This window comes from Triticum aestivum, chromosome 2A, assembly GCF_018294505.1.
Source record: "Triticum aestivum cultivar Chinese Spring chromosome 2A, IWGSC CS RefSeq v2.1, whole genome shotgun sequence".
NCBI classification, from domain to species: domain Eukaryota; kingdom Viridiplantae; phylum Streptophyta; class Magnoliopsida; order Poales; family Poaceae; genus Triticum; species Triticum aestivum.
The window spans coordinates 763841017-763913105 of record NC_057797.1 but is presented as its reverse complement, the minus strand read 5'-3'; the positions used below and the strand labels follow the sequence as shown (position 1 = coordinate 763913105).

The following is a 72089-nucleotide window of genomic DNA, read 5'->3' as shown; positions in this document are numbered from 1 at the left end:
TAACATCAAACCATAAAACCTAGGCTCGGATGCCACTATTGGGTAACGTAGTAATTTCAAAATTTTCCTACGCACACGCAAGATCATGGTGATGCATAGCAATGAGGGGGAGAGTCTGATCTACGTACCCTTGTAGATCGCAACGGAAGCGTTGACACAACGTAGAGGAAGTAGTCGTACGTCTTCTTCCCGATCCAACCGATCCAAGCACCGTTACTCCGGCACCTCCGAGTTCTTAGCACACGTACAGCTCGATGACGATCCCCGGGCTCCGATCCAGCAAAGCTTCAGGGAGGAGTTCCGTCAGCACGCGGCGTGGTGACGATCTTGATGTACTACTGACGCAGGGCTTCGCCTAAGCACTGCAACAATATGATCGAGGTGGAATTTGGTGGCAGGGGGCACCGCACACGGCTAAGGAACGATCACCAAGGATCAACTTGTGTGTCATGGGGTGCCCCCCTGCCTCTGTATATAAAGGAGAAAGGGGGAGGGGCCGGCCGGCCTAGGAGGAGGCGCGCCAAGGGGAGTCCTACTCCCGGATACTCCCACCGGGAGTAGGACTCCTTCTTTCCTAGTCCAACTAGGAGAAGGGGGGAAAGGAGGGAAGTGGAGAAGGAAGGGAGAGGTGGGCCGCGCCCCAAATCCCTTGTCCAATTCGGACTGGACTTGGGAGGGGCGCGCGCCACCTCCTGGCTCCTTCCCACTAAAGCCCATTAAGGCCCAATACTCTTCCCCGTATTCCCGTAACTCCCCGGTACCTCCGAAAATACCCGAATCACTCGGAACCTTTCCGATGTCCGAATATAGTCGTCCAATATATCGATCTTTACGTCTCGACCATTTCGAGACTCCTCGTCATGTCCCCGATCTCATCCGGGACTCCGAACTCCTTCGGTACATCAAAACTCATAAACTCATAATATAACTGTCATCGAAACCTTAAGCGTGCGGACCCTACGGTTCGAGAACAATGCAGACATGACCGAGACACGTCTCCGGTCAATAACCAATAGCGGGACCTGGATGCCCATATTGGCTCCTACATATTCTAAGAAGATCTTTATCGGTCAGATCGCATAACAACATACGTTGTTCCCTTTGTCATCGGTATGTTACTTACCCGAGAGTCGATCGTCGGTATCCAATACCTAGTTCAATCTCGTTACCGGCAAGTCTCTTTACTCGTTCCGTAATACAACATCCCGCAACTAACTCATTAGTTGCAATGCTTGCAAGGCTTTAAGTGATGTGCATTACCGAGAGGGCCCAGAGATACCTCTCCGACAATCGGAGTGACAAATCCTAATCTCGAAATACGCCAACCCAACATCTACCTTTGGAGACACCTGTAGTACTCCTTTATAATCACCCAGTTACGTTGTGACGTTTGGTAGTACGCAAAGTGTTCCTCCGGTAAACGGGAGTTGCATAATCTCATAGTCATAGGAACATGTATAAGTCATGAAGAACGCAATAGCAACATACTAAACGATCGGGTGCTAAGCTAATGGAATGGGTCATGTCAATCAGATCATTCAACTAATGATGTGACCTCGTTAATCAAATAACAACTCTTTTGTCTATGGTTAGGAAACATAACCATCTTTGATTAACGAGCTAGTCAAGTAGAGGCATACTAGTGACACTCTGTTTGTCTATGTATTCACACATGTATTATGTTTCCGGTTAATACAATTCTAGCATGAATAATAAACATTTATCATGATATAAGGAAATAAATAATAACTTTATTATTGCCTCTAGGGCATATTTCCTTCACTCGGCCATACTCGTCGGCGGGGGGAGGGAAGGAGAGGAGAGGCGCGCTCGGTTGAGAGGGGCGTCGGTGGCGAGAGGGGGAGAGAGTTCCTGTGGCGATGGACTATGTGCTCACCGGCGAGGGGGCGACTTTTATAGCCGGGCTTGGGCGGTGGGAGGGCGGCCGCCGCGCGAACGCGTAGCGGGCTCGGGCGGGACGGCGTCACGCCCCTTCACTGCGCCGCCAGTGATGCATCAATGGAAGGCTAACCGGCGCGGCAGCCTTCGCATTGATTCCCCGCGGGAAACCGAGGCGATGAGGTCGACGATGCGCCGGGGTCGCTAACTCGGCGGCCCTACGGACCAAGCTATCGCGCCAAAAACGCTTTCCCCGGTGCCCCCAGCGCGCCGGGTTCGGTCTGCGTCTGCCAACGACAATTTCGGGCCGATCATCGGGCAAGTCAGTCAAAGTCCATACTTCGTTTTCATACATGGATCCTATCTCGGATTTCATGGCTTCCAGCCATTTGTCGGAATCTGGGCCCGCCATCGCTTCATCATAGTTCGAAGGTTCACCGTTGTCTAACAACATGATTTCCAGGACAGGATTGTCGTACCACTCTGGTGCGGAACGTGTCCTTGTGGACCTTCGAAGTTCAGTAGCAACTTGATCTGAAGTTTCATGATCATCATCATTAACTTCCTCTCTAGTCGATGCAGGCACCTCAAGAACATTTTCTTGAGCTGCACCACTCTCTGGTTCAAGAGGCAATACTTCATCTAGTTCTACTTTCCTCCCACTTACTTCTTTCGAGAGAAACTCTTTCTCTAGAAAGGATCCATTCTTGGCAACAAAGATCTTGCCTTCGGATCTGAGGTAGAAGGTATACCCAATAGTTTCTTTAGGGTATCCTATGAAGACGCATTTTTCCGATTTGGGTTCGAGCTTTTCAGGTTGAAGTTTCTTGACATAAGCATCGCATCCCCAAACTTTTAAAAACGACAGCTTAGGTTTCTTCCCAAACCATAATTCATACGGTGTCGTCTCAACGGATTTCGACGGAGCCCTATTTAAAGTGAATGCGGCAATCTCTAAAGCATAGCCCCAAAATGATAGCGGTAGATCGGTAAGAGACATCATAGATCGCACCATATCCAATAGAGTACGATTACGATGTTCGGACACACCATTACGCTGAGGTGTTCCAAGCGGCATGAGTAGTGAAACTATTCCACATTTCCTTAAGTGCGTGCCAAATTCGTGACTCAAGTATTCTCCCCCCACGATCTGATCGCAAGAACTTGATTTTTCTGTCACGTTGATTCTCAACCTCACTCTGAAATTCCTTGAACTTTTCAAAGGTCTCAGACTTGTGTTTCATGAAGTAGACATACCCATATCTACTCAAGTCATCAGTGAGGGTGAGAACATAACGATAGCCACCGCGAGCCTCAACGCTCATTGGACCGCACACATCAGTATGTATGATTTCCAATAAGTTGGTTGCTCGCTCCATTGTTCCTGAGAACGGAGTCTTGGTCATTTTACCCATGAGGCATGGTTCGCACGTGTCAAATGATTCATAATCAAGAGACTTCAAAAGTCCATCTGCATGGAGCTTCTTCATGCATTTGACACCTATGTGACCAAGGCGGCAGTGCCACAAGTATGTGGGACTATCATTATCAACCTTACATCTTTTGGTATTCACACTATGAATATGTGTAACATTACGCTCGAGATTCATTAAGAATAAACCATTCACCAGCGGAGCATGACCATAAAACATATCTCTCATATAAATAGAACAACCATTATTCTTGGATTTAAATGAGTAGCCATCTCGAATTAAACGAGATCCTGATACAATGTTCATGCTCAAAGCTGGCACTAAATAACAATTATTGGGGTTCAAAACTAATCCCGTAGGTAAATGTAGAGGCAGCGTGCCGATGGCGATGACATCGACCTTGGAACCATTCCCGACGCGCATCGTCACCTCGTCCTTCGCCGGTCTCCGCTTATTCCGCAGCTCCTGCTTTGAGTTACAAATGTGAGCAACCGCACCGGTATCAAATACCCAGGAGCTACTACGAGTACTGGTAAGGTACACATCAATTACATGTATATCACATATACCTTTAGTGTTGCCGTCCTTCTTGTCCGCTAAGTATTTGGGGCAGTTCCGCTTCCAGTGACCACTTCCCTTGCAATAAAAACACTCAGTCTCAGGCTTGGGTCCATTATTTGACTTCTTCCCGGCAGCTTGCTTACCGGGCGCGGCAACCCCCTTGCCGTCCTTAGTGAAGTTCTTATTACCCTTGCCTTTCTTAAACTTAATGGTTTTATTAACCATCAACACTTGATGTTCCTTTTTGATCTCCACCTCCGCTGATTTCAGCATTGAATATACCTCAGGAATGGTCTTTTCCATCCCCTGCATATTGAAGTTCATCACAAAGCTCTTGTAGCTCGGTGGAAGCGACTGAAGGATTCTGTCAATGACCACGTCATCCGGGAGATTAACTCCCAGCTGATTCAAGCGGTTATGCAACCCAGACATTTTGAGTATGTGCTCACTGGCAGAACTATTTTCCTCCATCTTACAACTGAAGAACTTGTCGGAGACTTCATATCTCTCGACCCGGGCATGAGCTTGGAAAACCATTTTCAGCTCTTCGAACATCTCATATGCTCCGTGTTGCTCAAAACATTTTTGGAGCCCCGGTTCTAAGCTGTAAAGCATGCCACATTGAACAAGGGAGTAATCATCAGCACGTGACTGCCAAGCGTTCATAACGTCTTGGTTCTCTGGGATGGGTGCGTCACCTAGCGGTGCTTCTAGGACATAATCTTTCTTGGCAGCTATGAGGATGATCCTCAGGTTCCGGACTCAGTCCGTATAGTTGCTGCCATCATCTTTCAGCTTGGTTTTCTTTAGGAACGCGTTGAAGTTGAGAGCAACATTAGCGTGGGCCATTTGATCTACAAGACATAATGTAAAGATTTTAGACTAAGTTCATGATAATTAAGTTCATCTAATCAAATTATTCAATGAACTCCCACTCAGATAGACATCCCTCTAGTCATTTAAGTGAAACATGATCCGAGTCAACTAGGCCGTGTCCAATCATCACGTGAGACGGACTAGTCAACATCGGTGAACATCTTCATGTTGATCGTATCTGAAGGAAATATGCCCTAGAGGCAATAATAAAGTTATTATTTATTTCCTTATATCATGATAAATGTTTATTATTCATGCTAGAATTGTATTAACCGGAAACATAATACATGTGTGAATACATAGACAAACAGAGTGTCACTAGTATGCCTCTACTTGACTAGCTCGTTAATCAAAGATGGTTATGTTTCCTGACCATGGACAAAGAGTTGTTATTTGATTAACGGGATCACATCATTAGTTGAATGATCTGATTGACATGACCCATTCCATTAGCTTAGCACCCGATCGTTTAGTATGTTGCTATTGCTTTCTTCATGACTTATACATGTTCCTATGACTATGAGATTATGCAACTCCCGTTTACCGGAGGAACACTTTGGGTACTACCAAACGTCACAACGTAACTGGGTGATTATAAAGGAGTACTACAGGTGTCTCCAAAGGTAGATGTTGGGTTGGCGTATTTCGAGATTAGGATTTGTCACTCCGATTGTCGGAGAGGTATCTCTGGGCCCTCTCGGTAATGCACATCACTTAAAGCCTTGCAAGCATTGCAACTAATGAGTTAGTTGCAGGATGTTGTATTATGGAACGAGTAAAGAGACTTGCCGGTAACGAGATTGAACTAGGTATTGGATACCGACGATCGAATCTCGAGCAAGTAACATACCGATGACAAAGGGAACAACGTATGTTGTTATGCGGTCTGACCGATAAAGATCTTCGTAGAATATGTAGGAGCCAATATGGGCATCCAGGCCCCGCTATTGGTTATTGACCGGAGACGTGTCTCGGTCATGTCTACATTGTTCTCGAACTGTAGGGTCCGCACGCTTAAGGTTTCGATGATAGTTATATTATGAGTTTATGAGTTTTGATGTACCGAAGGAGTTTGGAGTCCCGGATGAGATCGGGGACATGACGAGGAGTCTCGAAATGGTCGAGACGTAAAGATCGATATATTGGACGACTATATTCGGACATCGGAAAGGTTCCGAGTGATTCGAGTATTTTTCGGAGTACCGGGTAGTTACGGGAGAAGTAATGGGCCTTGATGGGCTTTAGTGGGAAGAGGAAAAGGCTGCTGCGCCCCCCCCCCCCCTCCCCTTTGGTCCGAATTGGACTAGGGAAAAGGGGGCCGGCCACCTCTCCTTCTCCTCCTATTCCTTCTCCCTTCCTCCCCTCTTGGTGGACTCCTACTAGGACTTGGAGTCCTAGTAGGACTCCCTATCCTGGCCGCACCTTTGCCTTGGTCGGCCTCCTCCTCCTCCATCCTTTATATACAAGGGCAGGGGGCACCCCATAGACACACAAGTTGATCCTTGAGATCGTTCCTTAGCCGTGTGCGGTGCCCCCTGCCACCAAATTCCACCTCGATCATACCGTTGTAGTGCTTAGGCGAAGCCCTGCGTCGGTAGTACATCAAGATCATCACCACGCCGTCGTGCTGACGGAACTCTTCCTCGATGCTTTGCTGGATCGGAGCCCGAGGATCGCCATCGAGCTGAACGTGTGGTAAGAACTCGGAGGTGCCGGAGTAACGGTGCTTGGATCGGTCGGATCGGGAAGACGTACGACTACTTCCTCTACGTTGTGTGATCGCTTCTGCAGTCAGTTTGCGTTGGTATGTAGACAACAATCTCCCCTCTCGTTGCTATGCATCACCATGATCTTGCGTGTGCGTAGGAAATTTTTTTGAAATTACTACGTTACCCAACAGTATCTTCTATACGACTCATGCTCGACCTTTCGGTCTTCCGTGTTCCGAGGCCATGTCTGTATATGCTAGGCTCGTCAAGTCAACCTAAGTGTATTACGTGTGTAAATCTGGCTTACACCCGTTGTATTCGAACGTTAGAATCTATCACACCCGATCATCACATGGTGCTTCGAAAGAACGAACCTTCACAACGGTGCACAGTTAGGGGGGGACACTTTCTTGAAATTATTACGTAGACAACACTCTCCCCTCTCGTTGCTATGCATCACCATGATCTTGCGTGTGCGTAGGAATTTTTTTGAAATTACTACGTTACCCAACAGTGGCATCCGACCCTAGGTTTTATGGTTTGATGTTATTTGCACGAGTAGAACACAAGTGAGTTGTGGGCGATACAAGTCATACTGCCTGCCAGCATGTCATACTTTGGTTCGGCGGTATTGTTGGACGAGACGACCCGGACCAACCTTACGCGTACGCTTACGCGAGACCGGTTCCCTCGACGTGCTTTGCACATAGATGGCTTGCGGGCGACTGTCTCTCCAACTTTAGTTGAACCGAGTGTGGCTACGCCCGGTCCTTGAGAAGGTTAAAACGGAGTCTATTTGACGAACTATCGTTGTGGTTTTGATGCGTAGGTGAGATGAGTTCTTACTTAAGCTCGTAGCAGCCACGTAAAACTTGCAACAACAAAGTAGAGGACGTCTAACTTGTTTTTGCAGGGCATGTTGTGATGTGATATGGTCAAGGCATGATGCTGATTTTATTGTATGAGATGATCATGTTTTGTAACCAAGTTATCGGCAACTGGCAGGAGCCATATGGTTGTCGCTTTATTGTATGCAATGCAATCGCGATGTAATGCTTTACTTTATTGCTAAGCGGTAGTGATAGTCGTGGAACCATAAGATTGGCAAGACGACAACGATGCTACGATGGAGATCAAGGTGTCGCGCCGGTGACGATGGTGATCATGACGGTGCTTCGGAGATGGAGATCACAAGCACAAGATGATGATGGCCATATCATATCACTTATATTGATTGTATGTGATGTTTATCTTTTATGCATCTTATCTTGCTTTGATTGACGGTAGCATTATAAGATGATCTCTCACTAAATTATCAAGAAGTGTTCTCCCTGAGTATGCACCGTTGCCAAAGTTCGTCGTGCCCAGACACCACGTGATGATCGGGTGTGATAAGCTCTACGTCCATCTACAACGGGTGCAAGCCAGTTTTGCACACGCAGAATACTCAGGTTAAACTTGACGAGCCTAGCATATGCAGATATGGCCTCGGAACACAGAGATCGAAAGGTCGAGCGTGAATCATATAGTAGATATGATCAACATGACGATGTTCACCATTGAAAACTACTCCATCTCACGTGATGATCGGTTATGGTTTAGTTGATTTGGATCACGTGATCACTTAGAGGATTAGAGGGATGTCTATCTAAGTGGGAGTTCTTAAGTAATATGATTAAATTGAACTTAAATTTATCATGAAATTAGTCCTGGTAGTATTTTGCAAATCATGTTGTAGATCAATAGCTCGCGTTGTTGCTTCCCTGTGTTTATTTTGATATGTTCCTAGAGAAAATTGTGTTGAAAGATGTTAGTAGCAATGATGCGGATTGGATCCGTGATCTGAGGTTTATCCTCATTGCTGCACAGAAGAATTATGTCCTTGATGCACCGCTAGGTGACAGACCTATTGCAGGAGCAGATGCAGACGTTATGAACGTTTGGCTAGCTCAATATGATGACTACTTGATAGTTTAGTGCACCATGCTTAATGGCTTAGAATCGGGACTTCAAAGACGTTTTGAACGTCATGGACCATATGAGATGTTCCAGGAGTTGAAGTTAATATTTCAAGCAAATACCCGAGTTGAGAGATATGAAGTCTCCAACAAGTTCTATAGCTAAAAGATGGAGGAGAATCGCTCAACTAGTGAGCATGTGCTCAGATTGTCTGGGTACTACAATCGCTTGAATCAAGTGGGAGTTAATCTTCCAGATAAGATAGTGATTGACAGAATTCTCTAGTCACCATCACCAAGTTAGTAGAACTTCGTGATGAGCTATAATATGCAAGGGATAACAGAAACAACACCCAAGCTCTTCGTGATGCTGAAATCAACGAAGGTAGAAATCAAGAAAAACATCAAGTGTTGATGGTTGACAAGACCACTAGTTTCAAGAAAAGGGCAAAGGGAAGAAGGGGAACTTCAAGAAGAACGGCAAGCAAGTTGCTGCTCAAGTGAAGAAGCCCAAGTCTGATCCTAAGCCTGAGACTAAGTGCTTCTACTGCAAAGGGACTAGTCACTGGAAGTGGAACTGCCCAGAGTATTTGGCGGATAAGAAGGATGGCAAAGTGAACAAAAGTATATTTGATATACATGTTATTGATGTGTGCTTTACTAGTGTTTATAGCAACCCTTCGGTATTTGATATTGGTTCAGTTGCTAAGAGTAGTAACTCGAAACTGGAGTTGCAGAATAAACAGAGACTAGTTAAGGGTGAAGTGACGATGGGTGTTGGAAGTAGTTCCAAGATTGATATGATCACAATCGCACACTCCCCTATACTTTCGGGATTAGTGCTGAACTTAAATAAGTGTTATTTGGTTTTTGCGTTGAGCATGAATATGATTTGATCATGTTTATTGCAATACGGTTATTCATTAAAGTCAGAGAATAATTGTTGTTCTGTTTACATGAATAAAACCTTCGATGGTCATACACCCAATGAAACAAGTTCGTTGGATCTCGATCGTAGTGATACACATATTCATAATATTGAAACCAAAAGATGCAAAGTTAATAATGATAGTGCAACTTATTTGTGGCACTGCCGTTTAGGTCATATTGGTATAAAGCGCATGAAGAAACTCCATGCTGATGGGCTTTTGGAATCACTTGATTATGAATCACTTGATGCTTGCGAACCATGCCTTATGGGCAAGATGACTAAAACGCCGTTCTCCAGAACAATGAAGCAAGCAACAGATTTGTTGGAAATCATACATACTTATGTATGTGGTCCGATGAATATTTAAGGCTTGCAACAGGTATCATTATTTTCTGACCTTCACAAGATGATTTGAGCAGATATGGGGATATCTAATTGATGAAACATAAGTCTGAAACATTTGAACAGTTCAAAGAATTTCAGAGTGAAGTGGAAAATCATTGTGACAAGAAAATAAAAGTTTCTACGATATGATCGCAGAGGTAAAATATTTGAGTTACGAGTTTGGACTTCAGTTAAAACAATGTGAAATAGTTTCACTACGCACGCCACCTGGAACACCACAGCATAATGGTGTATCCGAACGTCATAACCGTACTTTATTGGATATAGTACAATCTATGATGTATCTTATCGATCTACCACTATCGTTTTGGGGTTATGCATTAGAGACAGCTGCATTCACGTTAAATAGGGCACCATCTAAATCCGTTGAGACGACACCGTGTGAACTATGGTTTGGCAAGAAATCTAAGCTGTCGTTTCTTAAAGTTTGGAGTTGCGATGCTTATGTGAAAAAGTTTCATCTCGATAAGCTCAAACTCAAATCGAAGAAATATGTCTTCATAGGATACCCAAAGGAGACAGTTGGGTACACCTTCTATCACAGATCCGAAGGCAAGACTTTTGTTGCTAAATTCGGAGTTTTTCTAGAGAAGGAGTTTCTCTCGAAAGAAGTGAGTGGGAGGAAAGTAGAAAACTTGATAAGGTAATTGTACCTTCTCCCTTATTGGAAAGTAGTACATCACAGAAAACTGTTTCTGTGACACCTATACCAATTAGTGAGGAAGCTAATGATGATGATCATGTAACTTCAGATCAAGTTACTACCGAATCTCGTATGTAAACCAGAGTGAGATCCGCACCAGAGTGGTACGGTAATCCTGTTCTGGAAGTCATGTTACTAGACCATGATGAACTTGCGAACTATGAGGAAGCGATGATGAGCCCAGATTCCGCAAAATGGCTTGAGGCCATGAAATCTGAGATGGGATTCATGTATGAAAACAAAGTATGGACTTTGGTTGACTTGCCCGATGATCGGCAAGCCATAGAAAATAAATGGATCTTCAAGAGGAAGACGGACGTTAATAGTAGTGTTACTATCTACAAAGCTAGAATTTTCGCAAAAAGGTTTTCGACAAGTTCAAAGTGTTGACTACGATGAGAGTTTCTCACTCGTATCTATGCTTAAGTCTGTCCGAATCCTGTTAGCAATTGCCGCATTTTATGAAATCTGGCAAATGGATAAACAAAACTGCATTCCTTAATGGATTTATTAAAGAAGAGTTGTATGTGATGCAACAAGAAGGTTTTGTCAGTCCTAAAGGTGCTAACAAAATGTGCAAGCTCCAGCGATCCATCTGTGGACTGGTGCAAGCATCTCGGAGTTGGAATATACGCTTTGATGAGTTGATCAAAGCATATAGTTTTATACAGACTTGCGGTGAAGCCTGTATTTACAAGAAAGTGAGTGGGAGCACTACAACATTTCTGATAAGTATATGTGAATGACATATTGTTGATCGAAAATAATGTAGAATTATTCTGTAAAGCATAAAGGAGTGTTTGAAAGGAGTTTTTCAAAGAAAGACTTCGGTGAAGCTGCTTACATATTGAGCTCCAAGATCTATAGAGATAGACCAAGAAGCTTGATAAGATTTTTCAATGAGTACATACCTTGACAAGATTTTGAAGTAGTTCAAAATGGAACAGTCAAAGAAAGAGTTCTTGCCTGTGTTACAGGGTGTGAAATTGAGTAAGACTCAAAACCCGACCACGGCAGAAGATAGAAAGAGAATGAAAGTCATTCCCTGTGCCTTGGCCAAAGGTTCTATAAAGTATGCCATGCTGTGTACCAGATCTATTGTATACCCTACACTGATTTTGGCAAGGGAGTACAATAGTGATCTAGGAGTAGATCACTAGACAGCGGTCAGAATTATCCTTAGTGAAATAAGGATATGTTTCTCGATTATGGACGTGACAAAAGGTTCGTCGTAAAGGGTTACGCCGATGCAAGTTTTGACACTAATCTAGATGACTCTAAGTCTCGGTCTAGATATATATTGAAAGTGGGAGCAATTAGCTAGAGTAGCTCCATGCAGAGCATTGTTGACATAGAAATTTGCAAAATACATGTGGATCTGAATGTGGCAGACCCGTTGACTAAGATTCTCTCACAAGCAAAACATGATCACACCTTAGTACTCTTTGGGTGTAAATCACATAGCGATGTGAACTAGATTACTGAATCTAGTAAACCCTTTGGGTATTGGTCACATGATGATGTGAACTATCGATGTTAATCACATGGTGATGTGATCTAGATTATTGACTCTAGTGCAAGTGGGAGACTGAAGGAAATATGCCCTAGAGGCAATAATAAAGTTATTATTTATTTCCTTATATCATGATAAATGTTTATTATTCATGCTAGAATTGTATTAACCGGAAACATAATACATGTGTGAATACATAGACAAACAGAGTGTCACTAGTATGCCTCTACTTGACTAGCTCGTTAATCAAAGATGGTTATGTTTCCTGACCATGGACAAAGAGTTGTTATTTGATTAACGGGATCACATCATTAGTTGAATGATCTGATTGACATGACCCATTCCATTAGCTTAGCACCCGATCGTTTAGTATGTTGCTATTGCTTTCTTCATGACTTATACATGTTCCTATGACTATGAGATTATGCAACTCCCGTTTACCGGAGGAACACTTTGGGTACTACCAAACGTCACAACGTAACTGGGTGATTATAAAGGAGTACTACAGGTGTCTCCAAAGGTAGATGTTGGGTTGGCGTATTTCGAGATTAGGATTTGTCACTCCGATTGTCGGAGAGGTATCTCTGGGCCCTCTCGGTAATGCACATCACTTAAAGCCTTGCAAGCATTGCAACTAATGAGTTAGTTGCAGGATGTTGTATTACGGAACGAGTAAAGAGACTTGCCGGTAACGAGATTGAACTAGGTATTGGATACCGACGATCGAATCTCGGGCAAGTAACATACCGATGACAAAGGGAACAACGTATGTTGTTATGCGGTCTGACCGATAAAGATCTTCGTAGAATATGTAGGAGCCAATATGGGCATCCAGGTCCCGCTATTGGTTATTGACCGGAGACGTGTCTCGGTCATGTCTACATTGTTCTCGAACCGTAGGGTCCGCACGCTTAAGGTTTCGATGACAGTTATATTATGAGTTTATGAGTTTTGATGTACCGAAGGAGTTCGGAGTCCCAGATGAGATCGGGGACATGACGAGGAGTCTCGAAATGGTCGAGACGTAAAGATCGATATATTGGACGACTATATTCGGAAATCGGAAAGGTTCCGAGTGATTCGGGTATTTTTCGGAGTACCGGGTAGTTACGGGAGAAGTAATGGGCCTTGATGGGCTTTAGTGGGAAGAGGAAAAGGCTGCTGCGCCCCCCCTCCCCTTTGGTCCGAATTGGACTAGGGAAAAGGGGGCCGGCCACCTCTCCTTCTCCTCCTATTCCTTCTCCCTTCCTCCCCTCTTGGTGGACTCCTACTAGGACTTGGAGTCCTAGTAGGACTCCCTATCCTGGCCGCACCTTTGCCTTGGCCGGCCTCCTCCTCCTCCATCCTTTATATACAAGGGCAGGGGGCACCCCATAGACACACAAGTTGATCCTTGAGATCGTTCCTTAGTCGTGTGCGGTGCCCCCTGCCACCAAATTCCACCTCGATCATACCGTTGTAGTGCTTAGGCGAAGCCCTGCGTCGGTAGTACATCAAGATCATCACCACGCCGTCGTGCTGACGGAACTCTTCCTCGATGCTTTGCTGGATCGGAGCCCGAGGATCGCCATCGAGCTGAACGTGTGGTAAGAACTCGGAGGTGCCGGAGTAACGGTGCTTGGATCGGTCGGATCGGGAAGACGTATGACTACTTCCTCTACGTTGTGTGATCGCTTCCGCAGTCAGTTTGCGTTGGTATGTAGACAACAATCTCCCCTCTCGTTGCTATGCATCACCATGATCTTGCGTGTGCGTAGGAAATTTTTTTGAAATTACTACGTTACCCAACAGTATCTTCTATACGACTCATGCTCGACCTTTCGGTCTTCCGTGTTCCGAGGCCATGTCTGTATATGCTAGGCTCGTCAAGTCAACCTAAGTGTATTACGTGTGTAAATCTGGCTTACACCCGTTGTATTCGAACGTTAGAATCTATCACACCCGATCATCACATGGTGCTTCGAAAGAACGAACCTTCACAACGGTGCACAGTTAGGGGGGACACTTTCTTGAAATTATTACGAGGGATCATATTATTTAAGCTACCGTCGTTCTAAGCAAATAAGATGTAAAACATGATAAACATCACATGCAATCAAATAGTGACATGATATGGCCAATATCATTTGCTCCTTTTGATCTCCATCTTCGGGGCTCCATGATCATCGTTGTCACCGGCATGACACCATGATCTCCATCATCGTGTCTTCTTGAAGTTGTCTCGTCATCTATTACTTCTACTACTATGGCTAACGCTTTAGCAATAAAGTAAAGTAATTACATGACGTTTATGTTGACACGCAGGTCATAAATAAATTAAGACAACTCCTATGGCTCCTGCCGGTTGTCATACTCATCGACATGCAAGTCCTGATTCCTATTACAAGAACATGATCAATCTCATACATCACATATATCATTCATCACATCCTTTTGGCCATATCACATCACACGGCACATGCTGCAAAAACAAGTTAGACGTCCTCTAATTGATGTTGCAAGTTTTTTTACGTGGATGCTATAGGTTTCTAGCAAGAACGTTTCTTACCTACGCCAAAACCACAACGTGATATGCCAATTTCTATTTACCCTTCATAAGGACCCTTTTCATCGAATCCGATCTGACTAAAGTGGGAGAGACAGACACCCGCCAGCCACCTTATGCAACTAGTGCATGTCAATCGGTGGAACCAGTCTCACATAAGCGTACGTGTAAGGTCGGTCCGGGCCGCTTCATCCCACGATGCCGCCGAATCAAGATAAGACTAGTAACGGCAAGTAAATTGACAATATCGACGCCCACAACTGCTTTGTGTTCTACTCGTGCATAGAAACTATGCATAGACCTAGCTCATGATGCCACTGTTGGGGAACGTAGCAGAATTTTAAAATTTTCTACGCATCACCAAGATCAATCTATGGAGTCATCTAGCAACGAGGAAGAGGGGAGTGCATCTACATACCCTTGTAGATCACGAGCGGAAGCGTTCAAGAGAACGGGGTTGATGGAGTCGTACTCGTCGTGGTCCAAATCACCGATGACCTAGCGCCGAACGGACGGCACCCCCGCGTTCAACACACGTATGGTTGGGAAGACGTCTCCTCCAACTTGATCCAGCAAGGGGGAAGGAGAGGTTGATGGAGATCCAGCAGCACGACGGCGTGGTAGTGAAAGCAACAGTGATCTCGGCAGGGCTTCGCCAAGCTCAGGGAGAGGGAGAAGTGTCACAGGAGGGAGAGGGAGGCGCCAGGGGCTAGGGTACGGCTACCCTCCCCCCCCCCCCCCCACTATATATAGGACCCCTAGGGGGGGCGTCCCTAGGAGATGCAATCTCCAAGGGAGGCGGCGGCCAAGGGGGGTGGAGTGCCCCCCAAGCCAAGTGGGGCGCCCCCCACCCCTAGGGTTTCCAACCCTAGGCGCAGGGGGAGGCCCATGGGGGGCGCACCAGCCCACTAGGGGCTGGTTCCCCTCCCACTTCAGCACATGGGGCCCTCCGGGATAGGTGGCCCCATCTGGTGGACCCCCGGGACCCTTCCGGTGGTCCCGGTACAATACCGATTACCCCCAAAACTTTCCCGATGGCCGAAACTTGACTTCCTATATATAAATCTTCACCTCCAGACCATTCTGGAACTCCTCGTGACGTCCGGGATCTCATCCGGGACTCCAAACAACTTTCGGGTTACCATATACTAATATCTCAACAACCCTAGCGTCACCGAACCTTAAGTGTGTAGACCCTACGGGTTTGGGAGACACGCAGACATGACCGAGACGACTCTCCAGTCAATAACCAACAGCGGGATCTGGATACCCATGTCGAGGATTCAATCAATCCCGTATACAATTCCCTTTGTCAATCGGTACGTTACTTGCCCGAGACTCGATCGTCAGTATCCCAATACCTCATTCAATCTCGTTGCCGGCAAGTCACTTTACTCGTACCGTAATGCATGATCCCGTGATCAACCACTTGGTCACATTGAGCTCATTATGATGATGCATTACCGAGTGGGCCCAGAGATACCTCTCCGTCATACGGAGTGACAAATCCCAGTCTCGATCCGTGCCAACCCAACGGACACTTTCGGAGATACCCGTAGTGTACCTTTATAGTCACCCAGTTACGTTGTGACGTTTGGCACACCCAAAGCACTCCTACGGTATCCGGGAGTTGCACAATCTCATGGTCTTAGGAAATGATACTTGACATTTGGAAAAGCTATAGCAAACGAACTACACGATCTTTGAGCTATGCTTAGGATTGGGTCTTGTCCATCACATCATTCTCCTAATGATGTGATCCCATTATCAATGACATCCACTATCCATAGTCAGGAAACCATGACTATCTTTTGATTAACAAGCTAGTCAACTAGAGGCTCACTAGGGACGTGTTGTGGTCTATGTATTCACACATGTATTACAATTTCCGGATAACACAATTATAGCATGAACAATAGACAATTATCATGAACAAGGAAATATAATAATAACCATTTTATTATTGCCTCTAGAGCATATTTCCAACACTGCCGGCCTCGTTTATGACGAGGGCGCCACCGCGGGCGCGATGCCGGAGCGGCCTCTCCTGTGGTTCCGGCTTGACGGGGTGGAGGGCCGGTGATCCGGAGGACAAGGAGCCCGACGACGAGGAGGTCGTCGTCTCCATTCGCCGCGATGTCCACGAGCTGCCGCGACGGTGCGAGAAGGTGGGGTGCGCCGGGTACTCCAAGTGCGGCGTGTTGCCGGCCTCGATGTGCTCGAGGACAGCTTCCGGGGTGTGGCCGGGGACGCCCCACAATCGGCGCCGCCCCTCTGAGTTGTGGCGGCCGCGGGGCTCGGCGTCGTTCGAGGAGGCGAGCTGGTCGGCGTGGCGGCGTTTGAAGTACGCCGTCCACAACGCGTTGCTGTCAGGGGCATACCTTGGCTCGTTCCGCGACTGATTCGGCAGCGAGGACCAGATGCGTGCTATCTCGCCGCGCCGGGCAGCTTCGGTGGGCGGTGGTGGCACCGGGATTCCGCCGGCGCTCAACTTCCACGTGCCCCGCACACGCATGTCCGGCGGTACCGGGTAGTCAGTCTCGTAGAAGATGCGTGCCTCGTCCTCGTGCAGATTTTGGCGGCCGAGGCCATTGGCCACCGCACCGCCGCCTGGGTAGCGCTCGGCCATACTCGTCGGCGGGGGGGGGGGGGGGGGAGGAGAGGAGAGGCGCGCTCGGTTGAGAGGGGCGTCGGTGGCTAGAGGGGGAGAGAGTTCCTGTGGCAATGGACTATGTGCTCACCGGCGAGGGGGCGGCTTTTATAGCCGGGCTTGGGCGGTGGGAGGGCGGCCGCCGCACGAACGCGTGGCGGGCTCGGGCGGGACGGCGTCACGCCCCTTCACTGCGCCGCCAGTGATGCATCAATGGAAGGCTAACCGGCGTGGCAGCCTTTGCATTGATTCCTCGCGGGAAACCGAGGCGATGAGGTCGACGATGCGCCGGGGTCGCTAACTCGGCGGCCCTACGTACCAAGCTTTCGCGCCAAAAACGCTTTCCCCGGTGCCCCAGCGCGCCGGGTTCGACCTGCGTCCGCCAACGACAATTTCGGGCCAAACCGGCGAAAGTTGGTTTCTGGGGATGCGATTGGGCTATTTTTTAGCGCCAGCGTTAAAAGAGGGCCACCCGCCATGGGGGGCCTGTTATGGACGTAGCTGAAGATGCTTTAAGCTATTTAATGCACTTAGCACAGTGGAAGAAGCCTAATTGAGCTGCTCTTTTGTTTTGTTGTTACTTTTATTTGAGGCCTCTGAATTTGCGATCAACTGGAGTTTGGAAAACAGCTATAACTGTCAGCCGCTTGCATGTGCGTCGTTGCATTTTACTCCAACTTTTTTGCCCTGACATAGCAAGTCATTCTTTCACCAGTCTTGTAGCTTGTACCCTCCGGAACGGAATGGAAGACCGTGACTGAACCCAAGTCACGTCTGTACTCATAAATTACACATTTTTCAAAGCAAAATTGCTTTGATCTGTAATGAACACATACCATTATCCATAGAATTTTTTCATATTTTTTTAAACTTTTAAACATGGTTTTTTTGTACTCCGTTGCTATTACTCTTTAAGAAGACACAAAAAACAAAATAATGAAGTTTTCTAAGAAAGAATGAATTTGTGGCTTTGGTATTACCCTTTAAGAAGAAAGAAAATGAAAAGAAATGTAAAAAAACAATGAAAAATTTTGCACATAATATACACAAGAAATGCGCTTTTCAAAATATGTAAGAATAAACATATAATAGTGGGATTTTCAAAAAAAAGTATCATAAGAAGGAATAAATTAGTGGCGTTGGTATTATCCTTAAATAGGAAAGAAAATAAAAAATTATTAAATCAAAATAATAATGAAGTTTTATGGTATTATTATTTAAGAAAAATATAATGGAAAGAGTTTTAAAAAAACTTGCATACAACTTTGTACTTTTTGTATTATACAAAAACAATCATGTAATAGTGTAACTTTTACACATACTACATTCTATTTGTGTGTATACATTTACACTCACCCAACTTCACAAAATACCTCAAATGAAAAAGTAAAAAGTAAAAATAAACAGAAACAACAGGAGAAATGCATAAAAACAGAAAACATAAAAAAAACAAAAGGAGAGGGGAGAGTTGGGCAGTATAGTTAATGGGCTTCAGCCCAATAGTAAATCGACTCATCTAAGTATGCGGCCAGTTCAAAAAGAAACAGTCGAAACCAGCTCATAGAACAACTCAGAAATGAAAAAAAAACCCTAAGAAAACCAGGAAAGAAAAATGAGCACGAATATCGAAGCAGAAATCAACGGCCAAAAAAGTCGACTGACCTAAAAATAAATTTCAGACTAGTTGGCCACAATGGGGAGGAACTTAAGAGTAACATCACACACTCCAATACAACTTTGCTTATGTGGCATATATTTAATGAAGAGAGAGATGCTTATGGTAACTAGCTAAGGGAGTGTTTGTTTCAGAAGTCCTACTTTTTCTAGTCCTAGGGACTAATCAAAAAAGACTCCAATAGAGTCTTTTTCTAGTCTCTGTAGAAAAAGTCCCTGGTTCCTAGGGACTTTTTCTAGTCTCTGGGACTAAAAAGTCCCTGAACCAAACACCCACTAAGTTACCGAAACATCATACACTCCAACAAACAATGAATCTATAACCTAATAAATACATCGTTGCGTGACACTATGAAGATAGTAACATAGTCTAGGAAAGTGTGTAAGTTACTAGCTTATGTTCTTGCCTATTGTGACCAGCCTTACATATGTCTAAAGTGAACTTAATTTGGCTTGTCACAATGAGTATGGGTCTATGAGTATGTGACACCGATGCCAGAATTCCTTTGCATAAAAAAGACCTTGCAAATATTTTCTATCAGAGGCAGGGCCCCAATAGATGGTCTCAAGTGGCCACTGCGTCAGTGGCGGATCCAATGGGGGTGCCGTGGGTGCCCTAGCATCCCCTCCAAGCATGCAAAGCTAAACTGAGATCTTTTTATGGTCATACAAGGCATTTATACTGTGAGTGATAGGTTTGGCACCCCCATGGTCAAGCTCTAGGTCCGCCACTGCACTGTGTGACATAGCTGTGTCACTACCAGAGATTCAGCAAGGGGTTTCTGCCAAATCCTCATGCACAAGGTGGGTACCATCTATACATGTGTTTGTCAGTTTGTTTCACCTCCTTTATCAATCTCATACTATTGACATTTTATTCTGTTGTAAAATTTATTTCTTCCTTCAAAAAATATAAGAGTGTTTAAATCACTAAAATAGTAGCTGAAAACTGAGGATAAAAAGAGGTGGCAAAGGCTCAAGAGCAAAGTGATTGTAAGCTAGTAGTACAATTTACTGCCGTGACATTGTAAGCTAATAGAAAGCCTTTGGTCCTGAGTACGTTTTTTACACTACATTAGTGTAAAAACGTTCTTATATTCTGAGACGGACCGAGCAGTATATTATGATATGAAGGGAGTATATCCTAACAAACTTCTATTCATCCTATTGCATGGACGGATTAATACTAAAAAGTTACAGCTTTGTGTTCTATCTCTAACCATGTCGCCGTCGCGTGCACATTCATTCTCTGGATTCCTCCTCGTTTCTTCTTCCAAGCACCACCTGAAGGACGGCGGCCACGGCGGCTCCGATAACGAACCACGTCACGCCAGCCAAGACAACCTGGAGCTCGGAGCTATTCACGACTCCCAGAGCGGCCGCACCGCCGATGTGGTCCTCGATCACGCCCCCGGCCATCTCCTCCCTGTTGTACCCGGCGATCCCCGCCGCGACGATCGCCATCAGCAGCGGCACCGTCAGGTCGATCCTCACCCTCCTCTCGGTCGGTCTCTCGCCACCGGACGCTCTTCGCACCCGTCTCCGCGGCGGCGCGGCGCTCTGGGCCTCCGGCGACGGGAACGAGGCCGTGGACGGCAGGTTCCGCTGCGGGGTCCAATACTCATCGCGCTGGCGAGCGTACACCGCTGACGCCGTTGACCCCTCCGCCTTGCGTCGCGCGGCTGCCTCCTTGAGCCTCTCCGTGACGGGGTCGGCCGGACCTGAAGGAGGCGGCGGCGACGATGGCGGTGGCAGCAGGCGGAGAGGGGCAGGGACCGCGGCGGCGGCGGCGCCGGCCGGGGCTCTGAACGGCCGCCAGTACCACCAGTTGGACATGGACATGATGGTCTGGACCGCCGAGCTCCTCGACCGCCACGTCGCCTCCGACTCCTGCGTTCACCATTCACCATGGATGAGATTAGCAGAGCAGAGCAGAGCATGTTCTCGAGGCAGCTTGTGGTTGGATGAAATTAGTACCTCGGATTGCCTGGTGGCGGATTTGTTCTCCATCTTCTCGAACCTGGCCTTGAACTTGGCGACCTCGGCGAAGATGTCGGGCGAGCCGGCGGCGTTGGCCTCGGAGACGCGGACCCTGCGGCGCGGCAGCTTGGACATGAGGAACTCGAGCGCCGCCAGGTCCGAGCGCTCCACATAGGAGATGCAGTCGACGGGGCAGGTCTGGACGGCGTCGGCGATGCGGTCCTCGGGGTCGGCCCACTGCGCGACGACGCGGGCGCGGCCGTGGACGGACTCGATGGCGAAGGTGCGGCTGGCGTGGAGCGCGCACTTGAGGCACCCCACGCAGGCGACCTCGTCGACGAACACGGCGCGCGTCTCGGCGTCCCCGCCGCGCCACGACGAGTAGAGCGGGCGGCCCGTGTAGCCCTGGAACTCGGACCGGCGCGCGTGCTCCCGGTCGTAGGCCTGGCGCTGCGCCGGGTCGGAGAGCAGCGCGTACACCTCGTTGAGCACCACGGCCATGTCGTGGGAGGAGGGGCCGGCCGAGGCGTCTCCGTTGCCGGCGGCAACGTCCGGGTGGCAGCGCTTCTGCAGCGCCCGGTAGGCGGCCTTGATGTCGGCCTGCGGCGACGAGGGCTCCACCCCCAGCAGCTCGTACAGGTCGTAGTCCGTCGCCCACGACGACCCCGCGCGGCCGCTAGAGCTCGACGAGGAGGAAGAGCTGCTGGAGGAGGCGGCGGCTGGGCATCTGAGGCGGTGGCGGGAGGGCCTGAAGCTGGAGCACGGCCTGGGGTTGGCGAGGGGGGCGGCGGTGTTGAGGAGAAGCCCGGGCATGGCTGCTCCCCTCTGCTTTGCTTGATTGGCTTTGCTCCTCTGCCTCCCGAATGGTGGGAGAAGCTTGAGCGACTCGATCACGACACGTCGCGTCTTGTGAGCGAGATTTTTCCTCGCTGCTCCTTTGGAACTTTTCGCTCTGCCTTTTTACCGGTGTGCCCACGTACGGCGGCTGGGCACTGATATTTTGGACAAGCGTCGCTAGGCGCCAGAAATAAGGTAATACGTACTACTACTACTAGTAGGGATTTTCTTCTGTAAACAAATATTTCATCGGTAAGAAAACGAGGTATCCGGTACTTGGTTGGAAGGAAAAATCAAACGCTTTCAGCAGCTAGATTTTTCTTTCAGGAAACTTTTGATCTATTTCACCCAGCGACAACCACAAGCATTGAAAGAAGATGGAGTTCATCATTAGTCCTCATGGTGGACCTCTGTCCTCAGCTCGCCAGCGTCGGCGCGGAGATTGAGAGTTAGTCCAGGAGCGGATGCAGATTGTGGTCTGCATCGGCGACGACCTCGTGGACTAATGAACTAGCAGTTAGATTTTTCTTTCAGGAAACTTTTGATCTATTTCACGTAGCGACGACCACAAGCATTGAAAAAAGTTGAAGCTCATCATTGTCCATCCCTCAACGGAGCCAGGACAAATTATTATAGTAGACAATTGAAAAGTCATGTCACTGATGAAAAGAAGTAAGATTAAAAGGATTAAAACCATAGACACATGAATGAAGACGAACAAAGACTAGATCTAAGCAGATCCACCGGAGACACATCTCCATACGCACTCCGACGACATGAGACGCATCATCAAAACGAAGGCTATGCGGAAGAACCTTATTTCGTATTCAAGGAGTCGTCACCCCCTCATCTTTCTAAGCAGAATACAAACCCTAAACGAACTCACGAAAACACCTAAAATAAAGCAAGATCGCTCGGCACCTCACAGTTACTCCCTCTGGATGGGAATACATGTCGTGCATGGTTTTCTAGGTATTCAGTTTGACAAATGAAAGACTTGTAATATGCCATAAAAGTATAAAGTAAGAAACTTTATGCGACAATGAATCTACTAATATATTTTTGGATCTTCTTTGTTAGTAGAGGGAAATCCCTACATCTTCATGTTCGCATGCAGCCAATAATGTGAAAAGAATTTGCAAACCGAGCTTCAAATCAATTTCAAAATCATGGCATTAATACAATAAATTAGGCAGGCAGTTAATTACATGTGCAATTAATTAGATTCATTTAAATAGAGAGTATTCTTCACAACGAATCAATTTGAAGTTAGTAAACTAGCAAGAGAGTTAATTAAGGTTGCCTATAATTAGAAGCGGGGATTTTGTTTCAATTAGGCAGGTATTTAATTAATTAGACAGAGTTAATTATCTTTGTGGATAATTAGGCAGACATTTAATTATGTTTGTAATTAATTAGACATATAGTTAATCACGTCGAATCAATTTGAAAGCACTCGCGAGCGAGGACAGGCAGCAAGCTCTCGCTAACATTAGTGAGGCTACCATGACCCATAAGTATAGGGAATCGCAAGAGTTTTTAAGGGAAGTATTTTAATCCAAAATTATTAATTCGACACAAGTAGAGTCAAAGAATATTTATAAGTCTTAGCAGTTGAGTTGTCAATTCAACCACACCATAATAGGTAACTTGCTTACAATAATTTATTAGTAACAAAGTAATGTGATAGCAGTAATGATAAAGTAACAGTAACAGGATTTGCAGAGTGGTAGTAGATTGCAGCAGTAGCAACTTTTAAAGAAAGCAACAGTAGTATAAAGTGTAGGCATGGAGTATGCGACGTGTTTGTTCATATGAGGTTCAATATGCAACGGACATAACATAGAGCACATAGAGTGACAACAAACTAGCTTCAATTCATCAATCATATGTAAGCATTCATTCCATATTTAATTGTGTGTGCTTGCGATAAGAACTTGCACAATATCTTTTGCCCTACTCTTCATGGCAGCGGGACCCTGAAGAAAATTAAGTGTAATTAAGGCGCTCCTTTTGATAGAGAACAGAGAAACAACATTAACACACAATGAATACATGAAATCGTCAAGGTAAAGTCATCATTGTCGATATCCCAATTATTGTCATCTTGGGGTCTAGGATTCAGAACAATAACATGTGCATACAAATTGCAGATAAGACTAATAACACAAATATATTCATAAAAACATAGAGAGTTCAAATCTGAAATCATGGCACTCAAGTCCTAGTGATAAGCATTAAGCATATCAAAATTATAGCAACATCAATCTTAGAACATAGTGGATACTAGGCATCAAGATCTAACACATCTGACTTTGATTACATAAGAAATTTCATGCAAATTCCAACTACCTTTATGTGCCTACAAGAGAATTACTCACACATGGGTGGAAGCATCATAAGATTGTTGTTGTAGAAGGGTTGGTGATGATGACGTTAACGAATCTCCCTCTCTATAGCCAGAAACGCACTCCGTATCAGATCCCCAGAGGAAAAATAGGAGGTGGTGGCATCTCCGTATAGCAAAAAGCTTTCATGATTTTTCTGGATTTTCTCTGGTATATATATGTGAATTTATGACGGCGCAATCGCTCTAAGACGGTGGCTGAGGGGCCCAAACGCCCCCATGGAGCTCCCTAGGGGAGGTGCCACCTGCCCGTGTGAAGGACTGGTGACTCCCATCCGTCCCATCTTTGCTCCATAAATGATCAAATAATCTACAGTAATTCTCCAAAATCATCATCCGGTTTTGAGAATGTTTATTTCTGCACAAAAAATAACACCCTGACAATTCTACTGAAAACAACATCAGTCCGAGTTAGTTTTATTCAAATCATGCAAATTAGGGAGCAAAACAATGGCAAAAACAGTTTGGAAAAGTAGATACATTTGAGACGTATCAGCTCCCCTAGAGCTTAACTCATTGTTTGTCCTCAAGAATTCAGTTCACAAACTAGACGCGATAAAGAAAACTTTTACCAACTCATTTGCTTTTATAGACATACATAAATTTAATCAATGATTTAATTATAACAAGGACCATAGAGTAACCAAATTCATGATAACACTTAACAATCATGTTCACTCATGACCATAGCATAATCAACTAGAGAAACATAATAAAATATCACAAACATCAACACTTTGTGAAATTGACCATAATACAATATGATAGAATGCTATCTCGCTAGCCCTTTCTAAGACCGTAAAACATAAATGCAAAGCAATTCTGAAGTTCAAACAATGGCTAAACATTGTAATTATGGTTTTCAGCATAGAAGACATTCAGTCATGCTCCATTTAACATTAATTAGAACCAATGCATGGTAAACTAAGAATGACAATAGCACTCTCTAAGTTGGTGCTCGAATAAGAAGGTGATGACTCAAGAAAAAATAGCAATAAAGTAAAAGAAGGGCACTTTGCAGAGGGAAGCAAAGATTAACACGTGTCATAGCTCAAGCGGCAAAACAAAGATAAATTATTTTGATAGGTGTACATTTCAGTCAATGGTTTAACGACAGATAATCTCGTCATCTTACAGGCTAAACATGTGCGAGAGCGGTTCCCATGCTTAACACTCCCCCTCAACATCCTCTTGCCACAAATCATGGCTAGCCGAATTCACGGGTGCCTACTAGCATACCCTAGGGAGGAGTGCTTTCTATTTGTTTAATTGGTTCGGGACTGAGCATCCCATTGACCAACTATTTTTCCATTTAAACAAGTAGATGTCATACTTGTTGAGAGGAACACAATTTAGCATACAAGATAACTCTCTTCCCTACTGCTCCATGAGCTTTACGGGCACACAAACCAGATGCTTAGTTGAAGGTTTTGAGATGACACATGCAAATTTACTTGGAATGAAAGAGAAGTGCCATATGTAGGTAGATATATTGGACTCTTTGTATAGTTGATTTAAAAGAATTGGATGCGCAAGCAGCATTCCACTTAGTATAGCCGAAGGCTACACTACTGGAATCAGCTAATTTGCCATCTGCCAGCTCTTTGCCGTCTGCTAGCTGATGGCAAAGCAGCTCTTTGCCATCAGCTACCAAAAAGCAGACAGCAAAGAACTCGCAGACGGCAAAGAAGCTCTTTGCCGTCCGCCAGTTCTTTGCCGTCTGCTGGCAGATGGCAAAGAATCTTTGCCGTCAGCTGGCAGACGGCAAAGAAAGAGGGGTGACGGCAAAGAGGCAAAATGGCGGACGACAAAGAGAGGCGGACGGCAAAGAGGGCACTATCTAACGGCCCGTGCCCCCCGCCCCTCTCTGTTCTCACCACTTCTTCCCACCACCCCCGCCGCCGCCGCCCGCCGCGCGCCGCCGCCTCTTGCCCCCGCCGCCACCCGCCGCGCGGCGCCGCCCCGGCCCCCACCGCCCCGTCGCCCCCCCCCCCACCGCCCGTCGCCCCCCCCCCCACCGCCCCGTCGCCCCCCCCCCCCCCGCCCCCGCCCCCCCCCCCCCCCCCCGCCGCCCCGGCACCCCAGCCCCCGCCGCCCCGCGCCCCACCGCGCCGGGCCCGGCCCCCCGCCGCACCAGGCCGCCCCGCGCCCCGACCAGCTCCTCCACCGCCCGCCACCTCCTCCACCGGCGCTGCAGAAGGTGAGCCCCCCTCCTTTTTTCTGTTTTTTTCTGTTTTTTCCTTTTTAGTTTTAGTTTAGATTTAGTTTTAGTTTTAGTTTTAGGTTTAGTTTTAGTTTAGTTTTAGGTTTAGATTTAGTTTTTTCCTTTTTTCTGTTTTATTTGTTTTAGGTTTATGTTTAGTTTAGATTTAGTTTTAGTTTTAGTTTTAGGTTTAGTTTAGTTTGAGGAAAGAAGAAGAAGAAGAGAAAAAGAGGAGAGGAGGAGAAGAAGAAGAGGAAGAAGAAGAAGAGGAGGAGGAGGAGAAGAAAAAAGAAGAAGAGGAAAAAGAAGAAGAAAAAAGAGGAGAGGAGGAGAAGAAGAAGAGGAAAAAGGAAAGGAGGAAGAAGAAGAAGAAGAAGAAGAAGAAGAAGAAGAAGAAGAAGAAGAAGGAAAAAAAGGAAGAAAAGGAAGAATAGGAAGAAGAAGAAAAGGAAAAAAAAAAGAGGAAAACCCCCCGACCCGACACGGCACCCCGACCCGACACGGCACCCCGACCCCGACCCGGCACCCCGACCCCTAGACCCCGACCCCGACACCCCGACCCCGACCCCGACCCCGACACCCCGACCCCGAGCCTGACCCGACACCCCGACCCCGACACGGACACGGCACCCCGACCCCAACCCGACACCCCGACCCCGAGACCCCGACCCCGACACCGACACGACACCCCGACACCGACACCCTGACACCACACACACCCTTACCCCGACACCGACACGGCACCCCGACCCCGACCCGGCACCCCGACCAGACACCCCGACCAGACACCCCGACCCCGAGGACCCCGACCCCGAGCCTGACCCGACACCCCGACCCCGAGACCCCGACCCCGACCCGGCACCCAACCCGACACCCCGACCCCGACCCGGCACCCAACCCGACACCCCGACCCCGAGACCCCGGGCCTGACCCGACACCCCGACCCCGACACTGACACGGCACCCCGACCCCGACCCGGCACCCCGACCCGACACCCCGACCCCGACCCCGACCCCGACCGCGAGTCGGACCCGACACCCCGACCCCGACACCGACACGGCACCCCGACCCCGACCCGGCACCCCGACCCGACACCCCGACCCCGAGACCCCGACCCCGACACGGCACCCCGACACCGACAGGGCACCCCGACCACCAACACCTCCCGAAAATTAAGGTGTTCTTTGGCCTTCCAGAGGCCGATGGGGTCATATATTTGTGAATTATTAGTTAGGTCATATATTTTTCGATTTAGTTATGAAAAACATCATATATAATTGTGTTAATCGTGTAGTTTTAAATGTGCAGTTGTTTCATCGCTGCGAGGTTTGGTGTTCGACGACCTCGCCGTGCGTTTGACGAGCTCTGCCCCTTCGTTCGTGGGTGAGCACAAATGACAAGTCCTCCTCCCCCATTAATTATTTGATCTATTCCGATGAAACTTGATAGCTAGCTATATATGTGTCTTGAATCATCAGTATGCGTAACCAATATGTGTCTCCCGTTCGAAAGCGTCATAGTTATAAATATGCATGCATTTGCATATTTATAACCTTGATTCTTTCGAATTGTCCAACGCTATCCATGGACAGCCCGGGTATGTGTAGATTGGGTTCGTTTTCCCATATGCTTTGCTCCGGATCCGACGCATATATTTCGTCAGTGCCTCCCCTGTTGTTCTCCGGGTACACATCCTCTCTGTTTATTGCAGAGACGTGTATCAGGAGAACAGCGGGGAGGTGCTGCCGAAATTTTGCATCGGATCCGGAGCATAGCATGGGAAAATGAACCCAATCTACACATACACGGGTGGGATTAGGACCTATCATTACCTATTAGAGTGTAGGTTGCATGGACGTAATAAAATTGACAAAGTAGATCAACTGATGAATATATACATGGTGAATTACATATATAATTGTTGTGTGTCCAGTAGCTCTGAAAGTCAAGATGAGTGACCGTGCTTGGATGTATACCGGTCACACTGGTCAGAACAAATGTATACCGGTCACACTAGTGTTTGTCTCATTACTAACTAGTATGACTGAGTCGTCAAAACCAAATGTGCAGTCTGTGTGCGAGAAGACAGGTCAGACCGCTCCGCTGATGCCAGTGATTGCTCCTGGGACCATGGTGAGTTTTATTTGAATGGACATTACTTGCTAGTCTTAACATTTGAGTGTCATCATGCTAACAAGACATTGGAAATGATCTTTGGTGCAGCGTAACTCCAGACAAGCATCGCACGATCCTTCTCCAGCTACCGACACAAGCCACCCTGCTCCTACACCTCCTGGATCTTGGTAAGTTTATCTAGTGTTTTGCTTAACACATGCATAAAGACCTAGACTTAGCTTTATTTCCTCCAATGCTTACCATAATGACCTAGACTTAGCTTCTTCTCCTCCAAAATGACTTAATAAGCTTACTGACCTCCAAAACCATCCATTTTACCTAAGTTAGCTCTAAAACGATCTATACTTAGCTTACTTATGTCAAAAATTGCATAATTAGCTTAGTTAGCTCATAGACGATCCATTTTACCTAAGTTAGCTCCAAAATGACCCATCTTACCTAGGTTAGCTTATAAATGATCCAGTTTATCCAAGTTAGCTCTAAAATGACCCAATTTACCTAGAGTAGCTCCTAAACAATCCATTTCACCTAAGTTAGCTAAAAACGATCCATTTCACCTAAATTAGCTCTTAAATGATCCATTTCACCTAAGTTTGCTCAAAAACGATCCATTTCACCTAAATTAGCTCTTAAATGATCCATTTCACCTAAGTTTGCTCAAAAACGATCCATTTCACCTTAGTTAGCTCAAAAACGATCCATTTCACCTAAATTAGCTCTTAAATGATCCATTTCACCTAAGTTTGCTCAAAAACGATCCATTTCACCTTAGTTAGCTCAAAAACGATCCATTTCACCTTAGTTAGTTCAAAAACGTGGCACTTCACCTTAGTTAGCTCATAAATGACCCATTTCAACTAAGTTAGCTCAAAAACGATCCATTTTACCTTAGTTAGCTCAAAAACGATTCATTTCACCTTAGTTAGCTCAAAAACGATCCATTTCACCTTAGTTAGCTCAAAAATGATGCCCTTCACCTTAGTTAGCTCAAAAACGATTCATTTCACCTTAGTTAGCTCAAAAACGATCCATTTTACCTAAGTTAGCTCATAAACGATCCATTTTACCTAAGTTAGTTCTAAAATGATCCATTTTACCTTAGTTAGCTCATAAACGATCCATTTTACCTATGTTAGCTCTAAAATGACCCATTTAACCTTACTTAGCTCATAAATGATCCATTCTACCGAAGTTAGCTCTAAAATGACCCATTTTACCTAGGTTAGCTCCAAAATGATCCATCTTACCTAGGTTACCTCTAAAATGATGCATTTTACCTAAGTTTGCTCATAAGCGATCCATTGCACCTAGGTTAGCTCATAAACGATCCATTTCACCTAAGTTAGCTCACAAATGATCAATTTCACCTAAATTAGCTCATAAATGTCATATATTCTTCTTCTTCTTCATTTTCTTCTTCTTCTTCTTCTTCTAATCTTCTTCTTCTAACTTTCCTATTTCCCATTTTGCAGAATTCATTCACTTCACGGAAGCTTGCATAGATGGAGTGCTTGTTTGGATGAACTATGTTTCCTTTGTATCTATGAACTATGCATGTATTGTAATATGTATGGTTGGATGCATGTATGTCGAACTTGCTATGTATGGTTGATGGAACTATGCATGTATGATGAAATTATATGTGTTGGATATCTCATATGTTTGCTGTGAACTTGCCATGTGAAAAATATATATGTATCATCTATTTGCTGTGAAAATGGTTGGGCATATGAAAAAACAGAAAAAAGATCCAATATGCAGGCTCTTTGCCGTCTGCCACCGACGGCAACGAGCTCTTTGCCGTCTACCGCGGACGGCAAAGAAGCCACGTGGTGTCCACCTGTGCTTCCTGGGAGCTGACCCATTTGGTCAGTTTGCCTACAGTGGCTGACGGCAAAGACTTTGCCGTTAGTGGCAGACGGCAAAGAACCTGCCACGTAGTGATGTGTAGATGACATCATACGGCGGATGGCAAAGACCCTAGAAATTTTGCCGTCAGCGGCGGACGGCAAAGGCCTTCCGTTAGCCACTTAACGGACTGACAGTGCAATTATTGCCGTCCGCTCTCTTTGCCGTCTGCCTCTCTCTCTTTGCCGTCCGCCGCAGACGGCAAAGACTTTGCCGTCAGTAGCAGACGGCAAAGAACCTATTTACCGAAGCCTACTTTGCCGGAGCCTTTTGCCGTCCGCCGCTGACGGCAAAGGCCTTTGCCGTCCGCCGTGGCAGACGGCAAAGTAGCTGATTCCTGTAGTGCTAGCAATAGACAGGGAAGTGACCAACTAGAGAGCGACAATGGTCATAATCATGCATTTTGAATAATCAACATTAAATAGTAGCATGAGGAGAATATAGACACGCTGAACTTAAACTTCATCGAGGCGAGATTGTATTTGAATCAGTTACATGCATGAACATGTACCAGGCAGGCCACTTGAATTCTTCAGAGGAGGATACCACTCTAACATACTACATTATGACCAATTTAACTCATGTTGACATTCAAGATAACATATTATGCACTCCTAGCTAATTAAGACCGGCATAAGAAAACACAACCACTACTTATCATCATACACAAGTTTATCCTTATTGTGCTATAACCTCTGTTGGAAAAGGCAGTCCCTAGGAGGCGCTTAGGCATGCTTAGTCGCTAGGCGATGGCCAAATGCCTCGCCTAGGACATAAGCAGTAGTCCAGGCAGTACAAGCTTGGAATTATTCATTCCAACAAAAAATCATGCCATATTGCATTGATGGGTGAAATGGGCCATATTCCAACTGATATAGTTTACTCATTACATATTAAAAGAATGCATTCCTTTGAACATATAATTCACAAAATATGCCCTGGTAGTCAAAACTGCATAGCTGTCTAGGCCACACTTATGGCCAACCGTCTCATTTACGCCTAGCATTTTTTCCAACCTTGGCTATAACTAAATCACTAGGACAAATGTTTGTACAAAATAAAAACAAGCTGAGCTCATACCAACTTTCTTTACCACGACCACTTCACCAAATTATCGTCATTATTGCCTTTCACTTACATGATCAAATGATGTGGAAAATAAATAACATAGTGCAAGCGTCGTTGTGGACTAAGCTGAAATCCGCAAATAACTGTACGCAAGGGAGAAGACATATATATAATTTTGGATCTTCTTATCAGTTCAGATAAAGCACATAAGAGCCAACTGGAATTCTTTTTGTTATCTTCTCCTTTTAAACAAGACTCAATAAGAGACAAAGAAAAAAGAAACAAAGAAGAAGAATCAAAAGAAGCAAATAAAAGAAACGGAAGAGAAGCGAGAGAAATTCTTTTTAGTCATTTCAAAATATTTTCTAGAGCAAAAGAAGAATTCAGAGAAACACAAAAAAATATTTTGAAGTCTTTGGTTTTTCCTAAGAGCGCTCCCTAAATATTAGTACACCCTCCGGTCCATAATACTTGTCGCTGGTTTAGTCCAAAGTTAGTAAAAAAATGTAATATGGATCCTTTTTCGTGACAACACAACAAATGTAATATTAACAACACAACTTTGCACTAAACCAGCGAGAAGTAATATGGATCGGTGGGAGTATAATATTATTTATTATACAAATGTAATGTGTGTTATTAAAAATTACACTTACACTATGCTAAATTAAATTTTATTTTGAGAAAAAACTTTATGCTAGTTTACTCCTTTTTTGTGACAAAAAATATAATACAAAAAAGGCATGGCTTATTGAATCAATGTTTTACAGCTGCATAAATTGCATATTGTATATGTATGTATTTGTGTGTGCTTTTTTAATATCCCTAAATATCTTGGTAAGATCTCTAAATGGTATGATCTAATAGATATATTACAGCATTTTGTAATGTTTGATTAGGTAAAGTAAATGTGTAGAAACTTCTAGAGTATAAATTGAACCATTGACATAATTATTTACTTGTTTTTCATGGTCAAACGTGACTTATAGGAAGGCGTTAAGAGACCCTCCTGGCCCAACCCTAGACATTCTAAGATCCTTTGTCAAACCTTCACTACTTACACGGTTCGGTGATAAACCGACAATGGTTGTTGGTGAAACTGGTGATCTAGATGACCCAACAATCCTAACAATATATTAATCTAGCCAACTTCATTTCATTATTTTTGATCAAATTTATTTATATTTTGTTCTGTGCAACACACTGAGACTCAAGAAATTCATACTAATTAGACCCATCACAAATGGTCGATGCACTTGTGTTAGTTGTCGTAGCAACGTGGTTGAATCAAGATTATCACGGATATCATTAGCATGGCGTGCACAACAAAGGGGCCTGGGGGGTCTATGATGATTCTAGAACAACCTCTGAATTTTTTTTGTTTGAATGTTTTATTGCCTTTTTATTTTACTTTCGTGAAATGACCTTTGGCAGTGATAAAAAAAATAGAACTGTGATTTCCCAAGCTTACCCTCCCTTGTGGCATCGTAGATAAGAACATGTGAAAGGATCGAAGATGTTGACTAGAGGGGGTGAATAGGAGACTACAAACTTTTATCTTAACTTCCAATTTTAGGGATAGTGTGGATATGCAATCTACTGCGACAACAACCTATATGGCAAGCAATAGCAACAATCTAGCTAGGAAGCACAACAAGTAAAGGTATGAAAACGAATTAACCATACAAGTTGGAGACGTGCATGTATCCCAAAGTTCGCACTATTTGGGGAGTGGTAATCTAAGTTGAAGAGGTGCAAAAGCCAAAGCTCCCAAGCACCACCAAGTGGCTCATCCTTTTCTTCCTTTTGAGTCACTGCCCGGATGAGTCTCAAATCACTTGCGGTTGATCTTGAAGGCGGCCACTAGACCTTTACAAACTTCCTGGAGCACACCACACGCAAGGAAGCATCCGTGCATGACTCCTACCGCCTAGGAGTCCTGGGTATCCAAGAGTGACAGATTTGGTGATGAACAACTATGGGGATCACAAATCGGTTTGGTCAAAGTGTAGATCGGGTGATTCCCTTTCAATCCTCAAAGTTTGGTGGAGTTTGAGTGGAGGAATCAAGCTTTTAGGATTTGGCAGCGGTGGAGAAAGTTCAAGAAGAAGATTAGGGTTGGAGGAATAAGAAGGGTGGGTATAAATGTCTCCTCGCTTCGTTCTAGTTGTTACCAACCAGCACACCTTGGGGACCTGAGCTAAAGGGTCGACCTGCAGTCACCCCAAAGGAAACTCTTAACCCCGGGGACCCAGGGGCCGGGGACCCTGGGACCCAGCCTATACAAAAAGGAAAACCTCTACTCCGGGATCAGAGATTCCAAGGACTTTTTCAAAATTTGTGCAATCTCCTCGACGCTCTTTATAGTATGGTTTTCCTACGACTCAAATAAAATCAAAAGACATTTGAGCCTTCAAAAATTTGACCTTTTCCCCCTTTTTGTAATGTGGTCAACCATTTCCATAATGTTTCTCCAAGAGACCATTGTTCTGAGATAAACTTGATAACCGACATTACTCTCACTAATCATACCATTATCAACACAAAAAATACATTCACGGTCTGGGTGGACTTTAAGCGTGGATGAATCATTTAATATTTATTTTCTGATGTACTCCCTCCGTTCCAAAATAGATGACTCAACTTTGTACTAGATGAGTATGTTGCTACGTATCGGTGCATGTTGTTGCTTTCCAATAACAAGCTAGTATCATTATGTAAATCTTTCTGTTTACCACAAATTGAATCACTAATAGTTCCGCGACATGTTGTTGCTCCACCACAGCAGCTCGTATAGATCGTAGTTCGTCGCCCACGACGACCCCCGCGCGCCCTCCTCGCTAGAGCGCGGCGACGAGGAGGAACTGCCGGTGGTGCTGAAGGAGGTAGCAGCTCGGCATATGAGACACTGGTGGGAGGACCTTGAGCTGGAGGACGGCCTGGGGTTGGCGAGGGCGGCTGAGGGGGGCGACGGTGTTGAGGAGAAGCGGGAGCATGGCTGCTCTGCTTCGCTTGATTGGATTTGCTACTCTGCCTCTGCCCCCCGACTGGTGGGAGAAGCTTGAGCGACTCGATCACCAAACGTCGTGTCTAGTGAGCAAGATTTTTTCTCGCTGCTCCTTGGGAGCTTTTTTTGCTTTGCCTTTTTACCCCTGTGCCCACGCACGTACGGCGGCTGGGCTCTGATATTTTGGACCAGCGAGCGTGGCTAGGCGCCAGAAATAAGGTACTAGGACTCTTCTGTAGCCAAATTGATATAAACCCGATGGGGTGAGAGCTGCGTGATTTCGTCAGCAAGAAAACGAGGTTTCCATGAGTTAGTTGGAGGTTGAAATCAAACGCTTTGAGCAGCTAGACGACGAACGAGTCTGAAGAAAACCTGAAAATGTTAGGCACCTCGCATCCGTATTTCTACAAGCTTTCGTGCACCTCTGTTGAACTGTTGAAGTGACAAAAAGGACTTTGCAGCAAGTCTAAACTAAGCTAAAAATGCGCTGTGGCTCATATTTACGCACGCTCATATTTACACACGCTCGCTCGTCGAGCAAAGAATGCGAGATCCGAACAGCATCGAGCAGGTGCACCTCGGTGTCTTCATGGCCTGAATATCTTCATCATTTTGGACACCTGGGTCCGGCAAAACGGGCATCGCGACACCGAGCTCGAGCACCTGTTGCACAGGACGTGGCCACACGGTACAATGGTCATGTTGACCTCGTTGTTCAGGCAGACGCGGCACGACCATGCCGCCTTGGCAATGTCGGCTTCTTTCACCGCCGACTCGGCTTTTTCCTACATTAGTAGTGTATAAACAACTCAGTGTCATATAGGCAAGCATGTTTTGAGAAGCGCTTTAAGTCAGAATTCAGAAGAGTGGTGATTCTGCAATGCTAACTAGGTAGCTTACATTGTGCAACTAACTACGTAATTTCTCCGGTCAGTGCATCGAAACCCCTATGAAAACATCTACAGAAGTACAGATCCTGGTGAAAATCGCCTAAGACATGATATATGAGCACGCAGCATGTGTCTTAATCGACAAGTGACTGACCGATACTACCAATAGGAACTGCTCTTAAGACAACATAAAAGACATAGAAGTGACAAACCTGCTCCACCAAGAGAGCCACTTGAGATTCTTTAAGCTGGTCTTGCAAGGAAAGAGTAGTCTGTAGCAGTGTTTCCTTCTCAGCATCCATCCTTACCCCTGCAGCTGAAAGCATATCATGGACTGCTTGAACCAGCTCCATCGAAGATACTTTGCCGTATTCAAGCCCAGCAGCCTGTAAAACAGTAAAACTATTTTATGGCAAACAATCCAGCTTCCAAAGAGTAGAGACTGCACCCAAAAAAAAACGAAAACTAACCGTATTGTCTGCGCCTTCAGTTCTAGAGCTGACGGACGAGTGGCCCGGTTGTCCAACGTCTGCCACTCTACCAACATCCGGTTGGGAAGGTGCAGAAGAGAGGTCAGCCGTTGAAACACTCTTAAACGAGTAAACCTGACTGGAGAGTAGCATGCGAGTCTCGCCGGGGGCTGTCTCCACGGGAAACCTGTAAAGTGCTTGGCCAGCTGATGGCCTTACGTCTTCAGGAACCCTACCATACCTGAGCTTTTCCCCCTCTTTTCCTGTCTTCCATGCCACAATCTCTCCGCTGTAGAATGGTCTCAAGGGAAGGAATTGGACCTGGCGAGCATCTTGTGACAATAACTCTGCTCCCAGGGAACAGTCGTACCTTCCTTCGCGTTTCGAAACTCCAACGTCAGTGCCAAGATGGAGTATTTGAAGCACTTCTTTCTCTGAACCATCCGGGCATGCAAATACCGAAGCAATTGGCAAGATTACTGGTGCCCCTAATCTGTGACTGACGACAATTGCAATAACATCATGTACTGTCAAAAAACTCGGGGGCACTGCAATTAGAATATGACCCATGGATTTATCAGCAAAATAAATGCTTCGGTGCTTTCCGCTGCTTGACCACTCAGGAAGAGAAGGATGCTGAGCTGTTCTCGTAACATCTTGGAGATTGGGAAGCAACAGGAAGCGAGTATGGACATGTTCAACAAACTGCAGATTCTGTGATATATCCTTCAGTATACTTTCTATTTGCACTATACTGAGGGCTTCAAAAGAAGGGAAATGATTGGTTATACCGATCATCACAACCCTTAATGCAGCATGCAAAGATTTACTGAGCAGTTTCTCTTTTATTCTATCCAGAGTAACTGAGCAAATGTTGTCCAGAACCTCAAGCTCTTCTTTCCCATCAAGTTCCTGACAAGGCAAAATTTAAGTTAATTTGAAATAGAAACCACTTAAGATTGCTTCCGCAAAATCATTTATTTGGCAAAGAAATGTCAGATCATGTTAGAGAAGTATACCTCTACAATGACATCGGAGAGTCTTTTTATGCCCAAGGCCTTGCAAATGTTCTGAGGAAGATCTGGGTGAGCAAATCTTATCCTGGATGTATTTATATTACTCAGCAAATGAGAACCATATGGGTCAATATACACACATGATGTAGCTGAGACAAGCCTGCAGCCATCATCTGGTATTACAGAATCAAAAAGCCCTTCTGATCCGTCTGAGATAGGCTGGTTGACTCCTGAACACATGTAGTCCAAGATTTCCATCACTGCACGGAGTTCGTTTGGGTTCAGGCGCTGGTAACCACATGCTTTTTGGATATCTAAAAGAAGCTCCTTTGCATAAGAGTTTGTAAGGCTTTCCTGCATCCCAATTTCTCTAAGAATGGCAACAGATGGAAGATACAGACTTGGAAGTTCAAAAGCAAAAGGTGACATGTTGATAGTCAGACGAGCAAAAAGTGATTTCGCTTCTATTAAGCGAGTACCATTTGCAACTGGTATAAATGCCAGTTCCATCAATTCTGTTTTTCCTGAAGAAAATCAAGCAATAAAAACAATCAGTTTAAAGTAATAGCGGATCTCTTTTCAAAAAGCAACAAAAACTCACTGCACCTTCCCTTCTGTGGTTCTCTATATACCATAGCAAACAAAAGCTTGTACATATGTATAAATACAACCTCAAGGGCATGTCTTAGTAAGTTCATTAGTAGCTGTATTGGCTTTATGGTTTATCAGTTATGACTTCTTACTACCGCAATCAAGCAACATGGATAAGCACACTGGCAAAATGTCAAAATCACACATGACCATGGTAATAACTGTTCATTTATTTACAATATCAGCAAGAAATAAATCTCACTCAAGCAAGAAAATGTTTCCAGGCTGAAATAAATGAAGACATTGAGTTGATGCAGAGAACAACCGATTATGAATAGTTCGCCACAGGTTTTACCCTTTTTGAAATATGGAGCATCTACTGGCCTCAAAAAGTTATACGTGAAAAAGGAAATTTATTAGATCAAATCTAGATATTTAGGAGACTCGCATGACCATTTCAAGTGCAATTTAATCTGGATATATTGTCTTCACTTTTCAGGGCTTCATCCTCCTTACGGGCCACATGAAAATTTGCATGATTGCACTCAAATATGAAACCTCACCGAATAGAATTGGGACTGGTTGCAACACCAAGTATATCATTAGGTGTCTTGTAGTAAAAAAATGAGAGAACAAACTTCACCACAAGTAATTGGAACTGAAGAGAGTACAAAGGTGATGAACTAACGATATTACTACAAATGGCAAAAAATTATGGCATATACAGTAAGGTAAAAGCTTAGTTGCGTATTTTGTGCTACCTGAAGACGATATTGTTCCCCATACTTTCTCCAAGTACTGCAAGATCCTGAGAAAGGCATCCTCTACTGTCATTATCCCTGATGAAGATGGCCAGTGTGCCAGTGTGTCCTCACCATTGCCTCTCCCAACAGTCTGTTTAATTTCACAAAAAGGTAAGTGAAGAAATCATTTCAATATTAAACTGCAAGTATTTTACAACATTGACCTGCAAGTGCTTTAGAACTGTAGAGAAGGCAGGGGGACTCCGAAGCTGAAATGCTCCCCAAGAAAAATCAGGTGGAATAATTGATTGTTTGGCAAGAATTGGAGCAGAACTCCATGCCAATGGCCAGTCCTTTAATAAGATAGCTTCACTATAAGATGCAAATACCCTTCTGCCCCCTTTCTTGCCACCAATACTTGGAAAGCCTTTTTCTGCAGGTACAAATACAATTTTTCCAATCTTTTGGCAAAAACTGCTATCGTACAAAGTAGCAAAATTTGCCAAAATCACATTTACAACAGATTCTGCCAATGACCATAACTCAAAAGGAATTTCATTTTTTCTGTCTGGCAAGTCTGCATCAAAGTCATCATGTTTCTCTAAAGATGACATCACATCATTTCCCATTGTTTCTATTTTCGTAGCACACTGTACTATCATATCAGCCTCTGTAGATATCCGAAGACCCACTTTTCTGAGTATACCAAGCCAACCATCTGACATGAACCTTTCGCCAGGGAACTTATTTCTCTCCCCAGAAAATACTGAAGCCAGCAAAGCATCTGAAGGGTCAAGCAGTTCCTTTGGTTTGAACAGCTCTGTACAAAACTCATTTGCATTTGTCACAAAATTAGTCTCCCTCAAGGTATTTACTACAGCTGAATTAAGTTGCAGATCTTTCCAGTTAGCATACAAGTAAGCTAAAATGTCTTCCTGCTCTTGAACTGTTTTGTTCCCAAAGCCAGGCAAAGCAAACCTCACTAGTATTTCTTGATCATTTAATTGTTCAACCCCCAAAGCCTGAAGAAACAAATTTGCATTATCTGAGCTAGAAAAACACCGGGAATCACTGGGGTGAAAGAATGCTGTGGGGGAAATAATGCAATGATCAGACCCTGACAGACTAGTGTATGCTCCTGTAACTGTTTTATACATCGGAAGCTCTCTCAAGGCATCCAATTCTTCTCTCTGATAAAGGTGGCTGCTAGATAATCTGAAGTCTGAGACAAATAGCATGAACAGTCTATCACAATCTTCACTTGATAGACTAAGTGATGAAGGTAAATGAGCATCATTTTTTATTGAAACTAACTTAGAAGCAATCGTCTGCCCAAGAGTTCGATCACGTGAAGGAAACAAATTGCATATGACACCACACTCTGGGAAAGACAAATCAAGAATTGGTATGTTCAACTGATTAAGCAGAGCAGATAACCACGGAAACTTTGAGTTCATTGACTCGAATGCAGTATCAAGTGGACTCTTCTGTTCAGCTTCACCAGTGTCATCTCCGTTTAGACCAGATGTATCAACCTCACTAGCTACATCATCAACAACCGCACTAACATGTACCATCTGAGTGTTTGAATCATCCACTGGAGGTACAAATATTAGATGGCGTTCTTTCACACAGCAGAGAATTGGCCTGTTGAGAAAAGCAGGAATCAAGGGCCAATCAGACACAAGTGAAAGGTCACCATTCAAGGAGCTAAATATTTTCCAGAAGCTTCTAATCCATTTGGGAGTTGGCCCAGTGGTTGATGAATCAGAACCACTGTCCCAAGGAACCCATTGTGGCTTCCTCTCAACTGCACGTACCCAACGCTCATCAAATATGTGCTTCAAATGGCCTGATAATAAGTGAGGAGAAAAACTCCTCAATTTCAGAGGCACATGAATAACCTGAGTGGAGAGCAGCAGTGCCAAGAAAGGCTTTTCTAAACACTGATGATGGATAAAGCGATCTAGCAAGGGGCGCATCAATATTTGCTGCTCCTCATTGGCAATCCAAAGTTCGGTAGCTCCCAGCCTTGTTAGACATTTTGTTGACGTCGGAAATGGGACACCCTTGAGTTCAGATATGATAGATGACAACACATTATTCTCAGCAGCTTGGGCCCTATGGGATGCTGGGCCACTGGTCTTGCTGATATCCTCGACAACCCCCCGACCGAAGTCATATAGGGCCTTCCCGAAGTATGTCATAATTTCAAGTGCGTCGCCCCCAGAAGTACCCGGCCTCTGTGTACTTGTATGGTAAGATGAAGAACTGCTTGAAGATGGCATAAATTGTGATGTGGAAGCATTCACTGGTTGAACAAGTTGACTGTTAAGTTGTGACTGATCAGGTATATGTAGATCTGTAAACCGGTATGGGTCCATATCGGAGAAGCAATATTCAAGAACATCTATATATGTTTCAACAGATCGAAGTAAAATGGATGAAGACTCTTTTAGTAGATTTCTAACCATCTTGGGCCTGATCTCTCTTACAGTAACTCCAACTGCTTGGATTTCACTAACCAACTCCCATGGAACAGAAAAAACAGGATAGTGCTCTTTAATGAAACTACAGACAGTAGCAGATGGTAGGTTATCATCATCTCCGCTCCCTGAGTGGGATAAGAACATACCCTCACCCACTTTAACAAGATTTCCCCGGTAAAGTTGCCAAACGGGAAGATCAGCCAACCGTAAATAGAATGGTCTTATCACTTGCTCTATCAAGGACTGCCAATCTGCTTTAGATGTTCTTGGTGAATTCAAATTGTCTACGGTAGAACCTTGCCCAGTGAGTGAAGCTGTAGGTTGTTTCGATCTTGGCCAAAAAGAGTATACCCTATCACCATAAGCCTGTAAAATGATACTCACAGAGTGTGCACACCGTGATTCAATAGCAGAAGATAGAGGGTCTTTCCTAAGCTTTTGAAATTCTAGGACCATCTCAACATATGAATCACGCACACATAGCATAAGTTCCTCATTCCATGCTTCAACCAATTTGTTTCTGTCCATTTCCCGTAAAGATTTATCATGTGTGCTGCCAAAAATGTAGCGTCCACCATCATGCCTCACAAGGAAATGACCTAGAGTCGTGACTGGCATGCTTATTGACCCAGATAGCGGCAAAGGAGATAATATACAACTGGATGCATTTATATTGGTTGGTACTCCGTTTCGAGCTATGTGAGCTGCTACTCCAGCAACAGGAGTTAAGTTGTAGGGAAGATACCGTCTGAAACAGAAATAAATCAATGTACGCCAAAGATGTTTACATTAGCATAGACATTTAATAACATCCATAGAAGAATCTTGGGAATTAGTCAGTAGGTAAAGTGAGTGGCATTTTAGTGTATAAAAGGTTCTCAACTACAGTATGATCTGAAAGAGACAAACCTGTCAAGAGCCATATTCCTTGTTTGCCCTGACCCAAGGCAGAGGGCAACAAACCATTTGTCAATATAACTGCAGCCACTCTCAATCACATGCACATCTATAGCTTGCATTTTGATTGCTGCACTTGTACTTGCAAATATTCTGGATATTTGAAACTTTCTCCATTTCTTTTCTGAAAATGGGTTCCTCAAAGTAGCTACTGATGGGTCAACAAGCACGGAATAGTTCAGGGTTGGCTGAGAGGCTGCATCCTCCCATGTTGATAAAGATACCTGATTCAAAACACATTGACATCACTTAATAAATGCAGATCATGTTTTAATTCTATAAATCATGCTGTCAAATCATCCACTAGGGCTTTATCATTACTATGTCTGAATAGATGGCATGTACTCTATTGTAACTATGGTTTAGTACAGCCAGCACTCGATATTGAAATCACTATCAAGTAGGTGCAGCAGAACTGTTTCAGTTTTGAGTACTATCGATTAAAATACAGTACAGGATGGCTATAAAATAATTACTGTCCTTATACAAAGTTATACAAAAAGTAACTGTATCAAATACTATTTGATCAATTAGTCTACATCCAACAGGTAAAAAAAAGTCTACATCCAAAAGACCAACAAAGATTGGAAGTTCTCTGGCATTCTGCCATAATATATACATTTGGTGTTTTCATAAGAAATATCACCATCTGATACAGTTCTATAACATGTTCACATTAAACACTAAACAAATCTACTAAACTAAAAAGCAATTGCGCATACTGAATATCTTTTAAGAAAACAAAGCATTTAGGCAAGTCAAAGGAAATCGTATTGCTAAGGTAATGTGGTCAGTTTTCATTTTTCAGCATATTATTATCCTGCTACAACTAAAGATATGCAACAAGAGAAAGAATTACTCAGTAATATCCAGTTTCTCTTCAATACATGCTCAACCAGTTAAATTAAAATAGAATTGTGGTCCTGGATAATCAAGAACATTAAAAATAATAGAAGAAGAATACTACAAAACAACAATAGGGTAAGATAAGATAAAGGAAGAGCTAACATGTTCAGTTTGAAATATAATCTAGGGGCGTACTTGAGCTAAATACGTCATTTGCAGTTTAAAGTACAACATCAATGTGATCACTGGAAATGAAATTCAGATGCAAATGAAAGTGTCTTCTTTGCAGTTTAAAATACATCAATGTGGTCACAGGATATGAAATTCAGTAGCAGAGTAACAAATTATGAGTGAAGAAACACACAAGCCGTAACACTTTGCAGCAGAAAGACTAAACTGAATGTACAGAAAGTATTATGATTTACTACTTCAGTGTGAAAGCATCAACAAATAACCCTTACCTGAATGACTGACTTCAGGGACAGGAGAGTACTGGATGGATTCTGCGTAAATCTATCAAAAATCTGCTTTACTCTGTCGCAACCTGCTTCAAGTTCTTTCAGACATTTTGAAGATAAAGGCATCCGAATAACCGTAGAGTTTGCAGAAGACAATGAAGCCTCCTGTGTAACACGCATTGGGAGGAACTGGTCACGAAATCTCTCAACCAAGTCATTTCCTGAAAAGCCAGTAGCGTTAAGGGCTTCATTCAAAGTATAAAAAACATGAGCTGATACTACAACAATAAACTAATACTGGAATTCACGTATGCATAAAATTGGCAAAACAGTGACCCAGTAGTTCAATTAATGAACCATAGCATAAATAAAGTGTCCAATTCCTCATAAAAAAATCTAAATACTCATAAAAAATCTAGCATACATGGAATAGTACATGCTTCAACATGGGTCCAAAATAACATTTACTCCATAAGAGCGTTTTTTTACAGTAGTGTAGTGTCAAAAACGCTCTTATATTATGTGACGGAGGGAGTAGCAGATAAATGAGGTTATTAAGTGTTGGCCCTCAACAGGCCTGTCTGCCCGAAAGAAATTGGTGTAGATGCTGAAACATATTTCTTTCAGCCCTTGGCTCAGAGCCTACTTTGGCATTTGAGCATGCTCTAACAAGTCATAACCGACTAGAACATGAAAATTATTCTATAAATGAATTCAGCGAATGTAACTGAAGTAACAACTGTACCTATCAAAGAGAAGAATCTGGCAGACGAGGTTGCAGTGGAAGTTGCACCACCAGTCAAGCCCAACGGATCAAAAACGTAGAAATAGCCAGCAGAAAGAATAGTCAAGGCATCACATACAAAATAGCTGCTAAGAAGTCCCAACCCGTAGTTAAGGATGTTTCCCCTTAGTTTCCAAGGAGGAGGAAGTTGGAGGCTGCAAACTTCTTCTCGGCTTATCATGGTTCCTTCAAAGACCACTGTCAATGAAGAACCCTGGAGGTCACCTAAAGATATTTTTTGGAACAAAAAATTCATCACATTAAATGGGTCAAATATTAGGTATCAACTTTGCAGTCATAGGATAAAGGAGACAAACAGAATAATAACTACTGATAGCAGACTGTTTATAGGAATAAAGAAGAGTGCGATTGAAATAATTGTAGAGAGATGGTCTCTAGCATACCCAGATTTTGCTGCAATAGAGACTGCTTCGGATGATCTCTTTTATCATAGATCAGGTGCACTTTTTTTGCATTGCAAGAGTCAGCTAGCTCTATGAGATCAAACAGAAGGAAGTCACTCTCACCATACAGAGCTAGCAACTCACTTATCTTAGCATATTCCATGCATGGCAAATCCCTCATTAGCTCATCATCCAATAACGAAGATCCGCGAAGAGATCGTACCCCTAGTCTATTGGCCAGATCATTACCAATACTATGATGCACAAAATGCTTTGAAGTGGGATCAGTATCCATCCAGGGTGCATCATTATAGAGAAGGTTTCTCGAAGGTGTCAGGACACCAAATGAATCTGGAATCACCAATGAATTCAGTAAAGCATCAGCTGCTTGACTGTCAGGATAACAATCCACAAATGCTTCCAAAACACAATGAACAAAACTCAGTTGTTCTGCAGACAATTGCTCTCCTTTGGCATCACCTTGTAAGCGACTAAGTACATTGAGATAATCTGTTGCATCAAATGTCTGCCTCACACCCAACTTGAAGAGTAACTTTTTAAATTCTGACAGTTCAGACGGAACTGCATAAAGATAAGGATGATACTTTACAGGCGATTCAAATGCAAGTGCATGTGGAGGCACAAACCTGTCCCCTATATAGACCCATGAAATCCCATCCAGATTCTCTTTCAGAATGTGGGCATCGCCACTGTCAACGATATCTTGCAATTCCGAGTAGATTAGTTTGATCTCCTTTTGTAGGACAGCATCGATGGATGTGTCTTCAGAAAACATCTTGAGTTCATCATAAGACTTGGAAAGCTCAACTAACTGGGACAATAAAACATTCACATTTGGTGGGTCTAACCAACCGAGTTTTCTTTGCAGGTACATGGAACAAGAATCGGAATTCAGTATCCGCATTTTTGATGAAGCAAGCCACATTTGTGACCTCGGCCTTGTAATGACTGGAGGTGCTACATGATCTTCTGATTCGAGCCATGGAAGACCTTTAATAAGTGGTGCAACATGGACAGGACACCAAGAAATATTTTTCAGCTCTGACCAAAACTCATGCTCTGGTAGGTCAAGATCAAAGTTTGAGAATAAAGACATAATAGTTGGGTCTGGGTCACAACTACCCACTTCATTTACTGCTTCCAAATTTTCATCAGTTTTAGAAGCTTCGAGATCAACTTCCTCATGGAAAGTGTCCTTGTCCTCCATGTTTGACATCTTTGATTCAAGAACATTTAGACAGGTAAGTAGTATTTGCCCATGCGCACATGCATCATCATCTTGTCCCGAATTGTGCACCAGTGAAACTGACCTTGCAATGTCAAGCAAAGCACTAAAACCCATTTTTCTTTTCAGTCCAAAACTTGCCAACAGTTCAATTATTTCAGTTGCCATGAACTTTTCTGAAGGAAAGAAGGTTTCTTTGTGCAGCAACTTACGAAACTCTGGCACACGAGGATCATAAAGCCTGAAGAAAAATAGGTGTTATTCATACTGAAGTCTAGAGAGCAAAGGACAAAAGAAAAGATGAACATCAATATTTAAGTCATTGAAACCTCATCCTAGTGCAAATGCTAATAAAAGCTGCTGGAGCATACAAGTCAAGAAGATAAGGTTTACCAACCCAAATACACATTCACAAATATCAGAGAGAGAGAGAGAGAGAGAGAGAGAGAGAGAGAGAGAGATACCTAGAAGGATGTAGCCATGCTCCACTAGCTGCTAACACAAAAGGGGTTTCAGACAACGCTGCTCTCACAGAACTATTGTCTTCTATCAACAGCTTCACATCACGAACAATTGCTGAAACAACAGCTGGCTGTGACAGAAACTCTGACATCCGAGGAAGCACATGATCCTTGTAAAATTCAGCCTTTTCAGGTTCCCTGATATCAAAGTATGATACTAAAATCGACTTTTCCTTTTCAGATTCAGTTCTTATAAAGCTTCCATTCAACAGATCCTCATGTACACCGTCGGGTTTAAGCCATTTTCTAGGGTTTGCCAAACTAACAAGCTCCCTAGATTTATAAGATTCAAATATGGGGAGGTTCCTGATTGTATTCATATGTGAAATGTTTATCTGATTCCCTGAAAACCACTTTGACTGGAAAATATAACTACGGAGCTCATGTGTTTCTGCCAATGAAGTACTCTTGAAAAGTTCCTTAATATCCTGGACATTAGAAGCAACAGAATGCACAGCATTCAGAACACCAGCTGCAGTGGATTCCTGAACAAAATTAGCTAACTGGGGGTGCTCTATCTGCATATCAGGTCTCAGAAAGAAACAGCCCAGTTTCTGAAGCAATGAGTGCATATTTTCACTCCAACCATCATCTCTTATTACATTTGAAGCACTGCCAAGTTGCATAAGCTTGCCATCTACAAGTGGTAGTATAGGCCATTTTGCAAATATTGAAAGATCTTCACATGAATGACGCAAGAAATTCCAAAGTGATATCATCCATTCCACGCTTGGCTGGCCTTGCTGTTCAGGAAACCAAGATAACTGCTTAGCATGCTGCCATTCAGGTGGCAAAATCCTGGGCAACAGCTCAAGAAGGAAATTGCACGTAAATAAGTACATGTTTGACCGTGCAGAAGAAGCTATGTCAAACAACTTCTTCAAAACGCTATCTGGTAAAGAGTTATCAATAACAAGATGTGGTACTGAATCCTTAAGAAAGTCAAATTCCATTTCTGAAGCAAAGAATACTCTTTCACCCTCCCCTCGGTTATTGAATGTTGTGAATGATCCATTTGCCAAAGGAAGAAGAGCCAATCCGTGCAATTTATCAGAAAGGGAAGGATCATCGATATCACTCAAGCAATACTCCAGAACAAGTATGGCCTCTTCTCTGCTTTTGAACCCACGCTTCCGTCGGATCAACAAGTTCCTTAGCAAATGAGGATTCAGGAGATGAACTGATGGATATGCATTTATGAAACTGTCTACTATCAGCTTGGATACAGATACCAAAGGCAAACCAGCTTGCGAGAGAACTTCTGCCAGCTCGGCTGCCTTTGAGAAACTGAAATCAGGAAAAATAGCTTGCCTTGTTGACACCCAATGGCCACCTCGAGCTTTCGTATACAAAACATTAAGTCCAAGTTCCGCGATTGATACATAAAGCTTCCTCACCATGGAAGACCATGGCTCTGCACCTACAGCAGTAGGCCAAAATGAGAGAAACAGATCAGAGGGACCAAGTTCTTCTGCCATGGCTGCAAGGAGGTGGCCGTAAGCAGGAGCAGCCACATCTTCCAGCAGTGCAAGATTCCATTCTGATCGCACTCTTCCTCCCCCGGCCATGTCATTTCCAATCCAGATATCCCTTCGATTTGAAGATAGTTCAAAATAAGCATTTACGTGCACTGGTATGCTAGTGTTGATTGGTAGAGGAAGAAAACAAAAGGCCCGACCCTCAAACAAATTCCTGCTCTGAGAAGATTGGAGAGCTAGATGCTTAGGAACAGAATCATCACAGTTAACTTCAGCTTCACCAGACAGTTCTTTGGTATCGTCAACACTCACAGAATGCAGATATGCAGCTACTGATGCCCAGGGAACAAAGAAATGAGATTTACTATCAGAAGCAGTTGACAACTTTCTAGCATGACCCCCGCCTATACACTCGGTTAAGATCCATGAATGCATCAAGTGGACAGTAGGGCTTTGCTCAAGAATAGCAACTTTTTGACAACTCCAGGGTAAATCACTGTCTTTTGTCTTATTCAACCTATTGAAAAAAGTATTCCTATCCATTCCTGATGATTGATTTCCATGTACAAATGCAAGCATCGTATTAAGTGCATGTGGTTCTTTGGAGACCTCGGAACTGTTCTGCTTCAAAGCACGATGAACAAGTTGCATCTCCTGGGAGTCATGCTCCTTGACATACAGAGTTACCTTTTTAACGTTGCGGAGAAAAAGTAGAGCCTCGGATACAACTTCAGAGAATGAAGAGAAAAGCATCTCCACATCTTGGGTTGCATATTGTTCGCGCTTTATTTGACTTCTAGAAGCAGCAGCTTCATTCCTAAGAGGAAACCGGAAAAGTGTACCTGGAAATGGCTGTTGCAGGTTGCAACCAAAGTGTAAGAATGGTGTGAACTGATCAGGGAACTGTTCTAAGATCTTCCGTCCTACAAACTTTATCCTTAAACCTGGATGAGAAGGAGATATTCCTGGTAAATAACGGGCATGTGGATCAAACATGACAATATTCTCACCAGAAACAAATCCAGGCATGTCTGTGAAGTGATAGACACAATTGAAGCCAAGACCAAACCTTCCTATTGCAAAAGGTTTCTCAAGTTTGCTGTCTTGACCAATTCGTGAGATGGAATAAAGGTCTTGTGGACTAAAAACTGAGTCATTAAAGCAGTAGAGAGCAGGCCCCTGCCATTCAGCCATTTCAGGTGAAAGGATGGATGAAGTACCATACTGGGTCTTATCCAAAAGAAACACAACCTCAGAAGCTTTAGCATCTTCTGCATTCTGTACCAGCTCAAAGAGAATCCCAGGACCATCTGCATACATCTCAACAATATGCTTGAGCCTTGTAGTCAAATCTTCATGTTGTCCAAAAGCCTCAGCAACCCCTGATAAACTCAAATTCATCGAATCGGAACTCTCAGCAAGCAAGAGACGGCGAAGGGAGCGAACACCTAGCCTTTCTGCCACGTCATTGGAAATATTACCATGCACAAAATTGTGAACATACTTCTGTGGGCTGAAAGCAATGCTGGATGCATCACCAATGATGTCATGACCAGAGTCAAGAAGCCAAGGAGCATCATTAAATACGAGTTCCGAAGATAGGCAGAGCCTAGCTGAAGAATCAGGTAAATATATCTGTGTTTGCTGATCCTGAAACCGGAACTCAGCTAGATGCTGCACCACTAACACAGCTGTCCTTAGTTCTTCAGCTTCAAGCGAAGCCATGGCTTTCCTCATGGCCATTCTGGTCAGAATACTAGCGTAATCCACAGGGTCGAGGTGCTCCTTTATGCCAAGATCCAAGAACAAGTCCTTGAAAACTGCTAAATCAATTGGAATGACACGAATGTAAGGCGCAAGGTGAAGGTGGCCACTTAGAACAACTTCATCAACTTTTGCAAATCCGTCGCCCACCCAAATCCATCTGCAGCCCTCTAGAACCACTTTGACAATATCCATTTCATCAGAACCAATCAAATTAGTCAGTAATGAATAAATCTTAGGCATCACCAACGCTAACTCTTGCCGAAGGACTTGATCAGTCACAATTTCATTGTTCTTACCCAGCTCAAGCAACTGAGCAGCGATTACACTTCCAGAAGGAGGAGATGACCAACCTAAGCTGTAAGACAAAGCTGAGGAAGTACATTCGCCATCAAGTATACGTGAGCTAGCAGAAACAATCCACATATCTTCCTGCAGCCTTACTTGCTTAGGTGGAGCGATCATCGATGATACTGAAGGCCATGGCAGGGCTGGGCTTGGTGCAGTGACCAACACAGGACACCAACAAATCATTCTCAAATCACTCCAGAACTTCTCGAGATCAAATTCCCAAGACGTATCACGAGGCCTCAGTGCAGTAGTGACTTTCGCAAACATATTATTCACCTTCTTCCGGGCATCAAATGCCTTGTTTACACTCCATTTGTGAGCATGAATTTCAAGATATGAAAGAAGCAATTTACCCCTTGAATGAGCCTTCTCTTGATCTTTGCGCACGAATGAATCAATTTGCCGAGCACTTTCTATAATAGTGTCAGTAGAAACAGAAGTTCTAAGCCCCAAGCAGAGTAACATATCAAGAACATCTGGGTTTTGAAATAAACCATTGGGAAAGCAGTCTGATTCCTGGAGAAGAGCATAGAGTTCTTCCACTCGAGGATCATAAAGAGACTGAGGACTTTTCAAGGTCCCATTAATGGTCGGCACAAATCTAAGGACTTTCAAGCCTTCCTTGAACCTTGGATCTTCCAAGGACAGCTGGGGCAGATCTTGCAAGATGGCTAGTATAACTTTATCACGAACCTCTGCTTGCAACTCATCTAACTTGTTCAAAACATACCTCTGGTAGAAGACTGATTTCGGCATACGTTCAACACCATAATACCTCATTATGATATCTTCGTTGCTTGGGGATATACAAAACACAAAATCAGACTTGAGTAGGTGTTCAGGAACACCAAGAGGTGGCAGATACTTTTTTGAACTGGACAAATCTGAGAAGCCATAAGAACTGTGAGATCCTCCATCAAATACTCTGAAGATGGGCAACTTTTTGCATAGCTTTATGTTCATGTCAGAAAGGCAGACTCCTATGTACCATTTCGGATCTAGAAGAAACTGGTACAGCTCAATTTTCTCACCAGGCTTGATGCGTTGAAACAGTGCATGCACATCGACTCCCTCCAGCGAGGCAATCCCAAAGATTGAATTAAGAACTCCAGTTGCATCACCATCATATACATAATGAGAAAGCTGTTGATACACACGTAAATACTTGGTGTCTAATATCTTGCAACCTAACTTGGCCAAAAGTTCCTTCATCAAACTAGATAGTGACTCTGTTTCAATTAACTTTGATGCTGTAGATGCTCTGTAAAGGTGTCCAGAAGTACAAGGCAGTATAGGCCAGTCACTAAACAAATCAAGGTCATAAGAATGTTCCCCAATATAGTGCCAAAAAAGTTTAAACCAATCTGCCGTAGGAGATGACACACCCGATGATGGATCCCAAGGAACTCGGCTTTTACACTTCCATCCAGGAGGAAATAGCCTGGGGAAGAATTGAAGAAAGATTGGACCATCAATGGGTGAAATATTCACCTGAGAGTTATTGGCTATCTGATACAGCTTGTCTAGTAATACAGGGGGAATGCTTCGGTCAATTATTCTGTCACCAACTGCAGAAAGGAGGTCATATTCTGTCTTATCACAGACATAGTAGGTGCTCTCTTGTGAAATCTCAGAAAAAATCCCATACTGCTTATTTGCTAGTGGAATCAGTGGGAGGCCATTCATGCATTTACCAATATCAGCACTGTCCAGATCACTAAGGCAATATTCCAGTAATATTAGCTTATGAGATTTTCCTAATGTACCAAGCTTTACAAAATCTTGGAGGAAATGCCTCACTGCAGCAGGAGCAACTCGTTTTACCGTAGACTTCATATAGAATTTCGAAAACACATCAACAATTGCACTTGGTACACGAACAACAGGCATGCCTAACAATACAAGAGCTTCACTAAGATCATTACTTCTTGAAAAGCCCTCATCATGAAGCAAAGCCTCAGCCGGTGATACCCATGTCCCACCTTTGATCTCTGAATGCAAAACTGGAGAGGTATAGATAACTTTGTAAATTTGTTCCACAAGAATACTCCAGGGTTCCTCAAATAAACCAGTTGGCCATAAAGAATAATACAGTATTGTGGAGTCTGTAAGTGTCCGCAACGCCAGCAACAGTTCTCTGAACAATGGAGCAACAGCATCTTCCAGCAGTAGCCTGTTCCAATCAGAACGGAGCTTACCACCCCTGTCCATGTCAGCTCCATACCAAATGTCACGTCGATTGGACGAAACTTCAAAATAACCATTCACATGCACAGATAGTCCGGTCCTTACTGGCAAAGGAAGAAAACAGAATGCATGACCTTGTCTGAGATTAATATCCTGTAAAATTCAGTAATTGCCATAAAGCGTAAAAACAGGGAAAACACTATGAAGCAAAAAACCAAAATACTGGAATAATGCGCCAAGCATTAGGAAAATGTGCTACAGTGCCAGAACATGATGTTCATTTTGCAACATAAATCAAACAAATTATTTGCAGTTCTAGGAACTATGTCTCATCATTGAAGTGTACAGGTGCAGACTTCATCACTGAACATAAAACAAAAAGAACTACAGATTATATAGAACCACTCTTTTACATAAGGGCATTGTCGTTGATGTAATTTCTTTTTATTTACTTTTTGCAATGAAGCAACAGCAGATAACAACAGTTTGGGCCCAGCTGTTGCCACCGAACTACCGAAGAGCATACCAATGAAAGAAATGGTCACTACATTAGCCACAGCTAATAGGCCAAAAAAATGCATGCAATTCTATGAGTTGTGGTCACGCACCCATCTTAATAGTTTAAGTGCAAAATCAGATGGAAACTAACAAGCTTTACAGTTCACACAATCACATTCACAAGTTCCATTCCATTAACAAGGCATGCATTGATAACAACTATTATGGTCACGAGTCAATCAAAAGCAGGAAACATGTCAAAGAGAAAAAAATATGTCCATGGTTTGTAAACTGAACAAAAAGCAATTTCTACATAGCTACAGGAGCATAGCTAGTCTAGGCTGGTAAACTGAAAATGAATCGAGAATTACCTCAGGCTCCACTTTGGAGATGCAAGCAGCAACAGAAGCCCAGGGCAGTAGGTGAAGATCATATTCCTTGGCAGCACCAGTTGCAAAAATACCTATTTTACTTAATGCAGATGCCATTCCCTGTACAATAAAATAGGTATGGCTCTTTTTCTCAAACTTGTTCCCCAGGAATGCCTCCGATACAAAATCCATAGAAAAGGAATCTATCTTCTGCTCAACAGATTCAGCAGAAGTGCCAGAGAACCTGATTAGAGCTTGGCGATGCCATGACAATTTGTCATCATGTGATCGTAAGGCGCAAGAGTATACTATTTTTGGCTCACCCATATCAGGTTCCCACACATACATTTCAAGTGCGAGGACATTTTTAAGAAAAAGCAAGTTGTATACAGCTTCTTCGTACAGTTGAGCGAAAAGAGATAAGATATCATCCTCTGTGTACACTTGTCTTGATAGCCGGCTAGAGGATGCTTGCTCAGCATTCCGCAAAGGGAAACGGAACAAGGTTCCTTGAAATGGCGCTTTCATATCGCAGCCAAATGCACGATAGGGCGAGAGCTGATCACTGTACAATGTAAGTGCCGTGGAACTGACATAGTCTATGCGCTTTCCAGGATTTGCCGCCGACACATTTGGAAGGTAAGCGCCCTGAGGATCAAACATGACAACATACTTGCCGCTCACGAATGATGGCAAGTCGGTCAAGTGGTACACCGAGTTGAAACCAATGCTGCAGAAACGTAAACCATGGGTTACTACGGGGGTGCATGAGCATTACTAAAACAGATCGAATAACATGCTTCAGAAGATTTAGATAACAACTTACTAAAAGCATGGCCCTGGTTTCTAGAACTAGTATGTACTCCCTCCGTTCCTAAATACTTGTCTTTCTAGGCATTTCAACAAATGACTACATACAGAGCAAAATGACTGAATCTACACTCTAAAATATGTCTACATACATCCGTATGTAGTAGTCATTTGAAATGTCTAGAAAGACAAATATTTAGGAACGGAGGGAGTATAATAAAACATTTGCATCCCTCTGTGCTTCAGTTCAGATAGAAAGGCAAACATAACAAAATGAGTAACAAGGGCAGCAACCAAACTGAACTTAATCACATGGCAAAGGAACTTGTGCAGGGGCATGACATTATCCATACTAAGCATTTTGAAGCATTCGCTTACAATCATTAGTGATCACGATCATGGAGCACATTGAGACGGTCATGGCGTCAGAACACAAAACAGCAGCAGCAGCATTCATAGGTGACAGCACCACTAGAAAATGAACACGCACTGGTTCAATCCCAATAGTCGGGAAGCTCAGATTGCAATTGGCAGCTCGGAGCAGAGCTCGGCGGGGGCGACTACTGAGGGAGAGAGAGAGAGAGGGACAGGGGGCAGGGAGCGCACATACCCGAAGCGGCCGGTCTTCCAGGCCTGGGAGGCCTTCTTGCTGCCGCCGATGCGGGAGATGCTGGCGAAGTCGTCGTCGGTGAAGGCGGCGTCGTTGTGGGCGAGCAGGGCGGGGCCCTGCCACTGCGCGAGGGCCGGGGCGAGCAGCGAGCGGGCCCCGTGGGCGCGGCGGTCGAGGCAGAGGCGGACCCGCGAGGCCCCGGCGTCGTCGGCGTTCTGGATGAGCTCCCGCAGCGCGGTGGTGCCCTCCGGGTAGTTGGCCAGCACCTCGCGGATGCGCCGCGTCAGGTCCACCCGCTGCCCGAAGTCCTCCAGCAGCGTCGCCCCGCCCGGATCCATGGCCGCCCCGGCGATCGGGTCGGGTGGGAGGGGGCTGGCTAGCGGGGCATTGGCGCGCTAGGGTTTGGGGCGGGGGCTGGGGCTGGGGGGATTTGGTCGCTGCCGATTTGGGATGCGGCGGGAGGGGGGGGTGGGGGAGGTGGTTGGTGCCGCGGAGAGAGATTTGACTCTTGACTCGCTCGTCGCCGGCTTTCTTCTTCTTCTTGGAGGGGAAGCGAGAAACGGGATTGCGGGGACGGGATCCTGCTGCTGGCTGACGAGTGGGACCCGCGTGCCGGCGAAATGGGTAGGCAGCGAGCAGCTGGCCCGGCTAACATGGCCCATTAACGACCGTTATCTGTTTTCTTTTAATGGTGATGAGGAGATTAAAGAAGAACACATGAAGAGAATACTTTGATGAGTTGCACATCTAAGCTAGTAGTATTAAACACAGCAAGACTCAACTACCTACGAGCCTCCACGGCGATTTTGACACTCTCCGCCGTCCAAGTAGCCCACTCAGCGATCTGGATCGTTCTGTCATCTCGCCGTGTCCCGCGACCTTTTCTAGTGCTCCCACCCCGAGCGTTTTGGCTGGCCCAAACGTTAATGTGATTCTGATCCAAAGACCGATTTAGGCGTCCTCCTATTCACTGATGCAGTATAAATGTTGCGATCGGCGTGGTGCCAGGGGAGCGCAAGAGGCGCGCGAGTGCGGCTCATCGTTGATTTCATCAACTCATCCTACGGGTCGCGAGCTCCCTGAGCCCTAGAGCCAACCCTCGTCCTTCACCTGTGGCGGGTCTAGCGAGGGTGGCCGGCACCCCCTCAAAAAATGCAAAAAAAAAATTATCTGGTAGTGGTTAGTCTAATCCTATGTGTATTATATGGTTCATATGATAAACTAACATTTTTTATGGTTATATTGTGAGTGATAAGGTTGGCACCCCAGCCCCACGGTCAAGCTCTAGGTGTGTCATTATCATCCACCCTCGTCCACACAACGACGACACCCCTAGTGTCATGCAACAATGGTCTCATGGTTTGGCCGTGGCTTCTTTTGCTGCTAGGGTACTCGTTGCTGGGGAAGAAAGGGGCGATGAATGAATGATTGCGTCCCATGGTCGTCATGGCCTTATTGCTTTTCCCACCCATCACTTCCATTTGTGCATCAGATCAAATCCTTGCCACCGACTTCGGAAGGGAGCTTACAATGGGCGGTGGATATCTCTCGGATAAGATAGAAAGGGGGCATGGAAAGAGAGTCTGTTGAGCCACATCTGCTGTTGGGGAACGTAGTAATTTCGAAAATTTTCCTACGCACACGCAAGATCATGGTGATGCACAGCAACGAGAGGGGAGAGTGTTGTCTACGTACCAACGCAGACCGACTGCGGAAGCGATCACACAACGTAGAGGAAGTAGTCGTACGTCTTCTTCACGATCCGACCGATCCAAGCACCGTTACTCCGGCACCTCCGAGTTCTTAGCACACGTTCAGCTCGATGACGATCCTCGGGCTCCGATCCAGCAAAGCGTCGAGGAAGAGTTCCGTCAGCACGACGGCGTGATGACGATCTTGATGTACTACCGACGCAGGGCTTCGCCTAAGCACTACAACGGTATGATCGAGGTGGAATATGGTGGCAGGGGGCACCGCACACGGCTAAGGAACGATCTCAAGGATCAACTTGTGTGTCTTGGGGTGTCCCCTGCCCCCGTATATAAAGGTTGGAGGAGGGGGGCCGGCCGGCCAGAGAGAGGGAGGCGCAGGGGGAGTCCTATTCCAACTAGGACTCTCAAGGGGGAAAGGAGAGAGAGGGGGGCCGGCCCCTTCTCCTAGTCCTACTAGGACTTGGGGAAGGGGGGGCGCGCGGCTAGGCTGTGGGCTGCCCCTTTTCTCTTTTCCACTAAGGCCCAATAGGCCCATTAGTCTCCCGGGGGGTTCCGGTAACCCTCCCGGTATTCCGGTAAAATCCCGATTTCACCCGGAACACTTCCTATGTCCAAACATAGGCTTCCAATATATCAATCTTTACGTCTCGACCATTTTGAGACTCCTCGTCATGTCCGTGATCTCATCCGGGACTCCGAACAACCTTCGGTACATCAAAATGCATAAACTCATAATAACTGTCATCGTAACGTTAAGCGTGCGGACCCTACGGTTCGAGAACAATGTAGACATGACCGAGACACGTCTCCGGTCAATAACCAATAGCGGGACCTGGATGCCCATATTGGCTCCTACATATTCTACGAAGATCTTTTATCGGTCAGACCGCATAACAACATACGTTGTTCCCTTTGTCATCGGTATGTTACTTGCCCGAGATTCGATCGTCGGTATCCAATACCTAGTTCAATCTCGTTACCGGCAAGTCTCTTTACTCGTTCCGTAATACATCATCTCACAACTAACATATTAGTTGCAGTGCTTGCAAGGCTTATATGATGTGCATTACCGAGAGGGCCCAAAGATACCTCTCCGACAATCGGAGTGAAAACCCTAATCTCGAAATACGCCAACCCAACATCTACCATTGGAGACACCTGTAGTACTCCTTTATAATCACCCAGTTACGTTGTGACGTTTGGTAGTACCCAAAGTGTTCCTCCGGTAAATGGGAGTTGCATAATCTCATAGTTATAGGAACATGTATAAGTCATGAAGAAAGCAATAGCAACATACTAAACGATCGGGTGCTAAGCTAATGGAATGGGTCATGTCAATCAGATCATTCAACTAATGATGTGACCTCGTTAATCAAATAACAACTCTTTGTTCATGGTTAGGAAACATAACCATCTTTGATTAACGAGCTAGTCAAGTAGAGGCATACTAGTGACACTCTGTTGGTCTATGTATTCACACATGTATTATGTTTCCGGTTAATACAATTCTAGCATGAATAATAAACATTTATCATGATATAAGGAAATAAATAATAACTTTATTATTGCCTCTAGGGCATATTTCCTTCAGTCTCCCACTTGCACTAGAGTCAATAATCTAGATTACACTGTAATGATTCTAACACCCATGGAGCCTTGGTGCTGATCATGTTTTGCTCGTGGAAGAGGCTTAGTCAACGGGTCTGCAACGTTCAGATCCGTATGTATCTTGCAAATCTCTATGTCTCCCACCTGGACTAGATCCCGGATGGAGTTGAAGCGTCTCTTGATGTGTTTGGTCCTTTTGTAAAATCTGGATTCCTTTGCCAAGGCAATTGCACTAGTATTGTCACAGAAGATTTTCATTGGACCCGATGCACTAGGTATGACACCTAGATCGGATATGAACTCCTTCATCCAGACTCCTTCGTTTGCTGCTTCCGAAGCAGCTATGTACTCCGCTTCACATGTAGATCCTGCTACGACGCTTTGTTTAGAACTGCACCAACTGACAGCTCCACCGTTTAAAGTAAACACGTATCCGGTTTGCGATTTAGAATCGTCCGGATCAGTGTCAAAGCTTGCATCAACGTAACCTCTTACGGTGAGCTCTTTGTCACCTCCATATACGAGAAACATATCCTTAGTCCTTTTCAGGTATTTCAGGATGTTCTTGACCGTTGTCCAGTGATCCATTCCTGGATTACTTTGGTACCTCCCTGCTAAACTTATAGCAAGGCACACATCAGGTCTGGTACACAGCATTGCATACATGATAGAGCCTATGGCTGAAGCATAGGGAACATCTTTCATTTTCTCTCTATCTTCTGCAGTGGTCGGGCATTGAGTCTGACTCAACTTCACACCTTGTAACACAGGCAAGAACCCTTTCTTTGCTTGATCCATTTTGAACTTCTTCAAAATTTTGTCAAGGTATGTGCTCTGTGAAAGTCCAATTAAGCGTTTTGATCTATCTCTATAGATCTTTATGCCTAATATGTAAGCAGCTTCCCCGAGGTCTTTCATCGAAAAACTTTTATTCAAGTATCCCTTTATGCTATCCAGAAATTCTATATCATTTCCAATCAGCAATATGTCATCCACATATAATATTAGAAATGCTACAGAGCTCCCACTCACTTTCTTGTAAATACAGGCTTCTCCAAAAGTCTGTATAAAGCCAAATGCTTTGATCACACTATCAAAGCGTTTATTCCAACTCCGAGATGCTTGCACCAGTCCATAAATGGATCGCTGGAGTTTGCATACTTTGTTAGCTCCCTTTGGATCAACAAAACCTTCTGGTTGTATCATATACAACTCTTCTTCCAGAAATCCATTCAGGAATGCAGTTTTGACATCCATCTGCCATATTTCATAATCATAAAATGCGACAATTGCTAACATAATTCTGACGGACTTAAGCATCACTACGGGTGAGAAGGTCTCATCGTAGTCAACCCCTTGAACTTGTCGAAAACCTTTCGCGACAAGTCGAGCTTTATAGACAGTAATTTTACCGTCAGCGTCAGTCTTTTTCTTGAAGATCCATTTATTCTCAATTGCTTGCCGATCATCGGGCAAGTCAACCAAAGTCCATACTTTGTTTTCATACATGGATCCCATCTCAGATTTCATGGCTTCAAGCCACTTTGCGGAATCTGGGCTCACCATCGCTTCTTCATAGTTCGTAGGTTCATCATGATCTAGTATCATGACTTCCAGAACTGGATTACCGTACCACTCTGGTGCGGATCTCACTCTGGTTGATCTACGTGGTTCAGTAGTATCTTGTTCTGAAGCTTCATGATCATCATCATTAGCTTCCTCACTGATTGGTATAGGTGTCGCAGAAACAGTTTTCTGTGATGTACTATTTTCCAATAAGGGAGCAGGTATAGTTACCTCGTCAAGTTCTACTTTCCTCCCACTCACTTATTTCGAGAGAAACTCCTTTTCTAGAAAGTTTCCGAATTTGGCAATAAAAGTCTAGCCTTCGGATCTGTGATAGAAGGTGTATCCAATAGTTTCCTTTGGATATCCTATGAAGACACATTTCTCCGACTTGGGTTCGAGCTTATCAGGTTGAAGCTTTTTCACATAAGCATCGCAGCCCCAAACTTTAAGAAACGACAACTTTGGTTTTTTGCCAAACCATAGTTCATAAGGTGTCGTCTCAACGGATTTTGATGGTGCCCTATTTAACGTGAATGCGGCCGTCTCTAAAGCATAACCCCAAAACGATAGCGGTAAATCAGTAAGAGACATCATAGATCGCACCATATCTAGTAAAGTACGATTACGACGTTCGGACACACCATTACGCTGTGGTGTTCCGGGTGGCGTGAGTTGCGAAACTATTCCACAATTTTTCAAATGTACACCAAACTCGTAACTCAAATATTCTCCTCCACGATCAGATCGTAGAAATTTTATTTTCTTGTTACGATGATTTTCAACCTCACTCTGAAATTCTTTGAACTTTTCAAATGTTTCAGACTTATGTTTCATTAAGTAGATATACCCATATCTGCTTAAATCATCTGTGAAGGTGAGAAAATAACGATATCCGCCACGAGCCTCAATATTCATCGGACCACATACATCGGTATGTATGATTTCCAATAAATCTGTTGCTCTCTCCATAGTACCGGAGAACGGTGTTTTAGTCATCTTGCCTATGAGGCACGGTTCGCAAGTACCAAGTGATTCATAATCAAGTGGTTCCAAAAGCCCATCAGTATGGAGTTTCTTCATGCGCTTTACATCGATATGACCTAAACGGCAGTGCCACAAATAAGTTGCACTATCATTATTAACTTTGCATCTTTTGGCTTCTACATTATGAATATGTGTATCGCTATCTTCGAGATTCAACAAGAATAGACCACTCTTCAAAGGTGCATGACCATAAAAGATATTACTCATATAAATAGAACAACCATTATTCTCTGATTTAAATGAATAACCGTCTCGCATTAAACAAGATCCAGATATAATGTTCATGCTCAACGCTGGCACCAAATAACAATTATTTAGGTCTAATATTAATCCCGAAGGTAGATGTAGAGGTAGCGTGCCGACCGCGATCACATCGACTTTGGAACCGTTTCCCACGCGCATTGTCACCTCGTCCTTTGCTAGCATCCGCTTATTCCGTAGTCCCTGTTTCGAGTTGCAAATATTAGCAACAGAACCAGTATCAAATACCCAGGTGCTACTGCGAGCTCTAGTAAGGTACACATCAATAACATGTATATCACATATACCTTTGTTCACTTTGCCATCCTTCTTATCCGCCAAATACTTGGGGCAGTTCCGCTTTCAGTGACCAGTCTGCTTGCAGTAGAAGCACTCAGTTTCAGGCTTAGGTCCAGACTTGGGTTTCTTCTCCTGAGCAGCAACTTGCTTGCTGTTCTTCTTGAAGTTTCCCTTCTTCTTCCCTTTGCCCTTTTTCTTGAAACTAGTGGTTTTGCTAACCATCAACACTTGATGCTCCTTCTTGATTTCTACCTCCGCAGCTTTCAGCATTGCGAAGAGCTCGGGAATAGTCTTGTTCATCCCTTGCATATTATAGTTCATCACGAAGCTCTTGTAGCTTGGTGGCAGTGATTGGAGAATTCTGTCAATGACGCAGTCATCTGGAAGATTAACTCCCATCTGAATCAAGTGATTATTATACCCAGACATTTTGAGTATATGCTCACTGACAGAACTGTTCTCCTCCATCTTGCAGCTATAGAACTTATTGGAGACTTCATATCTCTCAATTCGGGCATTTGCTTGAAATATTAACTTCAACTCCTGGAACATCTCATACGCACCATGACGTTCAAAACGTCGTTGAAGTCCCGATTCTAAGCCGTAAAGCATGGCACACTGAACTATCGAGTAGTCATCAGCTTTGCTCTGCCAGACGTTCATAACATCTGGCGTTGCTCCAGCAGCAGGCCTGTCACCCAGCGGTGCTTCCAGGACGTAATTCTTCTGTGCAGCAATGAGGATAATCCTCAGGTTACGGACCCAGTCCGTGTAATTGCTACCATCATCTTTCAACTTTTCTTTCTCAAGGAACGCATTAAAATTCAACGGAACAACAGCACGAGCCATCTATCTACAATCAACATAAACAAGCAAGATACTATCAGGTACTAAGTTCATGATAAGTTTAAGTTCAGTTAATCAAATTACTTAAGAACTCCCACTTAGATAGACATCCCTCTAATCCTCTAAGTGATCACGTGATCCAAATCAACTAAACCATAACCGATCATCACGTGAGATGGAGTAGTTTTCAATGGTGAACATCATTATGTTGATCATATCTACTATATGATTCACGCTCGACCTTTCGGTCTCCGTGTTCCGAGGCCATATCTGTATATGCTTGGCTCGTCAAGTATAACCTGAGTATTCTGCGTGTGCAACTGTTTTGCACCCGTTGTATTTGGACGTAGAGCTTATCACACCCGATCATCACGTGGTGTCTGGGCACGACGAACTTTGGCAACGGTGCATACTCAGGGAGAACACTTCTTGATAATTTTAGTGAGAGATCATCTTATAATGCTACCGTCAATTAAAGCAAGATAAGATGCATAAAAGGATAAACATCACATGCAATCAATATAAGTGATATGATATGGCCATCATCATCTTGCGCTTGTGATCTCCATCTCCGAAGCACCGTCATGATCACCATCGTCACCGGCGCGACACCTTGATCTCCATCGTAGCATCGTTGTCGTCTCGCCAATCTTATGCTTCCACGACTATCACTACCGTTTAGTAATAAAGTAAAGCATTACATCGCGATTGCATTGCATACAATAAAGCGACAACCATATGGCTCCTGTCAGTTGCCGATAACTCGGTTACAAAACATGATCATCTCATACAATAAAATCAGCATCATGCCTTGACCATATCACATCACAACATACCCTGCAAAAACAAGTTAGACGTCCTCTACTTTGTTGTTGCAAGTTTTACGTGGCTGCTACGGGCTTAAGTAAGAACTCATCTCACCTACGCATCAAAACCACAACGATAGTTCGTCAAATAGACTCCGTTTTAACCTTCTCAAGGACCGGGCGTAGTCACACTTGGTTCAACTAAAGTTGGAGAGACAGTCTTCCGCAAGCCATCTATGTGCAAAGCACGTCGAGGGAACCGGTCTCGCGTAAGAGTACGCGTAAGGTTGGTCCGGATCGTCTTACCCAACAATACCGCCGAACCAAAGTATGACATGCTGGTAGGCAGTATGACTTGTATCGCCCACAACTCACTTGTGTTCTACTCGTGCAAATAACATCAAACCATAAAACCTAGGCTCGGATGCCACTGTTGGGGAACGCAGTAATTTCAAAAAATTTCCTACGCACACACAAGATCATGGTGATGCATAGCAACGAGGGGGAGAGTCTGATCTACGTACCCTTGTAGATCGCAACGGAAGCGTTGACACAACGTAGAGGAAGTAGTCGTACGTCTTCTTCACGATCCGACCGATCCAAGCACCGTTACTCCGGCACCTCCGAGTTCTTAGCACACGTTCAGCTCGATGACGATCCTCGGGCTCCGATCCAGCAAAGCGTCGAGGAAGAGTTCCGTCAGCACGACGGCGTGATGACGATCTTGATGTACTACCGACGCAGGGCTTCGCCTAAGCACTACAACGGTATGATCGAGGTGGAATATGGTGGCAGGGGGCACCGCACACGGCTAAGGAACGATCTCAAGGATCAACTTGTGTGTCTTGGGGTGTCCCCTGCCCCCGTATATAAAGGTTGGAGGAGGGGGGCCGGCCGGCCAGAGAGAGGGAGGCGTAGGGGGAGTCCTACTCCCACCGGGAGTAGGACTCCCCCCTCCAATCCTATTCCAACTAGGACTCTCAAGGGGGAAAGGAGAGAGAGGGGGGCCGGCCCCTTCTCCTAGTCCTACTAGGACTTGGGGAAGGGGGGCGCGCGGCTAGGCTGTGGGCTGCCCCTTTTCTCTTTTCCACTAAGGCCCAATAGGCCCATTAGTCTCCCGGGGGGTTCCGGTAACCCTCCCGGTATTCCGGTAAAATCCCGATTTCACCCGAAACACTTCCTATGTCCAAACATAGGCTTCCAATATATCAATCTTTACGTCTCGACCATTTCGAGACTCCTCGTCATGTCCGTGATCTCATCCGGGACTCCGAACAACCTTCGGTACATCAAAATGCATAAACTCATAATAACTGTCATCGTAACGTTAAGCGTGCGGACCCTACGGTTCGAGAACAATGTAGACATGACCGAGACACGTCTCCGGTCAATAACCAATAGCGGGACCTGGATGCCCATATTGGCTCCTACATATTCTACGAAGATCTTTTATCGGTCAGACCGCATAACAACATACGTTGTTCCCTTTGTCATCGGTATGTTACTTGCCCGAGATTCGATCGTCGGTATCCAATACCTAGTTCAATCTCGTTACCGGCAAGTCTCTTTACTCGTTCCGTAATACATCATCTCACAACTAACATATTAGTTGCAGTGCTTGCAAGGCTTATGTGATGTGCATTACCGAGAGGGCCCAGAGATACCTCTCCGACAATCGGAGTGAAAACCCTAATCTCGAAATACGCCAACCCAACATCTACCATTGGAGACACCTGTAGTACTCCTTTATAATCACCCAGTTACGTTGTGACGTTTGGTAGTACCCAAAGTGTTCCTCCGGTAAACGGGAGTTGCATAATCTCATAGTTATAGGAACATGTATAAGTCATGAAGAAAGCAATAGCAACATACTAAACGATCGGGTGCTAAGCTAATGGAATGGGTCATGTCAATCAGATCATTCAACTAATGATGTGACCCCGTTAATCAAATAACAACTCTTTGTTCATGGTTAGGAAACATAACCATCTTTGATTAACGAGCTAGTCAAGTAGAGGCATACTAGTGACACTCTGTTGGTCTATGTATTCACACATGTATTATGTTTCCGGTTAATACAATTCTAGCATGAATAATAAACATTTATCATGATATAAGGAAATAAATAATAACTTTATTATTGCCTCTAGGGCATATTTCCTTCATCTGCAACTTCCAACGCTCGGTCCGATCGGTAACATATTGCCAACGTGCTCACTTTTGGAGACAAATGCACTTATGTGCATGAGTAAGGTACAACCGTATGAGCAATTTAAGTCATTTCTCAGCTTCAATCACATACATGTGTGTTTTATCTTAGGTGTTTACGACCCGAGGAGGATGGTGTAGATTACAATATTCACTTTGATTTAGCAAAAGTTTTTTGTGTAATGATCTTCGATGCTTAGTTTCTCTTTGTAATTTGTATTTTTGTCCTCCCTCTATCTGGGTAAATATGTTGTTTATGTTGGCTGAAGAAAATGTAGGAAAGCTTTGTGAATCGGCAGCACAGCTAGCCCTTGAGGGTAAAAATCTAGGATCATTCACAAGCATATATCTCGTAAGAGAAAGTCGTAGTGCTCAGGTTTTGCAGCATGCCCCTCTCAAAATTAGCGCACACTGTGCATTGACAGGCACATTTATATAGCTTCCTAATACATTTGATGTTCACTACTAAAGATAGCTATTGAGGGTGTGATCTATGTAGAAGTTTATCATTCTTACTGGTACCATTCAGTACTCATGCTCATGAAGGTTCCTAATAAGTGGGTATATCATTAAATGGTGCACCGATGTTATTATAATTGAGCATCATAAAGATCTCTTTTTTCTATCCCATTCTACCGGTGTTGATTGATCTTGTCACATGATACTATAAAATGTAGTTTTGCAAAATCGTAGGCTACAATGGTGACCTAGGAATGCATGTTGCATCCCTAAAAAATTTAAAAACCACATAGATACAAAACCACTTAATACACATTTAGATGCAATTGATTGATGGACATGCAGAACCCTTTTTTAAGTTATGCATCAATGCGCTTTAGCATTTAAGCGACCACAATTGTTCATCAAAGTATAGTTGTGTTCATCCACAAGTATTTACTATCATACGCTACCACTACATTACATGAGGGTTGGTCATTTGACTTCCATAAAAAAAACTTATGATGAAACCTTAACCTCCTACATAGATATGTTCCACAATGTTTACATAATTGTGCAGATGATGATACATGCTCACCAAGAATTTACTTCTTGTATTAAATTGAAAAAACAATATATCTAGAATATATTATTCCATCTCAGATTAAATTGCAAACAAGCAATCCACTTCGAAGACTGACTTGAAAGAGTTGAGATGTAGGGCGTTTTTACACGCTTTTTTGTTACTATAAGAAATTGTGTTCATATTTACTTATATATATTATGAAAAAAATGAGGCATTTGATCTTACAATGTTTTTTGGGTGATTACTTACTAATTGGAGCACCTCTTGTTTTTAACAGGAAAACTTCCATGAAACAACTTATTTCAATATGTTTTTATCTTTCACTATGATTTTTATTAAGTCAAGTTTAGCCTTTGGTGATGGAATTGTATATAGTGATGGCCTATAAGACATAAGTTCTCTTGTTCACTTTTTCAATGAACCACACAGATATCCTTGCCAAAAAAAACCCACATAGATTAGTATCCCTCTGGACAGATAAGAAAAACGCAATCATTTGAAAGATTCCAGTCATCTTTGCGGTTTTAGGAACTACGTACTCCCTCTGTCCCAAAATAAGTGTCTTTGGGACAGAGGGAGTATATAGCAACAACTTTCATATGTACTTTAAGATAGTTTTGTCTATAGTTGAGATTTTCTTATGCAAAGAATCTAATAGCCATCACATGTTTCTTTGGGTACTCACATTTTTCTGTTGAGTTTCCATCACCAGTCTACCCAACAAAAGGCTTTGTTGTTGTCTATTTTTCTACGATCTTGAATAAACACACACACACACACACACACACACACACACACAACTACTTTATGTATTTATTTTAATACTTAATACTAATGTGCTCAAAAAGGAAGTGGTGTTCACATAATAACAATATCTTTTATGTATTTTTCTAGAATACTAATGTGCTCGAAAAGGAGGTGGTTTTCTAGAACCTTTTTTAGTATGTGATAAGAAATATTTACGTGTAGGAAAAAAAGTGATGCGTATATGTATTGCAAAATGTCCTTTTTGCGAGGATAACAAATGTTCTTGAATGTGAAGAGAAATGTTCATGTATATAAAAAAAATACTTGTGTCCATTAAAAATGCTCATGTGTGTTTTGAAAGATGATTTTGTATGTAAAATAAAATGTTGTAAATTATAAAGGAGATGTTGATGTTTTGAGAATAACATTCAAGTTTTTTGGCATGTGTTTGTGTATGTCATAAAAAAATATTCATGTATTTACCAAAAAAAAGTTAAAAATATGGAAATAAAAAAATATTAAATCACAATACAAACTAGAAAAAAAAGTATAAACAAAAATAGAAAAATAACTCACTTATTGGGTTGGTCCATGCGGGGTGTAAAAACATAAACGAATTGCTCACAAGAAGCGAGATATAGCGTCTCTGAGGCTTTGCTTAGTAAAAGAGGTGATCGTCATTAAGTATATATGCGCGAGGTTGAACCCATATATGTTGGTCTTCTATAGCCCATGAGGCTTTTTTCTTGGTCGCCTCTTTTGCTCACCCACGGTCGTTTCAATTTGTGTAGGAATAGGTCTATATTCATCTTCTTATCCAACCGTTTGAAATGAAGCTAATATTTGGAACTTGTCTTAAAGGAGGGTTTTCAACAATTTTGAAGATAAGTTTTTGCTTGTACATGTTTTCGTGTTTATGGTTTGTTCATAGAAGAAAATAAACGAACACTAGGGTTCAAATGACAATCGAGACAACACCAAGGTCGGTGATGTTCATATAACCTAACCTTTTAGTGTTTTAGGGTCTTGTTTCATGTTGCTTGTTTCAATGTGATTTGATGTGTTGTACCATCTTTACTCTACCAATATGCATCTCCTTAAAATCTTTGAGGTTATTCCTGTTTGTGCAACTATCATCTTTTGAAGTTTTTTTTTGTCAAAGTACTTAAAAACACCATTGCAAGAATGTCAACTTTGATAAAAGATTATGTTTTTGCAAGTCGTCGCCTTTGTTAAAACAATGCGACATAATTCGATGTCTTACTTTCTCGAAGAAAACATAAACAAAAGGTACATCATTAGTGAATTTCATTGTATTTTGAGGGAGGAGCGTGTTGGAGGGGGGTTGGGGGCATCCTAAATCTTATAGCCATGTCTTAATTCTACTAATTCGAATGGTTTGAAGATTGGTCACCACGCCTACCGCGCTTAATTCTACTAATTGAGACTAATAAGATAATTGATCCACTATGCCGACCATCATGATGAGATTTAGCACAACACACAGGCTAATTTGTGGCTCAAATACTTCCTCTAGAAAGGACACGTACTAGTTGACCAACCACAGGCCGACAAAATAAAGCCAAAAGAAAGCATTATGTGAGTCAATCTATTTAAGTCCACAAAACTCACGACGTGATCACACATCTGGAGCGACTTTGTGTACGGGCAGAACTACATGATCAGATGGCAGAAAATTTAATTAATAAATAATGATGTACAATTATTATCAAAACAAGAAGAATGAATGATAGATGATAAATAGATTATAAGTTTTTCCAAAAAAAAATGGAAGAAGAAATGTCTAATGTCGAAAGACGATCGGCGAGCCCACGATCGATCCCATTGTGCGTGCGACCATTTCTGGCTGCAAGACGTGCATGGCGCAAACAGCCTAGCTCGTCTCCCCTCTACCCCCTACGTGCCGGGCACCACGCAGCGCCCCATGTCGGTCACGGCCGGCGGCCCCGCGATCCGCACGCCCCGTATAAATCCCCGCCCGCCGCGCCGGACACCTCCAGCACCACGACGACGGCGACCTTGCCCACTTACCCACAGAGACGAACGAGACAGCCATGGCGCGATTGACGATTGCATCGGCGGCGGTGGCGCTGATCCTGCTCGTGGCGTCCGCGGAGGCCTCGCCGGCGTGGTCGGACTACGCCGGCGCGTTCGACAAGTCCCTCCAGTTCTTCGAGGCGCAGCGGTCCGGCAAGCTCCCCGCCGACCGCACCGTGCACTGGCGCGGCGACTCCGCCCTCACCGACGGCTTCTCCCAGGGGGTACGCGCGCGCGCCTCGATCCGACGTCGTACGAACTCCGATCGGAGCTCGATCCGCATTTGCTTATGGACAAAGAATGGATGTGTGCAGGTGGATCTGGTCGGCGGGTACTACGACGCCGGCGACCACGTCAAGTTCGGGTTCCCGGCGGCGTACGCGGTGACCATGCTGTCGTGGGGCGTGCTCGAGTTCGAGAAGGAGATGGTCGCCGCCAACTCCCTCAACCGCGCCCTCGACGCCATCCGCTGGGGCACCAACTACTTCATCAAGGCCCATACCGAGCCCAACACCCTCTGGGTCCAGGTACACACCACTCCTAAGCCCAGCCCTGTCCAGCCCGACCCGGCCCGGCCTGACTCGGCGTCTTGAGCTTTGATGAAGGTGGGCGACGGTGACAGCGACCACCTGTGCTGGGAGCGCGCGGAGGACATGTCGACGCCGAGGACGGCGTCCAAGATCGACGCCAGCCGCCCGGGCTCGGAGGTGGCCGCCGAGACGGCCGCGGCGCTCGCCGCCGCCGCCAAGGTGTTCCGGCACTACGACTCCATGTACGCCGACCTGCTCCTCATGCACGCCAAGCAGATCTTCACCTTCGCCGACACCTTCCGGGGCCGCTACGACGACTCCCTGCAATGCGCCAAGAAGTTCTACCCCTCCGCCTCCGGCTACCAGGACGAGCTGCTCTGGGGCGCCGCCTGGCTCTACGAGGCCACCGGCGACGAGGACTACCTCGACTACGTCGCCCGTAACGCGGACGCCTTCGGCGGGACCGGCTGGGCCGTGCGCGAGTTCTCCTGGGACAACAAGTACGCCGGCGTCCAGGTGCTGCTCTCCAAGGTGCTCCTCGCCGGCGGCGGCGACGGCGACTACGCCGACACGCTCAAGCAGTTCCGGGCCAAGGCCGAGTTCTTCATGTGCGCCTGCATCCAGAAGAACGGCGGCAACAACGTCAGGACCACCCCCGGCGGCCTCCTCTACGTCGCCGACTGGAACAACATGCAGTACGTCAGCTCCTCCGTCTTCCTCCTCACCGTCTACGCCGACTACCTCGCCGAGTCCGGCGACAAGCTCAAGTGCCCCGACGCCGAGGTCGCGCCCGCCGAGATCGTCGCCTTCGCCAGGTCCCAGGTGGACTACGTCCTGGGCAAGAACCCGCTGTCCATGAGCTACATGGTGGGCCACGGCGACAAGTTCCCCACGCACGTGCACCACCGCGGCGCCTCCATCCCGTCCGTCTACGCCGTCAACGACACCGTCGGGTGCATGGAGGGGTTCGACGCCTACTACAACAGCAAGGGCGCCGACCCCAACGTCCTCGTCGGCGCGCTCGTCGGCGGGCCAGACGGCCACGACGGCTTCGTCGATGACCGCTGCAACTACCAGCGCGCCGAGCCCACCCTCGCCGCCGCCGCGCCCATGTGCGGCGTCTTCGCCCGCCTCGCCGCCCAACCCGCCGCCGCCGGTAACAGCCCGGGTTACCAGCCTCCGCAGGACACCCTGCACGTCGGAGGCGCGCCGCTGGAGTTCGTGCACGCGGTCACCAACTCGTGGGAGTACAACGGCGTGGACCACTACCGGCACACCGTGACGGCGAAGAACACGTGCGGCCACCCCATCACGTATCTGAAGCTGCGGATCGAGGGGCTGACCGGCCCCATCTACGGCGTCTCTGCCACACAGGACAAGGAGATGTACGGCTTCCCCTCCTGGGTCACCAGACTTGACGCCGGCGAGAAGCTTACCATCGTGTACATCCAGGAGGGCGGCCCCGCTGCCAAGATCGCCGTCGCCCAGTACAAGACGGGCTGAGTGTTAACCACACCAAACACTATGACACGCTTTTTTCTTTGCGTTTATATATTATGAATTTTGCCATGCTTTTTTAGTTTCTCTCTTTGTATGGTATATCCTAAGTCCCAATTGAGAACAACATCGTTGAATTGTTTGCTTTTGTTGCTTGGTTTATTAAGAGATTAAGAGTATTACATTCTGTAACGTACTTACAACAAATTCGAACATTTGCGAATCAACCTGTGGTTGAGTTGGTTAGGTGGATAGTGGTATCCCCAACCTATCAGGGTTCAAATCCTGATGCTCGCATTATTCCTAGATTTATTTCAGGATTTCCGGCGATACGCTTACAGTGGGAGGAGACGTTCCCGTCGATGACGAGGCGCCTACGGTGACTTCGTAAATCTCAAGATGACATGCCGGCTCAATCTTTCGGAGGTGCTCATAGGAGTAGGGTGTGCGTGTGTGCGTTCATAGGGGTGAGTGTATGCACGTGTATATGAGCGCTTGTGTCTGTACTGATGCTAAAAAAAAAACAAATTCGAACATTTTGAGCCGCACCTTGATGCTTCGAAAAGGCGACCCAACGAAATTGAGGTGATGTGATTGGTCGGGAAAGTCGGGACCTCCTAATCCACGTCTTTTTTGTTTGAGAAAACCTAATCCACGCCTGATTCAGAGGATACACCCTGCTTGATTTGGGCTGGCCCATTATGGGGCGTGGGTGCCATTTTTAACGTTTCTTTCGGTTTTTCATTACCTTTTTATTTTTATTACTATTTAATTTTATATAAAACAGAAAAAAATCCTAGATTTAAAATATAAATGAAAATTTCATGAATTAAAAAACAGTTTCAAATTATAAAAACTGTACAAATTCAAAACAGTTCATGAATTTCACAAGAATATTCTCAAAATTTAAAACACTTAAAAATGTTCATGAAATGATCATGGGTTTCAAATACTTATTTGAAAAGGTTAAAAAGTATGTTAAATTTCAAAAGATGTTCCAAATTATAAAATAATTCGAAATTTTAAATTAATTCATGAATTTATAAAACATTCGCGAATTTAGAAAAATGTTCACAAATTTAGAAATGTTCCAGATTTTAAAATAAATGTTCGTAAATTTAAAAATGTGTAGAAATTTTTAAAAAATGTTTGCATATTGTTTGCTTTTTTGGTTTGGATTATGACAAAGATTACATTCTGGAATACAACTCACTTGATCATTTTGTGGTTTGATTTTAAAAAATATTACATTTTTTGCTTCAAGAAGGAAACACAATGAAATCGAGGCAATATGATTGGTCGGAGAAAGTTTGCAAGTGAGGTCAACAACGATCCCTTCACGTGGGTTTGACTGAGTAGGCCATGAAGAACGGGTGCCAGAAGGAAAAAACTTCAATTGGAGGACTATTCTCTTCTTTCGAATACTTTGAAGATTACTCACCACGCGGTAGGATTTTTTTTCTGAAGAAAGTAATTCATTGATCAAATGGGGTGCTACTGTCCACTGCCACAACACTAGCAATCTCTATAGGAGGAATGCGCAGCCAACACACAGTTCACTCTTGTTCTCTGCCCGGACTAGCAAGAATATGGCTAGCTACGGTAGCATCGCGCAAAACTTTAAAAAGATCAATGGTCCCTCCTTGAGACAACATGACTCTATTCATACTCACTTGCAGACTTTCTTGTTTAGAAGAGAGATGATCTTGTATAACTGATATTTGCCTCAGTTCAGAAATAAGTGATGTTGTTTTAGTTCAAAGGGAGTACCTAATATATTCCAGTTTAAAGTGTAAGGGGGGTTAGATGCACAAGTTATGCTCTTCCAACATGCAGAGCCTTGCTCAAATAGCAGTTTTTTTGTTAATCATTTGAGGTAATAAAATCGTACTCCCTTCGTCCGAAAATACTTGTCATCAAAATGGATAAAGAGAGATGTATCTCGAACTAAAATACGTCTAGATACATCTCTTTTTATCCATTTTGATGACAAATATTTACAGAAGGGAGCAG

The 72089-nt window shown here is 44.4% G+C and overlaps 3 protein-coding genes across 4 annotated transcripts; 1 reads left to right on the top strand and 2 right to left on the bottom strand.

The window, feature by feature from the left end:
• Positions 1–19845: 19845 nt before the first annotated feature.
• LOC123191024 (chaperone protein dnaJ C76, chloroplastic) lies at positions 19846–21742 on the bottom strand. The gene is made up of 2 exons (XM_044603779.1): positions 20835–21742; positions 19846–20747 (listed from the first exon to the last, which is right to left on the bottom strand). The coding sequence occupies exons 1-2, from the start codon at positions 21648–21650 to the stop codon at positions 20100–20102; spliced, it is 1464 nt and encodes a 487-aa protein (XP_044459714.1). The 5' UTR covers positions 21651–21742; the 3' UTR covers positions 19846–20099.
• Positions 21743–34765: 13023 nt separating this feature from the next.
• LOC123191023 (sacsin) lies at positions 34766–54329 on the bottom strand. Of its 2 annotated transcripts, XM_044603777.1 has the most exons (13): positions 53888–54329; positions 52468–53197; positions 45762–51751; positions 44052–45538; positions 43609–43872; positions 42867–43084; positions 41512–41783; positions 38338–41350; positions 38132–38264; positions 36783–37303; positions 35764–36675; positions 35506–35679; positions 34766–35188 (listed from the first exon to the last, which is right to left on the bottom strand). In XM_044603777.1, exons 1-13 carry the CDS (start codon positions 54223–54225, stop codon positions 34991–34993), a joined length of 14250 nt encoding a protein of 4749 aa, XP_044459712.1. In that variant the 5' UTR covers positions 54226–54329; the 3' UTR covers positions 34766–34990. The 2 variants fall into 2 exon arrangements, with proteins under 2 accessions (XP_044459712.1, XP_044459713.1); XM_044603778.1 differs by lacking the exon at positions 53888–54329 and having other exon boundaries at positions 45762–51702; positions 52468–52784.
• Positions 54330–68026: 13697 nt separating this feature from the next.
• On the top strand, positions 68027–70225 carry LOC123186560 (endoglucanase 13). The gene is made up of 3 exons (XM_044598301.1): positions 68027–68273; positions 68364–68576; positions 68655–70225. Exons 1-3 carry the CDS (start codon positions 68067–68069, stop codon positions 70080–70082), a joined length of 1848 nt encoding a protein of 615 aa, XP_044454236.1. The 5' UTR covers positions 68027–68066; the 3' UTR covers positions 70083–70225.
• The last annotated feature ends 1864 nt before the right edge of the window (positions 70226–72089 follow it).

Bases quoted from the DNA above. Each gene is read 5' to 3' on its own strand.
- LOC123191024 (XM_044603779.1), bottom strand. From the start codon at position 21,650: ATGCCCGGGCTTCTCCTCAACACCGCCGCCCCCCTCGCCAACCCCAGG. The intron at 20,748-20,834 runs GTACTAATTTCA...TGGTGAACGCAG, and splicing joins CCGCCACCAGGCAATCCGAG to GAGTCGGAGGCGACGTGGCG.
- LOC123186560 (XM_044598301.1), top strand. From the start codon at position 68,067: ATGGCGCGATTGACGATTGCATCGGCGGCGGTGGCGCTGATCCTGCTC. The intron at 68,274-68,363 runs GTACGCGCGCGC...GGATGTGTGCAG, and splicing joins CCGACGGCTTCTCCCAGGGG to GTGGATCTGGTCGGCGGGTA. The intron at 68,577-68,654 runs GTACACACCACT...GCTTTGATGAAG, and splicing joins CCAACACCCTCTGGGTCCAG to GTGGGCGACGGTGACAGCGA.
- LOC123191023 (XM_044603777.1), bottom strand. From the start codon at position 54,225: ATGGATCCGGGCGGGGCGACGCTGCTGGAGGACTTCGGGCAGCGGGTG. The intron at 43,873-44,051 runs GTATGCTAGAGA...AAATATCTTTAG, and splicing joins TCTATTGCAGCAAAATCTGG to GTGACCTCCAGGGTTCTTCA. The intron at 35,189-35,505 runs GTTTGTCACTTC...CTACTAATGTAG, and splicing joins TGGCTCTCTTGGTGGAGCAG to GAAAAAGCCGAGTCGGCGGT.